Genomic DNA, 71,719 nt, shown 5'->3' on the forward strand with positions numbered 1-71,719 from the left:
TCTTTAAGCTTCCTTAAAAAATTGTTGAACAGCAAATCTTAGGCGAGTTTTCAAAGGTCTACCCAATCTGTGGTGCGTAGTACTCCCTCTACTAAGTACATATTACACTACACATTTTATGCGTGTGATCCGGCGCAAGTTAAGAGAAATTTGGCATGTGATATGTCCTTTATTTTTCTTGTTAGTATCTCAACCTTCAATCTGATTCGCAATTTTTTGATAAATTATTCAAAGATTAATTCGCCAAAATTAAGAGATTTGATTAATCAGATTTCTCACCATTTGATTAGTTACCATTTTTATGATACCAGTTAATTAGTTAATTCGTTTTTCAGTATCACATTTGATTATCCAAAAGAGTACAATATAAAGAAATTAGGCTGTGTTTGGTTTGAATCAAAAAGTAGTGAAAGGAAAGATAGGAAAACCTGTACAAATTTTGTATAGGTTTCTTTGTCTTTCCCTTCCTTTCCTTACATTTTTCTTCAAACCAAACATAGCCATAGGGAGAAAATTGGATGTTTGAAAGAAAAAAAAATACTATTACCCTAAAAGTACAAATACAAGGAAATTAGAGAAAAAAAAAAACTGAATGTTTAAAAGAAAGAAACAAACAAACAAAAAAAACAACTGGTTAGGGAAGGGTTTAGTCCTGTTGTGTAGCTCATACAGCTTGGGTTGTTTGAAGCTTCATGTGCATGATAATATGACACATTAAGATGGAAATTAAAAAGGCAAATAAAGAACTAAATGGAATAATACTGTCACGTGCAACAAGCCCCTAAACAGCCAAGCCTTTTCCCAAATTAGGAGAGACAGACCACGTTTTAGGCTTAGAGAAATTTTTTTAGCAATTGTACGGGACGCCAAGATTATCCTAAGGAGATCAAATACTCTTTGGAAGGGTTTTCATGCAGAAATTCACATATGCACCTCACAGAGCATGCCCCACAGTACATTCCAACCGTGAATTTGGAACATCTCCCAATGATAAGCATGGAGATATTCCCAATGCATACTAAAATGTGCATGTGGGGCCTTTTTGGGATGCGCTCTGTAGGGTGCAGATGTGAACTCTTCATGCAGCGGCTTGTAACTTTGTGAGGTAGGCCTCGCACAAATAGCCTATATAAACTATGCTTTGTGAATTACTTAGAAAGCCCAAATCTGATTGCCATTCAGCTAAAAAAGTGGATTTCAATACTTGTTTTAATAACTTCCTCAAAGTGGTAGTTCAACCAAAGCTTCAGTCCTCTCAACTCGCAAGTAAGCCCTAAATCTACACACAGCTAGCACAAGTTTACACAATAACTAAATACCTTCATTATTTTTCTTAAATCTTGTCCTTGGCAGACCCAAGTCCCAACTGATGCTATGATACATCAAGTTTACCCTCATTTTGCCATTCCATTATTTAACACTCGAGCTTTCTATTTTCCATTTTTTTATAGGCATGTTCAAATTAATGTAGAGAGTGTTTGGCATCATTGGTGATTATCTGCCTCTAGCTCAAAAAAAAAATTAACCACAAATAGGGCCCTTGCTTCGAAACTCACAATAATGTGGCAAATTAATTAAGAAATTAAGGAAAAATAAAAATAAAAATAAAAACTGCTTTTCTTTGAAAACAAAAGTGTGAAAACCATTTTTTTGCTAATGTGACAGTTGCTTTTTGTTTCGAAAAACAAAACCAGTAATATTGTTAAACACCCCACAAGGCTGTGCTTGGTTTGAAGAAAAAAGTAGGGAAAGGTAGAAAAACCTTTACAAAACTTGTATAAATCCCCATACCTTTCCTTACTTTTTCCCTAAAAACAAACATAGCCTAAATCATCAAATGGGCATGCATCCAACAAACCCCCACATGTCAAATCCTTCTTAACCAAATTAAAGATTACTATAAAGATTTGACTTTCTTGATCTCCCAACCAAATGATCAAACCTGCAATTCCAATCGTAACATGTATATTAAACAATTGGGCCACGAATGATTTCATTGGCAGACTTTCGAGGAGATTGGAAAAACGTTTTGATGAAATCCACCAAACAAATTAAAGAATCTACATTATCAATATATATTAGTATTCGCTCAGCTATCAACTGCACATGTAGCGTTGGGGTCGAGCAATTGCACTCGATTTGGGAAGGAGGTATATTAATGAATCAGCTTACTTGGAGCATATGGAGGCACCAACACATGCATGCGTCATATTTTAAGTCCTCATGACTCATTAGCCACTGTCCTCTTATGTTTAATGGAAATACTCTTAATTAATCATAAAATCAAGAAAATTATAATAGCTGGATCAATCAATTAATTGAGCAATGTTATTTAAATCAAGCTTGTATCCATACAATATTTCAGATCTACAGTATAAGATAGATTAGTATTACTTAAAAAAAACAAGAAATTAGTACATAGCCAGTGACTTAAAAAAAATAAAGATGAAAGAAAAATATGAGATGTTAATTTATTAATTACTTTTTTAAGTCAGGATTTTCTGCCTGTTAAGGGCTGTTTAACTAATAATAACACCCCACATCATTCATCAAGTGTATATGCCCCACAAAAAAGGGAGAATGATGGTTCAGTCTAGTGTCAGAAGTTTTAGGCCCAAAATACAATTAGGGTAGATGTCAGCTCAGAATTGATGCTAATTTACGGGGGCATTGATGTATAGAATGAAGATTTTTGACATTTTGAATATTTATAAGTTTACAATGGAATTCAGAAATCTGCATTGAGCCTGTCCATACTTTTCCGAAAAAAAAAAACCATTCCGTCTCTCACTTGAAATGCTTGACATGGGGCATAATTAATATTATTACTTCATTAGTTAAACAATCTCTACATGAGGCAGCTAATCTGGCTCAAATGTTTTCCTCATATTAATGAAAACATCTATGCTACCTTAAGACATGATAACTGAAAGACTTTGACTACTCAAAACATCGTCCCATGAATTTGATAAATAACCACATGATTGATTACCACTTTAATAATCCATACCCATTGGTTACAAGCTTTTCTCTGGTATCATCCTTGAATGCCATGTTAATTCCACGTACATATTGCAAGATTTTGGCCACTTGATGTCTGCCACGTGGCAAATGGAAAACTTGAGCTAGGGATTAATCTCTTTACTAATCAGTGATCAGTGATTATGCAAACAAGATAAGCTTAATTTAAATTAATTATATAACTTATATTATATATTTACCTTACAATTGAAGTAGTTATATACGATAGATCGGCTGGCGAAAGGTGGACAAGGACATTACAGTACCCCCCCCCCCTTCTACATCGAAAGAATGCTCTAATTAATTAAGATTATTTTAAAAGAATTAACCAGACAAGCCCATAGAATTAGAGTAGGATTAATCACTACAAGCATTATTGTATGACTCGGATCCAGCTAAAAAAAAGGGTTTCTTTATTATGGAGTTAACGTGTATGATCAATTAAACCTAAACTTTGAAATACTTCTCTTGACTTTTCTCCCTTATAAATGCATGCAGAGAGAGAAAGAGCTCCCACCCAATTCAGTTTCCACAGTGCGAGGAAGGGGGAAGAGGGGGAGAGGGAGAGAGAAAGAAAGAGAGAGACGATATGGGAATTGTTCAAAAAGAAAATATTGTTAACTCTCCTCTTCCATTGTTCTCCCTCAACCATGTCTCTTTTCTCTGCAAATCTGTGACAGAAACGGCTAAGTTCTATCAGGAAGTTCTTGGGTTCGTCCTAATAAAGAGGCCCTCCTCTTTTGATTTCGAGGGAGCATGGTAAGTTCTAAGATTTCTTGACATGGTGCTCCAGGTTATGTTCATCCATGAATGAACATCCCCAAGAACGGTCAACTTAATTAGCTTTCAGCAGCAAGTCAACGATTGATCGATGAATCAGTTAAAGCTTAAGCATGATAATAGATTGAGAATTCTGAGTTAGCTTGTTTTTGCAGGTTGTTCAACTATGGCATTGGAATACATCTGTTGCAATGTAATTCTGTTAATGATGTTCGTAAGAAGCCACCCTTCATCAATCCAAAAGATAATCACATTTCTTTCCAGGCAAGAAATAATTAGCGTGGTTCATGATCATGAATGTTATATATAATAGTCGCGCTTATTAAGCTTTATATATAATATAATATAATATTGATTAAATTGATCATATATATACAGTGCACAGACGTAGAGGTGGTGAAGAAAAAGCTGGAAGAGATGGGAATGGAGTATGTGACTACTGTAGTGGAGGACGGAGGGATTGAGGTTGATCAGCTCTTCTTCCACGACCCAGATGGATACATGATTGAGATCTGCAACTGCCATAAGCTTCCCGTTCTGCCTATCTCTGCATGCCCCCTCAAGGTGCCGCACTCCAACGAGAGTGAGTCAAACCTAGCTAGTTTAAACAGTTAAAACATAACGAAAGAAAAAATTTGTCCGTCTACGTTAGACACCTTTTGCTGTCCATATAGCTCTGCCTCTGCCGGATTGACACGTTAGGCTTAGGGATACAAACAGATCGGCGGATTCGACACTGTTTATGTCGATCCAATAAGATCTGATAGGATTCGACGGTAGATTGGATCTGAGATCTTATTCGATCCAATTTATTTTCTTTAAAAATTAATAGATTATTAAAAAATAAAATATATTATTTTAAATAAAGTAAAAACAAAAAAACAAGTATTTTTTAATTTTTAATTATTTTCATCATATATATACATGTTTTTATAAAAAATAAATAATATAACAAATTTATAAAACTATATTTATAAATGGATCAATCCAATTCTAACTCTAACTCTAACTTAATCTTTTTCTTTTTTTTTTCATAAATGGGTCAATCCAATTTGTTTGGATGGAATTTTTGGGTTGGGCTCAAATTGGAATAACTTATTTATTTTATTCTATAGGGTTGAATTGGACAAATTCGTCAATCTTAGCCAGACCAAAGTTAAATGGAGTTCATATGTTTCAACCCTGAACTAAAAAAGAAACGTTTTCAAACCAAACTTTTGAGTCAAATTTGAGATGGATAATATTTGCAAGAGAAAATTTTGCCGGATCTCCATTCTCTCTCATCTCTTGGCTCCCAAGAGAAAATTCCAAGCTCCATCACTGAACCTACACCTTATGCTCACAGAACACTGACATAAATTGGCCAGCCCGCTGTATATGATTTTATCTCTTGTCAATCCAAACTCATCACAAGCAACTATTTTCCTATGGGATTGGCACTTTCTTGCCACCTTCAATAAAATACTGACACATCTGAAAATATTGAATAATTTATGTTTATTGGTTTAACGTATCTGTGTGCTTTTATTGGGAGTAACTTTTTGTTTGGTAAATTATTGGGGGTAACTAGGAAATGCTCCGGCAGTCACAGCTAACTCTACATTAAAGTGAATGAAACATATGAACTCCATTAGGGTTGAAATTTTGCCTGATCTACATTAAAGTGAATGAAACATATGATCTCTATTTTCTCTCATCTCTTGGCTCCAAAGAAAGATTATTTTGGTCAGGAGTGTTTATGGTAGTTCGGTTCAGTTGTAAGTTGTTTGGTCAACCAAATTGACCTGGTCAAATTGGGGAATTGTTCACCCGAAATCGACAGATCATTAGTGAAAACTAACCAATTTGGATTGTATTGATTTTGGTCAATTTTCGGATAGCCAAAGTGAAACTGATCCAATTTAGTCAAATTGATTGGTTTAATTAGTTTGATGAACAATGACTGATGAAATTAATTATTGTTATTTTTGTATTGTAAAATATTATTAAAAGTAGTATATATAATATAAATAATTGATAATTATTTATATTGGACTATAAAATATAAATAATTATTAATTATTTAAAATTTTAAAAATATAAAACAATTGTATACTTTTATATATTTATATTGTTTATCTTTCACTTAACAAATCCCATGCATCGCACGATTCCCACTAGTTCTACTATATATCCAATAATAGGAAAAAATCAACATTTATTTTATTGTTGTACAGGGAATCAAGATATGAGCATGAAGACTCTTTGTTCCGCTAAGATGGAAAGTTGGATGATGGAGAATTTAGTCAATGACACGATCGATATCGCAATTTAATTCTTAGAGAAAGTTGAAATTTGTTGTTTAATTTTTCTATCTTTTTGTGTAACTGGATTTGAAGTTTTGTGAGTGAACTCAACTCAACATTTGTTTGTTTGTCCATACATATTAGAAATATTTCCAATTAGTTATTTGTTGATGCCTGTAAAAATCCTTCCTACCCGTGTTGTAGAGTGAGGGTAGGAAGAAGATTGTTTGTTCTGAAGGAGTAAAATAGTTTTGAATAAGTGACCCAAATCATTAATACTTCAAATGATGTTTTGAATGATGCGGTTCTACGATGCCGTGGGTGTGCAATAAGTCAGCCCATCACCAAGCTTGTGTTTCATGAGTTGTCTTGAAGGATTCGTGCATCTGCAAAATTTGCCTTTCAGTGTAGACTGTCTGTGAGAAGAATGTGCACTAGATTCAGTTTGTTTGTAGTGCGAATTTCATTTGCAATGGTGTTAATGTACGAAAGTGTACAAATAGGCTGAATGTAGATTCTAATTTACTTTTGCTTCAGATTCAACTTTGTCTTATTTATTTGTGAGAAGTAAAATAATGTGGTCTTCATCTTATATGAAAGAGAATGGATATAGGGAGAGGATTATTTGTTTGGAAGTAAGGGAAGAAAGCACGATGATGTTATCCTTACTTTAAATGAGGGAGAATTGATGTAGGAAGAAGGTGGTGTAAATGAGAGAGAATTGACAGTGCAAACTTGCGCTGTCAGTATGAAACAAAAAGTACAAATTTTGTATTACCTAGGAGTGCAAGTCATAATTACAAACAAACGATTGCAAAATTGGACCAGGTGCAAAATTTGTTATTTGGTTGAGATTTGCCCTAGAAAGCTTTAATACTTTCCTATAAACAGTTGGGATTTGCCAATTAGAAAATAGGGTTAAGTACTCTACAGCCCAATGCAGAATTCTGAATGACAGCCCCCATAGTCTATTAGTAGCCCCTCCCCCCCTATAAATCGCATTTTGTTCATAAATTTGGCATCAATTCATGGTCAGGATTCATCTCCCCTGTATGGTGGGACTACAAAATTCTGACCTGGACTGATCAGTCATTCTCCCTATAAAATACCATGCTTACTTTTTAAGGGTGCAAGTCTAAGTGGGCTGGGCCAAGTTTATTGGGCAGGCCTAGATAAGAATTTGGCTGGGTCCAATTGAAAAATAAAAAAAAGCCCGCAGTTTTGAGCTCAAGCCCAAACCTATGTAAAGTTGCGGCGGAGGCTTTTTCGTTCTACATGCGTTGTCCTTGATCTACATTAGTAGTAGTAAGTCCAGGTATGTGGTCCTCAAAACTGAGCAGATATTTGATGGTTCTCATCCCACACTGCGGAGGAGACATTTATAGGTCATATGACACGAAACTTCCCATGTATGTCTTTGAAGCAAATGACACTTTTGGTGGGCCTTGAGCTCGCTATGCGTCGGTGCTGGATCTGCTACAAACAAGATGTTTGCAGTGGGCTAAGTAATCCCCAGTCATGAGTACTGTTTTACAGCCCATTGGTACAACTACACCCCAACATAACAAATGGGAGTCATCGCTCATCAGTCTTGGTTTCTTCTGTTCTTAAACATTCGGTTGCTTTTGATCTCAAACAGTGTTCACACTTTTACATTTATCTTTTGTTGTTTCAGTTTAACAGAATACATGGGTTTTTGATCAAGCAAGGTGCAAACTGGCCAGTTGCTTAGCCTCAATTTCTACCTGAGCAAAAACGGGTATTAGTTGAACCTTTTTAATTTCTCGAAAATTGGAGACTCACATTTATTGGATTCAATTGAATAAGCCAATAGATCAAATACACCAAATACAATTCTAGATGTATTGGCTGATGGACGGTGTTTTCTTTTTTTATTATGAAAAGAACAAAAGATCAGCCTGGCTGAAATGCAATGGGTTTAGTATGACACTAATTTGTAACAGTTTGACACAAAACGCACTAGGACCCCGTTTATTTTTTGGTAAGTTATTTATACAGGTAAATGCATTTACCTGAGTAAGTGTTTTGTAGGAAAGTCTTAGCAGTGTAAGTGCATTTACCCATGTTCTTTTATTTCCTATGTGAATAAGACAATGACCATTTTATCCATAAAAATCCATCATTAAAAGGGGCATTTTTGTCTCGTTCAAGTGATGACAATTCCCCCCACCACCACATGGGAAAGTTATTTATTCACCTAGGAGATGAATGTGATACCAAAAAAAATAAATTAATGAGGAGGATCTGATTGGTTCGAGGTTTTTTTTTTTTTTTACATCTATTATCATATTTGAGAGGTGAATAATTAGTGAACGTATATCTTTTTTTTTTTCATTGGTTCGTGTACTGGATCTGTTCACCACAAAACGTTGTATACATACATTTACATCCACACATTGGAATATCTCTTGAACTATTTTATTGGAATATCACATTTTATTGTCATTAACCAGGATATGTTTTCAACGTGTCTTCTGTGGTGTTGTGTTATGTGCACATGGATATGACTAGTGTTTTGTGGTTAGCAGATCCATTATTCATTTCGAGGGTTGAAGGCTGAAGCAAAGTGGCTTCTAGTCTTTGGAGATATTCCCCACATGATCAGCCTATAAGTTATGTTTGGCTTTTGGTTTTTTCAAGAGAGCCCAAGTTGACTGTTAGTCAGTCGTTCGAAGGATTGTATACTTTCAATAGGACTGTCAATTGGATTGAATTTGGTCTAATCTCATTTACAAATGGACCCAATCTAATCCAAGCCATTTAAATGTCCATTTATATATAAAAAATCTAGAAAATATAAAAATTATAAAAATATATTAAAATAAAAAAAAAATCTGAAACATTAAAATCAAAGCTTCTTCACAAAATGTTTTCTTAAATTCATTCTTTCTACGTATCAACAACTTTTAAGTTCACAAAAATAAAACCATGCTAAACAATCCTAGACCTCCTTACATTCTCCACAGATCTATAGAAATTGAAAGCATGTCATGATATCTTCATAAACACACACACACAAATTTCAAATTCGAAGCGTATGGCCCACTTCAAAAAGCTACAAGCCGCTATCCTTCATCCCTCCCAGGCAGGCTTGAAGGGCTGTCCGCTTTTCAACCTTAATCTACATTTGTCTAGGTCTAGTCAGATTGACCGGTTTTCATGAATCTAAATCCGGTTTGGGACTTGAGAGGTCTGTCCGCTTCAGCCCTCCCAGAAGGCACTTAAGAGTCCTTGAGTGTTGATGAGTATAAAGCCGACCTCCGAATTATCGGACACATGGCACATTTGAGTGAACTGATCAACTTATCTTCAGCTCAGAGAACATCATCTTGCTGTCATCTCAAAGGATAAGATTCACCTCAGACTCCTCAACTTCTGCTCGGATATATGGGCTTCACTGGCCTTTGACCTCGCAAAGGACTCTTACATAGTAAGATGAGCTCCTTTTCCAGGAGAGTCTTCTCTCTACATTTGCCCATCGAGTGACTACCTGGCAGTACATGCAACAAGATCATCAACACGTGAGGTAAACCTGCTAGGTAACCAATCTCGGGCCCGCCACATGCACTGAAGACATGAAAGACAGATCGACACTGCATGTCACATCCATACACCAGGTGGCTAAATAGGTAGCACCAATTGGGCTCCAGACTGGATCCCAGGTGTCTCGGTCGGGTACTAGCTAGCCTGAACTAAGCCACTAGTGTCTAGATCGAGCATTATGTGACCAAGCTCGAGTAAGAGGTGTCCTGATAAAGCTCCAGGTGTCTTACCCGAGTTCCACCGAGGCAAAGCAAGCTCTAGGTGTACAGATGGCAATTTCCCCCATAAAGCTAGGGCCCCACCCCACCCTGAATTGGGTGGGTTTTCCCCAACCCTAAACAAGGACAAGGAAAAAATATTTTCCCCAAATCGGGGACGGGGCGGGAACGGGTTTTATATATAATTCCCGAACCCGCCCCAAACCCAAAGGTAAATTAGTAAAGTATCTCTATGTTTAATATTGATATTTAAAATATCTCTAAGTTTTTCCTAAATTCTTAAAATCCTAGGATCCCATAATTTTATTTTTGAATTACCCCTAAAGTATTATAATTTAATTCCTAAAATACCCCCAAATTTCTATATCCTATGTATAAATTGTTCATAAAATATATAATTTTTAAATAATTACCTTGGAGTGGGGAAAATTCGAGGATTCCCCGTCTTCGATGGGGAGTGGATGCCCCGCCCCGCCATTGGGGATGGGGCGGGTACGGGGCAAAGTATTTTGACTTCAGGGCGGGGACGGGGAGGGGGTGCCCCGCCTTGTTGCCATTCCTATCTAGGTGTTCCAAGGCTATGACAGGTGTCCTACATCTGCCCAACACGTATACATCCTGATAGGTATATCGAAACCTATTTAAGGGGTTGGTGAACATTCAATATATTTTATGAATCCTTGAATTCTCAATCACTTCTAAGTACTTGGTATTGACTTGACCATCAGAACTACAAGCCCGGGATATCACCTCAAGCTTTCTAACTTTGTCTCCTTGTACAAGAAATCACGAAGCTCATTCAGAGACCACCACTTTCTGGTGGCATCAAGTGTAAATCCAGTTTGAGACTTGGAAGGGCTGTCCGCTTCAACTCTCCCGGACATGCATTTTTAAGGTTCTTTGAGTGTAAATCCAATTTGGGACACGGGGGCTGTTCCGCTTCAGCTCTCCCAAAAAGACACTTGAAGGTTCGATGAATTTAAATCCGGTTTGGGACTTGGAGGGCTGTCCACTTTAGCGATCCGGTTTGGCCAGTTTTCATGTAAATTCGGTCCATAGAGGTTTAACCGGTGGTCGGCTACGAGTATAATCTCCACCCACATTTGTTTTTGATTTTATAAGGATTAATTATTTATATATCTTATAGTTTTAGAAAACTACTTAAATATATTCTATAGATTTAGATTCAGTCTTTAAATAATGTTTTTCTCTCTCGCACAGTTCACACAGTCCATCCACATAGATGTCCCATGGCTGTTACACATTTTACATTCATAGGAATTCCTAGTTTCCTACTGGTACTATGCGCCCACGACACATCTCCCAATGACAAGTTCGGAACTTCGGATGTATGCGACGCGCCAATGTAAAATCCACTTATAGCATATTGCGGGTGCTTTACACTGACTTCACAGAGCCACCGTCTATCGCAGGTGCCTTCTGTCTAATTATTCCGGACTTCTTTTAATCTGTACCGGATGCTAATATGGTGCAGTACATGATTTGTCTGGCCCTACATATCCAACACCACATGCACATTGTTTTCTTATAATACCAATTTTGCCCCCATTCAAAACACCGCTTTTTTCTTCTCCCGACTTTCAGTCGAAACCCTAGATTTATCATCCTGATATCTATGTATGAACACGATAACTATCACAATAATCGTCACCGAAATTAATACGGAACTTTTGAATTACAGCACCATTACGACAAAGCAGAACTGAGTCCATAAAATTCATAAATTTGATCTTCGTAGAAATCTAGATTGGGAATCATAGACATTCTTTACGGGGAGAAGGAGAGAATATGTTGAATAACAGAATCAGGTAATTCACTAATTCGATCGCAGTTCTCCCTCTAGTTTCCCAATGCTTCCATAAATTGCTGATTTTTCTACAAAATCTCAAGCTGATAAAAAAAAAAAAAATAGTAAAACAGAATTAAGAGCCTGGTTGAGGCGGAGAGCCGGAGATCAGTCCGTCTTTCAAACTAAATGTATATAATTTGTCTAGTTGAGGCGGAGATCGATTACTGCAGAATCAATTCACGTATGAACCCGAGAACCATCTTCTACAAATCTCTGTTTTATTGTGTTTTGTAAAACTGAAAATTTTCCCTGTAAAAAAATAATTAGCAAATTATCAAAAAAATTTCTTTTACAAAAAATAGAAAAATAAAAAAGTAAAGAGAAAGAAATGGAGATGTGCCACTGGTTATAATGGATGAATACGAATACCACTCTTCTCTGCAGAAACCACTGGTTTGGGCTGTGGTTTACGGAATAAACATGATTTGTCAGAACACATATGTTGCTTCATTGTGCCACTGGTTACCGGCATCCCACTGGTTATATAATGGATAAATATGGAGATGTGCCCGGCCCCATACTCAGGCTCTCGAAGATTATTAGAGCCTAAAAGAGTATCGATTTCATGCCAGTTATCTGTTGGGATGCCTAAATCTCCGATCACAAAATGAGAGAATTTAAGGAGAACTGGAGGGGCGCGTTTTTAAAATTTAATGAACAGTCAAGGGCATTTTTGTCTTTTTATTTCTTTCTGTCAACCTTGACGTTAAATGTTTCGATGAGAGGGTATATATAAGTAAGGGCATCCTATAAACCCTTTTTCATAAATGCATTTTAGACGAGGGAAGACGTGAAGGAAGAAGAAATGGAGATGAGGGCTTACGTAGTTGTTCAGCTATTGTTCATTATCTCCCACGTTGTCGTGGAATCTCGAAGGTTCGAGATCACAAATGGCAGTTCGTACCTGACTCAGAAAGAACTCTGGTTCAATCAGACGCTCGATCACTTCTCTCCACTTGTAAGTTTTTCTCTCACGTTTTTCCAATTCGTCTTCCTATCTCCCCTCCTCAAATTGGCTCCTAATTTGTTTTCGACAACTTTCATTTGTAGACGAATTGGTTTCCTGAATATTTACATTATTAATTCATACTGTATCTTGCTTAAGCATCTGTAAACGATCAGAAAAAAATCACGTGAAAAACAAACAAATTGATTATGTTCTTCAAGTTACCTTTCGGCAGGCATTAAACAAACAGCTCCGTAGTTTGCAAAGTTGAATTACTACTATGACCAATTCACATACCTGAACTAACGATGCTATGAATCGAAGTGTTGAAAGTATTTTTAATTACTTAAGAAATAGGCGTGCTCTAACAGGATCTCCACCCTATGACTATGAGAAAGATGCCTGCGTACTCCTTTGGCACTAAAACGGCAGGTTCCTGATAATTGACAAAGAGCCTAATATATCTGATCAAGAGTGACATATTGAGAATTAAGATATTCTTTGTGTTTGAAAGAATAGGGTTTTATCTGATAAAAGATTTCCTCTGTATTCATTGTCTTGCTGCTGCGTATGGAAGCCTGGGTTCCATAAAGTGATCTTCCTATGTTTTTACGTTTTTCCTGCTCATATGTAACTACAGCTTCACGAGATTTGCACTCTGAGAAATCACAGACAAGGACTTTTATACATGTCTTTTGCATGTCATAATATCACATTCAATTCTTTCGGAGTCTTGAAATGAGGAGGGTGCTATTTCTTATTTTTATTTTTATTTAGCTGCAGATTTATTGCAAAGTGATGTTGCGGGTATACAATTGATTTATTAATGTTTGATGTACTAATGCTAACATCATAATGTCTTGGAAACCAGATTGTGAAGTATGGCATCAAGCCAGTGTACTGGTGCATACGAGTTCACAAGATTGTTGTCCAAGATCCAATGGCAATGAGTTTCATCTTGGAGACTTAAGATAGCAGAAAACTTGGTTGTACTATCTACTTTTTGCAAAATTGATTTTTCTCACTTTTTCCAGGCCTTTCACAATTAATCTGTTCAAAGAATGCAATGCATCAGACTTTTGGATTAACCTGGTTGATTTGTGCACAAAAAACTCGTAGTTGTCTCACAAGTCTTACATCATGACAGAAATCTATATTCCATTGTTAAATTTCTAGCTTATGGATAGTTCAAAATGCTAATTGGAAAAAGAAATCTTAAACAGATCTTTTCTGACCTTTTCATCTACTATTTTGGTAAATTTGGTATTCCTTTATGATCTCATTTTGGTCAAATACATGTTTGTAGTGCTTTTTTATTCTCTCAAGGATGGTTGAGTCTCTGTTAAAATGTATGATGTGCTCATAGTCCTGATGGCTGCACTCAAATTTTCAGGACCATCGTCAATTTGGGCAGCGCTACTATGAATTCCTTGACTACTTTCGGGTTCCTGATGGACCCATATTTTTAAAAATATGTGGTGAATCCTCGTGCAATGGAATTCCTAATGACTATACCAATGTAAGTCATAAAATTACTTTGGCATCTCTACTGCAATATTATGTATTTCTCTGAAACATTTTGTTTTCCATAACTAGTGTAGCAATTTTATATTTACAAGCCTTGTAACATCAAACAGGTTTTAGCAAAGAAGTTTGGTGCTGCTTTGGTTTCTCTTGAGCATCGTTATTATGGGAAGAGTTCCCCTTTTAACTTGTTGACAACAGAAAATCTAAGATATCTTTCTTCAAAGCAAGCTCTTTTTGATTTGGCTACTTTTCGTCAGTATTATCAGGTAAGGATGATATAGTTTTCTACATGTCTTTCTTCAAGCAAGCTCTTTTCGAGTTAGCTACTTTTTGACTGCACATTCTACTACCACATATCTATGTATATTTAATTATTTCTATTTAAACAATACAGCAGATCTAACAGTGGTTGGATTTGAAGCCAAAATTAAGCATTTCATTCACATTGAAATATGGTGAGAAATACAAGCAAACTCAGTATGATACCAGTAAGAGTGTGATACTGTTTTTGTCTTTAAAGGAGAGCTTATCCATAATCTTTGGAAACAGATATGTGATGATTGTAGCAGTCTATTCATTTGGATATGTTGCACTTTGATGCATGCTATTCCATTTTTTCCTCATCAAGAGATATGAATTTGATACAAATTGTTTAAAATTCTTTCTTTAAGCGGCTTTGCTTTCTTGTTGTACCACTCCATTTATATATTTATTAAAAAGAAGTGGCTCTTTTCTTTATATTTCATTCCCCTTCTATTTCTTGTTCCCATTCTTAATTTATCATTTCTTAAATGACTCAGTAATAATTATCCTGCAGGAATCTTTGAATTCAAAGCTGAATCGATCAAATGTTGAAAACCCTTGGTTTGTTTTCGGTGTTTCTTACTCTGGAGCACTTAGTGCATGGTTCCGTTTAAAGTTCCCTCATCTAACATGTGGAAGTCTTGCAAGTTCTGCAGTTGTTCTTGCTGTTTACAACTTTACTAATTTTGACAAACAGGTACTTTGGAAAAATATCTTTCCTGCCTATTAATTAGACATGCGTCAATAATTTGATTTATGACATCCAACTTTTCAAATAATATTACATTTTGACTCCTAAATGTTTCCTTTAGTTTAGTTGCATCATGGTTGTTAAAGTATTATAAGGCAAGTGTTCACAAGGTTGTGAGGGGCCATAAAAGTGCTTGCCTCAATGAGGCAACCTATATATATGGAAATGGGTTTACTAGTTGGTTCATTTAGTGATGCTCCTTAAATGACCTCACTAAATAACCCAAGAATCTTTTTTTATCAATAAATAATGCAAGAATCTTCTGGAAGGGAAATTTGTTTGGAACCCAAAAGGACTCCCTATACCTATATTGGTGGAACAAATTTTGGCCCAAATTATGTTGCTACAAGTTCAAAGTAAACCCTTTTCTATGTGCAGGTTTGTATTAAAAACTATAACTTTTATTGGCTAATTAGCTAATATTCATTCTTTTTTTTTTGAGCAAAGGTAAAGTATCATTGTATTGATGTAAGGTCCTTTGTACAAAGAGAAGATGTAAACATCAAAAACAGAAGGACCTCAAAAAAAGTACATCCTCAAAAAATTAGCTAATATTCATTTAGAAAACTAGCAATATAAAGTGGGTTGTAGGGCTGATTTAATCTGGATGTTAAGCATGTGGCCAATCCACAGAGTCCCCTAACCAGTGGATATTTTGGATCTGCCTCATCATCCATCATATACAGAAACTATTTTTTGGTAAAAAGATGAACATTTTCATTAATCAAGCTGAGGGCTATTGGCCATTAGAACAAGCAGACTGACACACCATTTTCCTTTGGAACACATCTTACTGGCTAGGAAATGGGCAACTTCATTGATGTCTCTCTTAACATGGACGAGTTTAATCCCTGAGAAATTGTGCTGCTTGGCCAAAATATTAGAATAGACAGACCAGATCTCACTAGGTAGATAGATAGATTTGTCACTTAAATGCTTTAATAAAGCCTCACAATCTGAAGCAATAATGATCTCACTTTTACACTCCTTTGCTGCTAGATACAAACCAATGAGCAATGCCTTTGCTTCTGAAAACAGTGGTGATCTGGGCAGATCATCTTCTAATGATGCAGCTAAAAACCTATTGTCTTCATCAAAAAGAATAGCTACATAGCTAGCATAATCAATATTGTTACATGCACTGTCCACAAAAACCTTGGCAAAACGCACATGGGAGGCACCTGGACAATGAACATCAGCTTCATTTCTCAACCGAGGTGACTGAATGAGTCTGCATGGATCCACCTGATTTGACAGAACTGAAGTCAGTGTTTTAGAAGCACAAGGGCTTCGAGGCAGGCTCCTTTTTGAAGCAAGGTGCAAATTTTAAAAAATAAAAAATACAAAAACCATTAAAAATAATATTAATTAAAAAATATGCAAAGCTAAATTTTAAAAGAAACCACATTTTTTAAGAAGTCCATTGGCTCAAATTAAAACACATAAACATAACATATAAAACATATTTAAAGAAAAAACATAGAAACAAAAATAGCATCTAGAACAGTTTTAAACACTTAAACATTCAAGCATGTGGAATTTTCAAATCTTTGTTTTTCTCCAACTGCATTACTTCAAGTGGTTATTGTGATGTTAAACATATTGTATTCTTAATTCGATGAGCTGCCTCTATACCAAGCCCTTGATGCAAGCCCAAACAAGTCCATGCCAAGGGCAGAGGGTCTTAAATTCTTAACCTGTATATAAGAATATTGGTTTTTATAGTTTCAATTGTTGTTCTTATCTTTTGAGAAAATATCTTATATTAAGAAGGATGAGAGACCACTAGCAAAAAGGAGGGTTCTTTGAAGCCAAGGAAGAGCAGTTAGATTTATTGGTGGGAGTTCTCAGTTGGTTTGAAATAGTGATGGGTCTATTTTATCAAAAAAAAAAAAAGGAAATAGTGATGGGTGACATGGGTCTAAAAGTAAATTGGAACAAGTGGTGTTTGATCGTGGGTAATGTGGTTAATATAGAGGCCTTGGCGGAGAGGTTAGCTTGTTATGTGAGGTTCATACCAACAAAATATTTGGGTCTCCCTTTAGGAGCTAAATACACTTCGGTGCTGATCTGGGAACCGGTTTTAGAACAGTTGGAAAAGAAATTGGCTTCTTGGAAAGCTAAATATGTCATTGGGGGGTAGAATTACCCTTTTAAAGAGCTCCCTGTCCAATCTTCCTGCTTTCTATCTTTCCTTATTTCCAATACCAAGGAAAGTGGCACAAAGAATTGAGAAACTGCAGAGGGACTTCCTGTGGAAAGGGTGGGAGGAAGATAGGAAGAATATTCACTTGGTGAACTGGGATAAGGTGTGCTCTCTGAAAGAAAAAGGAGGTTTGGGTATCAAGTGGATGAGGATTTTCAAACAAGGCTCTTCTTGGGAAGTGGATCTGGGGATTTGGAATGGAGAGAACAATTGGTGGAGGAGTATAATTGCAGCTAAATATAACACAGACAGAGGAGACTGGATTACCATTTCTTCTTTCCCCTCCTTAGGTTGCTCCTTATGGAGGAAAATAATGAACATTCATCCTAGTTTTAGCAGAGTTTTAAGTCCTAAACTAGGGAAGGGTGACAGGCTGGCATTTTGGAAAGACCCTTGGTGTGAAAATACCCCTCTATCAGATTTATTCCCTCAGTTATTTCAGCTAGCTGACCTCCAAGCAGTGGTTGCAGACTGTTTTGAGGTATTTGGTAATTCTGTAGTATGGTGCCCTTTATTTAGAAGGCATTTTCAGGATTGGGAAATTGCAAGCCTAGCCGAGCTACTTGAGCTGATCTCCCCCCAGCCCCTGGATCTTCTCAAAGAAGTTAGTTGGATCTGGACCTGGAGTACAGATGGCCTTTTCTCAGTCAAGTAATTTGTCAGTCACCTGTCGGAAAGAAACATGGAAGGCATGGCTGCTTCCAGAATTTGGAACCCGGCCCCTCCCTCAAAATTCAATGCCCTGGTGTGGGCAACAGCTTTAGACAGGTGTTTAACCAAAGCCCATCTATCTATGAGAGGGATTTAACTCCAGGATCAGAGATGTGTGATGTGTGGTCAAGATGTGGAAGGCAACAGCCATCTGTTTCTTCACTGCTCTATTTCTACTAGCATTTGGAATCATCATCTATCTGCACTGGGTCTTGCTTGGGTTATGCCAGCCTCAGTGAAGGAGATGTTGTGGAGCTGGGTGTTACAGGGGCTGTTAAAGCTTGCTTCTGCTGTGTGGGTGTCCATTCCGGCTGCAGTAATCAGTACCATTTGGGCAGAAAAGAACAAAAGGCTTTTTCATACATCTACAAGGACCCAGAGGACATTATATCCATTTCATTTGGAAAGCTGATTTCTTGGGTCTCGGCATCAAAGGGGATTCAGGCCTCTCAGTTGGGGGCTAGGCTGAATTCTAGGAACTTATGGCATTTGTAATATTGCTTTGATTTGGCTGCTCCCCTACCAAGGTGTTCTCCTTGGGGGGGGGGGTCCCTTTGTACTATTATTTCTGTCTCAATAAAATTTACCTTACCTTTTCTCAAAAAAAAAAAAAAACAGGAGGGTTCTTGGAGGAAACCATACTTACATGATCATATATTGAGTGTAACACCTAGGGGCTGATCAGGAAACCATAGAAGAAAAAGTTTATATTGCAAGATCATTACAACATTTCATGTGTGTACACATTGGGAGAAAAACAAAAAATTATTCTAAATGATTTTTTTTTGCTAATGTCAGTAGGGAAATTTGAACAATAGTGATGGAGTTTCATTTGCTAAAGGCCACTCTTCATGCTCCTACTGCATTTTAGGTTTTAGTGACTTCTTTTTTTTTGGTATAGATTTTATGGACTTATGAGATCTGTATCTGCTATGGGTTTCATATGTAGATTGGTGTGTCAGCTGGTGCTGAATGTAAAGAAGCATTACAAGAAATCACGAAACTTGTTGAAGAAAAGCTTGTATCAGATGGAAAAACAGTGAAGACCTTGTTTGATGCAGCTGAGGTATGCATTTTTGCTTCCTTGTAAATATTAATTTTCATATAACCAAAAGCATGAATTGTGGAGTGTGTTCTAATATGTTATCCCTTCCTACCAATATAATATGAAGATGCCATATTATTTATGCATCTCCTCAATTTTCTTTTCTTAAACATGATTACAGAGTCTGATTATAAGTTTTAACATATTAAGCATTCACCCACTTATTTGGACACACATACATTATAATTATGTAATGTAATTTTTTAATTAGATGTTCAAAACAAATATATGCAATGCCCATCTATCATTTAATAATGCAGCATAGAATTCCAGTACACTATTGTGTTTTGAATTTATCATGTTTCTTCATTAGTGCATTTATTTTCTGGCTGTTGTTTCCTTCCTTCTTAACCAAGTCCTATATCTCAAAGTTCTGTGGTCAGACAGACCCAACTCCTAGATGTACCTGTTCTCAGCACTGATAAAATAAACCAAAATATATGTGTACATTTATGCATGTACTAGTTAACAAGACACTGTTAGCTACATATGCAGTTGTCAACCCTTTCTCTAATACTCTATCGTGGATCTTTTTATTTACAAACTTTGATCATTTTTGTGGATATTTCATTTATGGATGCAGCTTAACAATGATGCTGATTTTCTATATTTCCTGGCAGATGCTGCAGTTGTAGCGGTAATGTAATCCAACAATTGATACAACTAAATTTTTGTTATTTGATACTTATTATTTCAAATAAGTTTATTAACACGTTTTTAAAATTTGCAGTTTCAATATGGGAATCCCGATTTACTATGTTCTCCTCTTGTCAAAGCAAGGAAAGATGGAAAGGATTTGGTGGTATGCAGACCTCTGTTGACTACCATTCAATAGTCTAATATTAGTGAGCTTCTTCCTTAGGAAAATACATAGTTTAAAGGCTATGATGGAGCATACTGTTAAGTTGTTTTTGTGCCCTCTGCTATGTGACGGGTCCATTTATAACTCATCCAGAACAAACTATCTTGTGTATTTCAACACCATGATTCTTGATGTGGTTAAGTGGTGTGCACTTAGTTTTTGCTGGTGCAAGTCATAATTGTCAAGGTGATTGTTGGGACCCAAATACCTTCCCTTAACCCAACACAGGGAGTGGAGCAGGCCACTACCCATCAGCAGTACTCAAGGAAGCAGAAAGGACAGGCGATAGAGCCTCAGAATTAGTTACACACAAAGAGGGTGATTCTGTCGACAGAAGATATTCCCTCCATGATATTTCCCAGAGTTTGTTATCAGTTAGTTATTCTGCCAATCAGAGGATATTCCCTCTATGATTACACCTGTAGGCCAGATATATAAGGCCCTACTCTTTTAAAGAAGGAATGAATGAATATCCCCTGTTTTTCTCTTTCACTGCATCCCTCTTTTCCTACCTTCCCTTCTCTTCTTCCTCCCCATTTTCTGTTTCAGGAGGTTAAGCCACCCTTGAAGGGGCTTCCGAGGTGAGCGGTATCTCACCAAGTTGGTACCAGAGCAAGGTTGTAGACCAGCTATGCCGCAGACAAGATCCTCTACCATGGAAGACAGAGTCGACCAACTTGAGATTGGATTCCACCAAGTACTGGACGAACTCAGGGATCTCAAGGTGGTCATCTCTAACCTCGCCTCCCAACAGCAGTCCGGCGTGACCAGTCAGCCAATAGGGGTCGACGCCTCTGTTTCCAGAAGCCAGGGAACTGGGGGTTACCCCGCCGGAAAGGTTACTAAAATCAATTTTCCCAACTATTTCAGTGGAGATCCCATTCCTTGGATCTTCAGAACAGAGAGATTCTTCGAGTACCATGAAACCCCTGCACACCAGCGCGTCGCCATCGCCTCCATTCACCTTGAAGGAGACGCTATTCTCTGGCTTCAGTGGTATCGACAAACCCATCCTCAGGTAGCTTGGGCGGAGTTCACGGAAGCTCTGTGCATCCGTTTTGGGCCGACGACGTTCGTGGATTATGACGAACTTCTCACTCGATTAAAACAGACGGGGACAGTAGCAGACTACCGGCTCGAGTTCGAAAGAATGGCGACCAGAGTACACGGATGGCCGGAGAAGGCCTTGGTTGGGTGTTTTGTGGGAGGTCTCAGAGAAGACATCCGCCTAGAAGTGAGAGCTCTTCGACCAGCGACAGTCATGGCGGCGGTGGGCATGGCTCGCTTGCAAGAAGAGAAGATTGATAGCATGTGCAGGACTAGCAAGCCATCCTATCCGAATGTGAGGGCTCTCCAACGGGCCGAACAACAACCCAAAAACAAGTTGGGGATCCTTAGAAGCCCATTTTGCCCAGGCCCATTGTGCCTTTCAAGTGCCTCTCGTGGGCTGAGATGCAAGCCCAGTGCGAGAAGGGCCTCTGTTACAACTGTGATGATAAGTTTGGGTCGGGCCATAAGTGCCGGGTCCAGCGAGTATTTCTCCTTCAAACAGAGGGAGAACCGGAGGGGACAGAACCAGAGTACCTCGAATACTGTGAGCTGATATCAGGCGAACCAGAACCGGTTGGAGCCGAGATCTCTCTACACGCTCTCATGGGCCTCAACCCTCTTCAGTCCATGCGAGTAGAAGGAAGATTGGGTGGCCGATCTGTGATGGTTTTGATTGACAGTGGCTCTACTTTGAATTTCATCACTTGCCATTTGGCAAAGCAACTAGGTATGACTATACACCCCACTCCTCTCTTTTCAATGCATGTGGCTAATGGGAATCAGATGTTATGTGATGGTGTATGTAAGAAGGAAAGGATCCTCGTACAGGGCCATAATTTCCTGGTAGATCTCCACCCATTGGAATTCTCGGGGGCTGATATCATTTTGGGAATCCATTGGTTATGTGGCCTAGGTTCTGCACTGTGTGATTGGGCCAGAATGACAATGGATTTTTGCCAAAATGGACAGACCTGCCATTTGCAAGGGGTGCGGCCCTCTAGTCCCCGAGGTGATACCTTAGCCTCTATAATACGGGCCTCCAAGGATACTGGACAGCCCTTGTTTATGCATTTAGGCATTCGGCCCACAGTTCCAATTTTAAACAATCAGGACTGTGACCAACCTACTGAAGCCCAACACCAGAGCCTAAGATCGATCCTCGATCAGTTTGGTGACATATTCAAGGAACCAAACTAGTTACCTCCACCCCGGGCCCATGACCATCAGATACCCCTCTTACCCGAATCCAAACCAGCCAATGTGAGGCCATATAGATACCCTTATTTCCAAAAGCTGGAAACTGAGAAGGCAGTAAAAGAGCTATTGGACAAGGGGCATATACAGACCAGCACCAGCCCGTTTTCATCCCCCGTACTCCTAGTGAAGAAGAAAGATGGTAGTTGGCGGTTTTGCGTAGATTACCGGGCCCTGGATCAGATTACAGTGAAGGACAAGTTCCCAATACCTCTCATTGACGAACTGCTGGATGAGTTAGGGGAAGCACAAGTGTTCTCCAAATTGGACATGCGGTCCGGGTATCATCAGATCCAGGTTCACCAGGCTGATATCCACAAGACAGCCTTTAGGACCCACGATGGCCACTATGAGTTTCTGGTTATGCCGTTTGGTCTTACCAACGCCCCCTCCACCTTTCAGGCCCTCGTGAATGACATCTTCAGGCCTTTCTTAAGGCAATTTATTCTGGTATTTTTCGATGACATCTTGGTTTACAGCAAGGATTGGGGCACCCATATGAAACATCTCAAACTTACCCTCACAATTCTGAGAGAGCACCAGTTGCATGCCAAATTGGCAAAGTGCTCCTTTGGACAAACACAGATTCGGTACTTAGGCCATGTGGTTGCTGCAGGCCAGGTCATGGCAGACCCATAAAAGATAGGTGCCATCCAAAATTGGCCCAAGCCCACCACTGTAAAGGCTTTAAGGGGTTTTCTTGGGCTTACCAGTTATTATAGGCGCTTCATTAAGGGGTATGGGCTTATGGCCGCCCCTCTAACATGCCTATTAAAGAAGGATTCGTTTGGGTGGGCTGATGATGCCCAACGGGCCTTTGAAGACTTGAAGACAACAGTTTCTAGCCCTCCAGTCCTCACTCTTCTGGATTTCTCTCAACTCTTTGAGATAGAGTGTTATGCATCGGGTGTCGGAGTGGGGGCCGTTCTGATGCAGAAGGGGCAACCCATTGCTTATTTCAGCAAAGCTCTCTCAGTAGCCCACCAAAATCAGTCCACCTATGTTAAGGAAATGATGGTCGTGGTAATGGCAGTACGGAAATGGCGTGCATACCTATTGGGACGCCAATTTATCATCAGGACAGACCAAAGAAGTTTGAAGTACATAGCAGAACAAAGGGTGCACACCCCGGAGCAGCAAAAATGGCTTAGTAAACTAATGGGATTCGACTACCACATCGAGTATAAACCTGGGCCTGCCAACAAAGTAGCTGATGCCTTATCGCGGGTAGAAGAGCTAACCCAACTAACCTGCTCTCAGCCCAGTTTTCCCTTATTTGAAGCTATACGGCAAGAAGCCAGATCTGATCCACAGCTGCAAGACATCAGGGAAAGGTGGAAAAGTGACCCTTCTCAGGTTTCGGGTTACCAAATTGTGGGGCTTGATCTTTTCTTCAAGGGTAGGTTTGTGGTTGCTTCAAATTCCACCCACAAAACTGAACTGCTAAGGTTGTTTCATGATTCCGCATTGGGAGGACATTCAGGGGTGCTACGGACCCTAAAAAGACTCAGCAGCCACTACCATTGGGTAGGAATGCGCAAGGATGTGTTGCACTATGTATCAGAATGCCCAACTTGCCAACAGCAGAAATACTCCTCACAGTCACCCGCGGGCCTTCTACAACCCCTCAAGATTCCAGAGCAAGTGTGGAAAGACCTCTCCATGGATTTCATCACAGGACTCCCTCGTTCTGCAGGAAAAGAGGTCATCATGGTAGTGGTTGACCGCCTCACCAAGTATAGCCATTTCTCTGCTTTGCCTCACCCTTACACTGCAGCGATGGTGGCCGACATTTTCATACGAGACGTGGCGAAACTGCATGGAACACCAAGATCCATTGTCTCGGACCGTGACCCTGCCTTTCTACGTTCATTTTGGAAGGAGTACTTCAGATTGCAAGGAACCTGACTACACCCATCCACCAGCTATCACCCGCAAACTGATGGATAGACTGAAGTCATTAATCGAATGCTTAGAAGCCTACCTTAGATGCTTCATAGGGGAGAAGCCTAGACAATGGGCTCACTGGCTTCCGTGGGCAGAATACTGGTACAACTCAACTTATCAGTCAGCTGCAGGGATGACACCTTTCAAGGCCCTATATGGCAGAGAACCCCCTCCCATATTACCCTATGAATATGGGTCGTCCAAGGTGGCAGAAGTAGAGACTCGCCTACTGGAAAGAGACGAGATTCTTAGACTGCTCAAGGCCAATTTGACAAAGGCCCAGCAACGAATGAAGATCAGCTATGACTCTCACCACCGCCCATTAGAGTTTCAGGTGGGTGATTTTGTCTACCTTAAGCTCCAACCTTACCGCCAGGTCTCAGTGGTAAGACGGGCTTGGCACAAGCTAGCTCCCAGGTATTATGGGCTCTACAAGGTGTTTGAAAGAGTGGGCCTTGTTGCTTACAGATTGGACCTCCCTACTACCTCGAAACTTCATCTAGTGTTTCACATCTCTCTTCTCAAGAAGGCTGTGGGAAATCATACTCCTACCTCATCTAGCTTACCCCAATTCACTGAAGAAGGGGACATTTACACAGAGCCCATCAAAATTGTGGATTTTCGATGGGTCCGACGAGGTGGGCAGGTTGTACCAGAAGCCAAGGTAGAATGGGCCGGGCTGCCCCCAGAAGACGCCACTTAGGAACCTTATCTAAGGCTGAATGAGAGGTTCCCGAACCTAGACCTTGAGGGCAAGGTCAATGCTAAGGAGGGAGGAATTGTTGGGACCCAAATACCTTCCCCTAACCCAACACAGGGAGTGGAGCAAGCCACTACCCATCAGCAGTACTCAAGGAAGCAGAAAGGATAGGCGACAGAGCCTCAGGGACAGGCGACAGAGCCTCAGAATTAGTTACACACAGAGAGGGTGATTCTGTCGACAGAAGATATTCCCTCCATGATATTTCCCAGAGTTTGTTATCAGTTAGTTATTCTGCCAATCAGAGGATATTCCCTCTATGATTACACCTGTAGGCCAGATATATAAGGCCCTACTCTTTTAAAGAAGGAATGAATGAATATCCCCTGTTTTTCTCTTTCACTGCATCCCTCTTTTCCTACCTTCCCTTCTCTTCTTCCTCCCCATTTTCTGTTTCAGGAGGTTAAGCCACCCTCGAAGGGGCTTCCGAGGTGAGCGGTATCTCACCAGGTGATGCCTAGGCAACAAGGCATTTTCTGAGGGGTGCCTTACTGTCATTAGGGACGACCATGGACAGGGCCAGGCTGGGATATTGGATTGCATCATTAAATATAAAGGATAGTATATAAATATTATAATATATAATATATGTAAAATTGAAAATGCTCTAGGGTAATCTCAGCTAGGTCAATGAAGGTCATCAGCTGGAATGTGAGGGGTTTGGGAAGTGCTACAAAGAGAAGGCTGATTAGGGAGTTGTTGAAGAAAGAGAAACCAGACTTAGTTTTGATCCAGGAGTCCAAAATTCAGGAGGTAGATAGGAAGTGGATAAGTATTTGGGGAGAGAAAGACATTCAGTGGAGTTATGCTCCAGCTTGGGGTGCCTCTGGAGGAATAATAACAGCTTGGAAGGAGGAAATGTTCAGGTGTGGTGAAGAGTTAGTTGGGAGATTCTCAGTTTCAGTCAAGTTGAAGAACACCCAGGATGGATTTGAATGGGTCCTCACCAATGTATATGGTCCAAACTCTTATAGGGAAAGAAATGTAATGTGGGAAGAATTAGCAGATATTAGAGGCTTGTGGGAGGGACCATGGTGTCTAGGAGGAGACTTTAATATAATCAGGTTTGTGGAGGAATCAAATGGTGGAAGACAAAGGGTTACCTCAAGAATGAGGAGATTTAACAGCTTATTGAGGATCATGGGTTAAGGGACATCCCGTTAGGTCAATCTTGCTTTACTTGGTCTAATCTTCAAGTTAACCCTATATGCTCTAGACTGGACAAATTCTTGGTGTCTCTTGACTGGGAAGAACATTGTCTGAATTTGATGGGAAAAACATTGCGTCAAGTTACTTCAGATCACTGGCCAATTTGCTTGTTTCAAAGGTCCAATTCCCTTTAGATTTGAGAATATGTGGCTTACCCATCTGGAATTCAAGAAAAGGTTAAGGAGTGGTGGGTTACCCACATACCACAACCCATGTGGGAAGGTCAGAAATTTCTGAAGGAATTGCAGATCTTGAAGGGAGAAATTAAAGAATGGAACAGAATCAAGTTTGGGAGATTGGAAGAGAAAAACACCAGTATTATTTTGCAAATTGAGGAGATTGATAAGGAGATGCAAGGTGGTGTAGAGAAGATGGTCTCTAAGAAAGGAGCTTGAGATTACCTTATTGAGAGAGGAGATCAGCTGGAAGCAAAAATCAAGGGAGAGATGGATTAAGGAAGGGGACAGAAACACAAAATATTTCCATGCTTTAGCTAATGGTAGAAAAAGGAAGAGCTCAATATCATCTTTAGTGGTGGGTTGGGGGGGGGGTGCCTTTGCAGATCATTTCAGATCAATTTATCATAGGCCAATCAATGAGAGATGGTCTTTGGATGGGCTTGAATGGGATTGTCTGGAAGAAAATCAAGTGGAGATGTTGGAAAAAAGGTTTGAGGAGGTTGAAATTAAGGAAGTAGTGTTCTCTATGGATAGATCTAAGGCTCCTAGGCCTGATGGATTCACAATCGCTTTTTATCAAGATTGCTGGGAGGTAATTAAAGATGATCTTATTAAAGTTTTTAGTGAGTTCCACATTAGGGGAGTAATCAGCCCTGGAATGAATTCAGCCTTCTTAGCCTTGATTTCAAAGAAGAAAGATGCAACTCATCTAGGGGATTTCAGACCTTAAGCCTTGTTACTAGTATCTATAAGATAATTGCCAAGGTGCTTTCTTTGAGGCTTAAGAAGGTCCTCCCCCCTCTCATTTCCCAATTCCAAGGGGCTTTTATATAGGATAGACAGATTGTTGATTAGGTTCTAATTGCAAATGAATGTATGGAGGCTCAAAAAAGGTTAAGGAAGAAAGGAATATCATTAAAATTGGACTTGGAGAAAGCTTATGATTTAGTGGATTGGGATTTCTTGATCAATGTTGTGAGGAGTGGAGATGTGGCTTTGGGGATTTATGGTGTAAATGGATCAGAGGTTGCTTACAAACAAGCCACTTTTTTGTTATAGTCAATGGGTCGGCAATTGATTTCATTGAAGGGCTTAGAGGTCTTAGACAAGGTGATCCACTCTCTCCATTTCTGTTCACTTTGATAGCTGAGGTCTTAAGTAAGATAATCTCTAAGGCTAACTCTATGGAGCTGGTTAAGGGCTGGGTAATTGGAAGAAATAGAGTTCTAGTCTTCCACTTACAATTTGCAGATGATATCTTGATTTTTTGTGATGGGGAAGGTAGAGAAGGGATAGTAAACTTGAAGCTAGTAGTGAAGCTCTTTGAAAGGATCTCTAACTTGAAAATCAATTGGTCTAAAAGCGAGAGAAATGGCAGATTCTTTGGGTTGTGAGAAAGGAGATTGGCCTCTGTGTTATTTAGGACTACCCCTTGGTGGCAACCCTAGAGCTAGTAGTTTTTGGACCCCAGTAGTGGAGAGATTTGAGAAGAGGCTAGCAAGCTGGAAAAGGAATCATATTTCGTTGGGAGGGAGAATAACATTGATCAAATCCACTTTAGCAAATCTCCTAGTGTACTTCATGTCAGTTTTTAGAATGCCCCAAGCAATAGTAATAAGGATTGAAAAGATTATGAGAGATTTCCTTTGGGAGCCTGGGGAGGGGTAGAAAGATCACCTGATTAGCTGGGATAAGGTGGTAAAGTTGAAGGAGGAAGGGGGGTTGGGTATTGGAAATGTTAGGTTGAAAATTTTGGCATTATTGAGTAAATGGCTTTGGAGATTCCCAAAAGAAAATTAGAGGTTATGGAGTAAGGTTATCTCAAGTATCCATGGACTGTCAAACAATGGGTGGGATGTGGGCTGCTTGCGTAGAGCTACTTTGGCTGCTCCTTGGAAGGCTATCCATGACATTCTTCCAGTGTTCCTTACTCATATAAGGTATGATTTGGCTTTGGGTCAGAGAATAAGGTTCTGGGAGGATATCTGGATTGGGGAATCCCCCTTATCTGATATTTTTCCATCTCTTTTTGAGTTTTCTAGTTTTAAAGGAAAGCCGGTGTGTCATTTTATCAGCTCACCCTCTTCCCAATCAAGCTTGAATTGGAATCTGGGCTTTACTAGAAATCTTAGAGAATCGGAAATTCCCAGTGTTTCTGCTTTGCTTAGCATGTTGAATTCAGTGATCTTAGGGGATGGTGGTTCAGATTCCAGAGTGTGGGCACTTAATCATTCTGGTGCTTATTCTTGCAAATCCTTTTTAAACTCTCATGTTGCTACCTCCCAGTCTCAGTCTTTCCCTATTAAGGAAGTGTGGTCTCAGCCTATTCCTCCAAAGGTCAATGCTCTTTGTTGGGAAGTGTTCCACGGTTCTATTAATACATGTGATATGCTCCAGAGAAATAGACCAAACTGGTGCTCCTTATGTAAGTTGCATGGTGAGACTGCTTTTTCATCTTCTAATCTCCTGTCCTTTTGCTATCTCTATTTGGGAGTTTTTTCGTCTCTTTTTGGTTGCAGGTGGCTCTCTCCTGATAATTTGGAAGGATTATTTAACTCTAAATCTTTTTAGTTGCTCTAAAAGAAGAGGCAGGACTTTGGGGAGATGCACTAGAGCAGCAGTGATATGGACAATTTGGGAAGAAAGGAACTTAAGAATCTTTGAAGACAAAGAAAGGAACAAGGAAGCTGTGCTAGGCATTATGATCTTAAGGGTGGCACATTGGGTGAAAACCTTAAGGCTTTTTGCAGTCTTTAAAGTTGAATTTTTTAGCTCGTGGGGATCAATTGCTCACTCATCATCTAGAAGGCAAAAAATAACTGAGGTTTGGTCACCTCCATGTGCTGGATGGAAGAAATTAAATTTTGATGGCAGCTGCATGGGCAAAATCCTGGACCTTTGGGTATTGGTGGGGTCATCAGGGAGGAAAGTGGAAATATTGTAGCTATGTTTTCGGGACCTATTCAGCATGGAGATGTGGTGAGATCAGAACTGTTGGCAGCTGTGTATAGGGTGGTTAGGGATCAACAGATTGATTATTGAAGGTGATTCCAAAATTGTTGTGGACTGGATGAAAAAGGGGGAAGGAGTAATATGGCAGTTAAAGAATGAATTCAGGCGTTTCAAGCAGGTTTCTAAAGATATGATAATCCAAGTGAAGTGGATTAGAAGATCTGCAAACAGTGTGTCAGATGGGCTAGCTAAATGTGGAATTCAGAGACGGTCCGTGTTTTGGGCTGTTTTGTAAATATCGAAAGTGGTTTTGGGCTTAATCTTTGCCCACAACTCCTTATTGTACTCCTTTTTATAATTAATAATAAATTTTTCTTGTGTTGCTGATAAAAAAAATTGAAAATGCTCTGCATTCATTTCACTGGTTTGCCTCAAGAAGAGAATGGAGACAGAAGGATCTTCAGGGATTGACGAAGATGGAAGATGAAACAACAGAGATTCCTCCACCTTGAGGGTTATTCCATGAAGACTTCAACAACTTTTATCTACCATCACCTGCTCTGCTATCTCCTTTTCTTGTTTTTTCTAACCCTAAATCCTAACCCTAACCCAAACTCTCCCCTCCTCCCATCCCTCTTCATGGCTATCTCTCCCTAGCTTCCTATCTCCTCCACCACTACATTCCCTCCAAGACCCTGATTGGAACTTCGACTCTCCCTGTGATTTCTTCTCTGGAAACCCCTTCAAACCTTCTTTCTGCTCCAAATCTTGCAACATCTACACCTCCGCCAACAAACCCTTAAATTCTCTTTATGTTCATTCAGTTCCCCATTGTTGCAGAGAGGGCTTATGCGGTGGCAAAACTGAAAAATAGATGGAGGAGGGATCTGGCAGGAGAGACTTGTGTCTCAGTGTGGTGCTTTTGGCGAAGTGTCAAAATGAGGAATTCAAAGGACACTGTAATTGTGTTTCATGGCCAGAACATGGGGCTTCCACAATGGTGATGTGACTGATGGGGGTTTTAATCAAAGAGTGGTGAAATACCGTATACGTGAAATACATGCTTTTGTTAAAATAATGCAAAGTGCCAACCAGCTGGTTGGTAAGGTCTCCTGCTGGTCGTAGCAGAGAGTTGGGATCGAGTCCTGCCTGCACCTGGTTGGGGGATGGGCTACCCCCCGTTGTGTAGCCCTTCAAAAGAAATCAAAAGAAAATGCTTTTGTTAAAATAATATATGCTGTGTGTAATATTTATAATTTTTGTATATAAAATATAACATGTATATATAATATTTTATTATACATTGCAGTCCACGCAGGGCCTAAGCACAAAAACCTGGGCTCACACCCAGAAATTTGCAGGCTGAGCTGGGGCAGGTTTCCGGGCTGGGCTAAGAATGATCACCCCTGTCATGTCTTTTTGGCATAGACAGTTGGCAGTTGGCACCTCACAGAACTTTATCATAATTGTGTACAATGTTGTATTTTGTTTGTGTTCTATGATAAATTAAATCGTATACTACAACAGATCAAAAAAGTAAATCACGTATATGTATATGCTGCGTGTGTATTATGTTGTTTGTTGCTTGATTGGATTCAATTTTCTGTTACTTAGCTTAATGGTTTTGATTTTGGTTACATGAAATTCAATAATTTTAAATTGGCCTTTTTATTTTGCTGACTTGGATTATATTTTGTATGAAATATTTAAATTTATTATTAACAGTGATAGTCCCTTGTGAAATTAAATGATATTACATGCTTTATATGCAATGTTCATTACAATTAGCTTTCTTTTAGTAATTGTCAGAAGAAAACAATAAGAAATTGAAAATATGGGACATATTAACATGGTTCATACCCAATAAGTTGTAGGTCTTTTCTTGTCCAAAAAAGAAAGGAAAATAAAAGAAAAAACTGCCTAACTGGTGCCTAGTAGGCACCTTGGTGCCCACTTAAGCATAGCAAGGTGGTACCCTATCACCTATTACCTAAGTGCATATGCCAATATGCATATACATAATTATTGTTCAGGGTCTTAATCAGTGTGGAACTACCAAAACTATCCTGATCCAATTATAGTTACCCAATTATAATTGGGACACTAATGCATACCCGGATTCTAATACAATTGGGTGGGTTTGGCTCTGGTCTGCCCGGCCCATTGACAGCTTTAATGCTGGCAAGACATGCCTTTCAGCCACAGCACCAAAAAGAATGCTATATTTGTTATCTTGTTCTTATTCTTGAGTAGTCAGATCCAAATTATATTAAAGAGATGAGAAAGCCCTTGCAGAAAGGAGTATAGGATGGACATCAAAGCAAAAGGTCAGTCCATCTGAAACTGTACAAAATTTTCAGTGTACATGCTCCATGTCAATGAAAGCCACAATACATTTCATCTTGGTTAACCATAACCCAGCTAACCTGTCAGAAATCTCATCTTGATCCCTAGAAATTTATCTGAAAACATGATTACAAAATCTCAAAATAAATTCTTATCTTATTCTGTATGAAGGACAATCACCAAAGGCTATTTCAAACCCTTGTTCTATCTAATGACATTTGTAGAATTGCCTTCAATCAAAGAAGGGAAGGGAGATGCTGAGGACAGCATACCAAGGGTCAAATAGAAGAGCCCATCAACTCAGCCTTTGCCAAATCCACCTCCCAGATAGGCCCCAATAAAGGCCAGATTATGCTTCCATCTCTATCTTCTATTACCCCACCAATTCCTGAAAGGCCCAGGCTACCCAATGATCTGCCATCAAACGTTTTAGTCTTTTAGACAGAAACAGTCCCTCATTAAATTACTCTGTGACATAATGATGGGTCCCTGATTTCATGGAAATCTATTTCAACCAATATCCATGATGCCACTAGGAAGATGACTCTCCGTGAGGATCTTTTGTGATGTAAACTCATTCAGAAAGGTCCTTTTTGTTTCTTTCTAAATTATATTCTCCAGAAAAATTCTACCCCTTGTTCCCAGTCCTTGGGATCTCCAAAGTTGCATCAGTTGTGCCTTTCCTATGGGTGGTTCCATTCTAGATGATTGGGCTCTGCTCTTTAAATGTAAAATACATGCATATGGGCTTATATGTGTATAGCCAAGTCTTGTCCTTTGTAGAAAGTTGCTACCACCCAATATCCAATATTTTCCATGTTAACATCTTTTATCTATAAAAGAATGACAGCAACCCGAGCATGTGGGCTCACAACCACATTATAACTTATAAGAGAGATCGAGAACATAGCAATTTAGCAAAGGAGTTGGGGGCAGCTTTTAGACGGGTAAAGTGTACAGCGAATGGGATTGCTGATTATTTGGCTAAACCAAGGGGTGTGCAGGGAACAACTCTTTTTCACAGATTTGTAATTGGGTTCATTCAATTGATAATGGGGGCTGAGCTCATTCGTAATAACAATGTTGTGCAATATGTTTTAATTGAAATTAATGAAATGAACTTTTACTGTTAAAAACACATTTTCTCTATAAAAGGAAAAGAAAAGGAAAAAAATCTATGTTTACATCATATCATCATCATCATCTAAGCCTTATCCCAACTGTATGGGTCAGCTACATGAATTGTGTTTTGCCATTCTGTTCTATTTAGTGTCATATCCATTGTGAAATTATGAATCTATATTTACATCATATAATTATGTGAAATTGCATTTACTTTTCCTACTTTTTTGGTTTAAAACACTGATTTTCTTTGTATTGTTTTTATGTGCAAGGGGTGGTAAAGATTACCCTGTTAAAATATTATGAACTTTCCAACATTTTGTTATACTCTTAAAATTCAGGAGGGAGTAAAAAATTTATAGTGTTGGACTTAAGAATAGATTTATCACAAGAATTAGGTGCTCTTCTTTTTCAATAAATTTCAATAGATATGGTGAAGCTTCCATGGGAATCTGGTGCTATAATCTATTATCCACCAATCTAGCTATTAAATTCCGGTGAACAAGATTTGTTATAGATATTCCTTTTATATTTCCCCTCTATCCAAGCCTATTTTATAATATAAAATGGGCATTATTATCAAACCTAGGATGTGCGCAATATCTGTCCATAAGATTATTGAGCTGTTGCATTTTGTTTTTGTTCATTTATTTACAAAATCAGTAGGCTTTTTACTCTTCTTCTGATCTTTTCCCTAAGAAACTAGTGTTATGCTTCTAGTGGTATTTAAACTTTATTAACTTTTTATACAGGATGAATATGCCAACTATGTGAAAGATTATTTCATTGGAAAATTCGGAGCTGATGTTCAAACATACAATCAGAAATACTTGAAGAATACTGCACTCAGTGAAGGCAGTAGTGATCGATTGTGGTGGTTTCAGGTTTGCACTGAGGTTGCTTATTTCCAGGTAGCACCCTCAAATGATAGCATTCGCTCTTCAAAGGTAGATGAAAGGTAAATATTTGCTTAGCTCATTTTTTGGTAAACTCTTAGCTTATTTTGAGTCCTCTACTGCCATATTAGCTTATTTTTCATGATTTCAAATAAGCAACATGTAAAGAGGGAATACTGCAATTATTTAGTATTTCCTTAGAAGAACAATTCTACTTTATTTTTTTTCCCTATGTCATTAAAATGTTAAGAAACAACAATTCACCATATATAGAATTTGATTTTGCTAATATTTGATACATATCCTAACATGCAAATTTTGTTCATATTTTGTAGATATCACTTAGATCTTTGCAAGAATGTTTTTGGAGAAGGCATCTTTCCAGATGTGGACATGACAAACATATACTATGGAGGCACAGATATTGCTGGTACACATTTTAACCCCTTTAGCTTCTCTGGTTCCACATTTATCCACCTGTCTTTTGTTCTCAAGTTAGCTGGCATAGATTGGTATCATTTTTTTTTGTTATATAATTGTTAAATTATGGTTTCTGATTGTACCATATCCATGCTATGAAAATCTTTATGATGTATGTAGAGAGGGATTTTCCAAACATCACTTGTCTGACCAAATGTGAACATTACCTTGTGAATTTACATCACTTGGGGGTGGTTACATGGATCCAAATTTACAATCAGTGGAGGTAGATGTGTTGTTCTTTGAAGGATGAAACTTCTTTGTGGTGGCATGGAAGCTATGCCAAAAATAGTGGAAATTGCTATTTTTTTAACATTTTGGTGGCTGAGACATGAAGTCATCTTAATATCCTAGTGCCATACTATTATTTAATATACACCATTAACATCCCGCTATTGTGTATGAAATGTTTTAAATTAATCATTTATTGTTGTATTTATAATCAAATAGTGGCGATGCCCTTGTTAGTTCTGTTTCAAGAAGTCTGTTTCCCCATGTTCATTTTCGAAAATAGGCAATTGGTACTGTTAAATGCTATCATCGAACTTCTGCTATATTGAAGATTAATTTATCCCATGCATCATTGGGCCAAAAAAAAGTTTATCCCACATTATATTCAGACTTTTGTATCTAGCCAATTTTTTTAATCGCCATTGCTTTTATATATTTGTTGATATACGTGGATGGGGATGAAAGTTTGCTAGTAAAATTTCTAGTTATGAATGTGGGGTTTGTCGTGATTTGAAGAAAATCGTCCTTAATTATCTTTCATTCATACATCACTTGTTTTAAGATGTTTTCTTTTGCACAAATTCACAGGTTCAAAGATTATTTTCACAAATGGCTCACAGGATCCCTGGCGACATGCATCCAAACAGACACCATCACCAGATAGTGAAAGTGAGTTTCAAATTTGTTGAGGAAATTTGATTTAATATGGTGGCATTGAATATCATATATAGAAATAGAAACCAGGAGGCTTTTTCATGATCTGGAAGAAGCTGATCTAACCATATGAATTTTACTGACAGAAATGAGTTCCAACTTTGCTAATAATAAAGAAAAAGAGTTCTAACTTCTAACTTATCAACCTATCCTGGCCTGACTGATTAAGAGTCAATTTAGATGGGCCAACATTACAAGGTTGACTAAGACCATTTTCATTACTAGTCATAGTAGGTATGGTGCACTTGACGTATTTTTTTTTTAACTGTTGCAATCACCTTAAACTGTAGATCTGGTCCATCTGCCCTTTTGGTTTCCATTTTTTAGCTCTCTCAATATCACATTATTCTATTGTGCATTTATCACCTTTATGAATTATATCCTAGCTAGTGTAGATCTATACTTGTGTCAATTACCAATGGAGGCTTTAAGAATAAGAGAAATTCATCCCTTTTCCTATTCATGAGGTTTGGTGCAGACCAATCACTCCTAGGGTTGGTAGTTTTTGCTGGAAAGCCTTTCTGGAAAGATTCAACACTGGTGATCTGCTCCAAAAGAAGAGATCCAATACTTGTTTGCCCCCTCATTGGTGTGTTCTTTGTAAAGCTGATGGGGAGACAGGTTTTCACCTACTGGTGTCTTGCCAATATGCAATGTCTATTTGGGAATGGGCTTTTTCCCTATTTGGGTGTAGTTGGAACCCTCCATCAAACATGCAAAATCTGTTTTCTCCTTTTTTCATGTGGCACATGAAAAGGGGCAAGATTATGTGGAGAGATCTGAGGGCTGCAGTTTGCTGGTCCTTATCGGAAGAATGAAATGCTAGGATTTTCTCACAAGTTGAGAAAAGCGTTGATGAGTTGAGGGCTTTGATCCTTATAAGGGTGGTACAGTGGATGAAATCATTAGAGCTATTCACAAATTATACAGTGGATGACCTGTTGAGGAACTGGGGTGCGATTGCTAGCAGTACCCAGACCAAAACAGTGATGAATGTGTCGTGGACTCCCCCCCTGTTGGTTTCATAATACTAAACTTTGATGGGAGGTGCAAAGGGAATCCTAGACAATCGGGGGTTGGGGGTGTCTTCAGGGATGAAAATGGGGTTGTTTCTACCATGTTCTCAGGCCCAATGAAGTGAATCCAGAAAGCCAGGGAGATGAATATCAGAAAACTTGTAATTGAAGGGGACTCGGAGGTGGTGGTTGGGTGGTTAAATAAAGACTATAGCGGCTTATGGAATTACAACAATATGAGGAGGAAATTTAGATGGTTGGCTCGAGGAATGGGGGTTAAAATTAGCTGGGTTAAAAGATCAGCTAATTCTTTTGCTGATGGGTTAGCTAAACAAGGGGTGGAGAGGGAGTCAATGTTTTGGGCACAATTGTAATTATTTTTTTGTTTCTTCTTATCTTTCTTTTTTTCCTTCTTTTGGGGCTCAAGGTATAGCTGGAAAATAAGAAAGTTTGTCTTCCTCTTTGTAATTATCATTGAAAAGTTTTAATGAAATTAATGAAGTGTGTTATTGATAAAATAAAAAGAATAAGAGAAATTCATGGTCATTCATGTAATAGCTACACAACAAATCAAATCTATTGAACTTAAATGATTGAGCATAGTGTTATTCTGTTCATTTGCAAAAGAGTTTATGTTTTATATGATAAAGATTAGTCTAATTTAGATTTTGCTTTAGTTTGGTTTCTATCCTTGTTTTATTACTAAAACTCTATTTTAAAAATGTCTAGTGCCTTCATACATAATTTCATGTCATAATTGTGGCCATGGAACTGATCTGAGAGGATGTCCACAATCGCCACTAAGTCCTGAAGGTATGGCTCACATTCATGTCTAATTTTACTATTACATATGAGGCCTTAATTTGACACCCCTAAAGAATAAGAAGCTTGAAAGCTATTCTATCCAAATTGGGAAATCTAATGCCCCACATGGTATACTAGAGGATAATCTAGAAATGTCATCATCAGTACATGAAGCAGATGAGACATGCAAGGGAGTGAAGCCAATATTGGTAGTCCAGAATCTCTCTTAAGGTGGGGGTGTGGGTGTCAACTGACCAGTTTTGGATTGGATCCCATCCAAACCAAAATCAATTTGGATGGGACCAACAATACATATTGAATTGGACCAGTCCAGACTTAATGGTCCAAAGTATTTATTGGATTGGATTGGACCTGGTCCATCCATAATGAATTTATATTGAATTGGGTTGGATTCAGCCAATATCTGGTCCATTGATAGAATTAATCTAAATTAAAACAAATTTGAATAGATTGGATAGTCCAAACATTGAATTGGACCGGTCCAAAATATTCATTGGATTGGATTGGACCTGGTCCATTTGTAATGGACTCACATTGGACTGGATCGGATTGGACCAAATCCAGTCCAATTGACAGCCTTAGTTGGGGGCACACAGTAAAGAGGAACATCTATGTCAAACCACTTATTGCATTTATGACCTTGTTAGACCATTTGGACTACTAGAAGGTGCTATGTTTTTCTACTATGTTGTACTGGAGTTGGCTCTTCTGGGCGAGTCCGGATCTCCTGCCCACAAGAATTCTGCCCGCGTCTACCCACATAACATGGCAGCCACACATGGGGAACATCTCATCCTCCTACGTAGTATTATGTACCGGGAGATGTTCCCAATGCATGGAGGTAGTGTGTTGTGGGTAGACGTGGGCAGGAGATCCGGAGTCCTGGGTGGCACAATACTAGATTTTTCATGGATGGTAAATGGCAGTTTATTCTCTCGTCAATTATCTGAAATAGGTATGATGTTTTACATTTCTGGATCTGGTTCTTTGTAGGTAATGCCCAAAATTGTGCCTCTCCTGATGCAGTGCACAAAGTTAGACAACAGATAATAGATAACATGGACTTGTGGCTCTCTGAGTGCCAAGACACAGGTAGAACTTTTATCTGATTCATCCATGGAGGAATGTGGAAGCTCTGGCTCTTAAACCGACCTTTTCTTACTAGTTATCAGCAGATAAATCCTTATAATTCATCTTCGTATGTACACTAATCGTGATTATATTGTAAATAGAAATTATCTTTATAGATCCTCTTTTTACTTGTGCTGTGTTTGTTTCTGTAAAATGGATGCAAAATTTCTCCTACTGAAATAATTCAGCTATTATTTCTGCCCCCCTTTACAGCATAAATTTTAGCTTTCCACCCCTTATTTGTTTTGATGCAAGTGCAAGGAAAGCAAAGTTTTCTTCGTGATAGGGGCAAAATATAGATCAAATATTTCAGCCTGAAAAATTTTGTAATCATTTTATGTTGAAACAAACGGAGCCTTGATCTCTGCTTGGAATGCCTTTCCCATCTGAAGCCTTGTGTAAAGGTTCTTGATGTAGAAATAACAGAGCCTTCCTCTTGTTCGAAAAAAAGCCTTCCTCTTATGATCAATAAAGCAAGCATTTCAATATTCAATAGCATTCAAGTGATGCATGTTTTTGTAGATTACCTTCTGAAGTCTAAACTATATACTTAGATACCAATTTTCTAATTTTATTTAGATAGGCACGTGCAGAGTAAATATAAATTCCAAGAAGAATAAGGAAGGGGTGACACAAGATGTCAATTTTGGTAGCCCTGTCTCACATCATATATGGAAAGTAATTAGAGCTGTCAATGGGTTGGGTCTACCTGACTTCTGTGGTATGTGCCCCAACTAATAATTGGGTCAGGACCGGTTCTCGCTCTAAAAAGTAATGGCCAAACAAATATGTTTATCATATCTTTGGGTAAGGATACATGTGAAGGAATACATATCAATTGCCTATGTGGAGACGGGATTCATTGCAAGCCAAAACTCTGCACGCATCGAAAGCATGGGAGTCTAGACTCACATAATCACATTGGGAACATCTCCCTAGGAATTTGACATACATATATGGGAGACATTCCCAACGCCAATGTGCGACTGGATGCTATAGTTTTTGCTCGCAGGAGATCCGGGCTCACCTATGTTTGTATTCATGAATCCTCGTTAGATAAATGAGAATACCAGGAAACCTTGTGGCTTGTACCCTTGTCATTGGTATATATATAAGCCTTCCTACCATGAAAATTACTGAGAAAATGGCAGCCGTAATACGGTTTACTTCACTGTATGATAAAATTTAAGTTGGTCTCTCATGTTTCATTACAGGGTTTCTTGGTTAAATTATAAATCTAAACCATGACATCAAGTCTGAACCGTAAAGTTGCACTTAGCATTCATTATTAGAGTGTTGGAGAGGTTAGGGTGAATTTGGTTCGTGGTTGTGTTTGTGTTTCATCTGATTCAAGAGTGTATTACGAAACAAGCAATGTTGCATACTGGTTATTTTTTAACACAACTGTTTTTCTTCAATCAGGTAAAATGGTTTGTCCATCTAAGCATGACATAGCAGTTATATATACGACACATTTATAGATCCAGTTATAATGACTCTACTCTAATGCTATGTTTGGTTTGAAGGAAAAGGTAGGGAAACCTATACAAGGTATGTAAAGGTTTACCTATATTTCTCTTTCTTTCCCTACTTTTTCCTTTAAATAGAACACAGCCCAAGTGATTGCATATTTGCACAAATAATAGTAAACAGTGGAAGTACACGGAACCGTCTTTTAGGGTGGTATTCGGCACCATAAAAGCAGTTTGAATTTATATCAGTGCAAAACAGGGGTAATAGCTATGGGAGCTATGTTGGATGGTTGAGCATGGCGATCAGCATTTCTGATTAGTGTGGTCAAGTAGTGGCTACATGCGTGTTTTGAACAAAGAGGGATTCGTATAAAAAGGAGTTTTCTGATGTAAAATGCAGTATTGAAACCCTGTGCTTTAGATGACCTTATTAGGCTAGGCTGTTTTTTCCTCCTTTTCCCCCTGTTTTACTTCTCGTGTCTTGGGTAAGTTATTAGCTAACCCTGCCCTCCTCCCAAAACGTAACAGTTATAAACTACTGCCAGATATCGTTCTTTGATGCGTGTTCAATTTTCTGTTATCTGTAGTGGGGCTCCCGTTACAAACAAGAAACCTGGCAGAATCAATGACCCCATTTACCCGATTTTACACGTTTGTATTACTAATCTGCAGTGGGTGTGATCATACTGCAAGGACAGGTTTCCTGTATCCTTGCAGCTGATCCGATTGAAAGAAATGAATAAACTAGGTTACCCCCATTTTGATTCAAGCATAGTTTTAGTCAATCTTAGCTACAAGCTATAGGTGAACACAGAACGAACAATGAAACTTTCTACTCGGATGGCCAATCTCAAACAGAAAACCAGGCGGAGCGAATGAGCATGCAATCATATCATCATAGGTGAAGCCGTGAAGCCGTGTAGGTGGGAATAGGAAGAAGTGGTTCATGCTGCCAAAATCCAAATATATCCACAAGAAATATACCATAAACAATTGTGTACCTTCTAATCTCATCTCATTAACCAGCTGAAACTAAACTTATTATTAAGTCGCTAACATTACATGTAATGAACAAAAATAGTCTTCATGGCTATAAGCATAAAAGAGAGAGAGAGAGAGAGAGAGAGAGAGAGAGGTGCTTAAGCTTCATCATCTTCTTCGTCCACAGATTGGTACATGGTACGTTCTAGTAAGTGTAGCCCTTGACGAACATTCCTTGCTTGGCCTCATCTGACTCCCCTTCACCGGTGTACTTGCCGAGCTGAGCGAGAGAGTTGGCCTTGGCCCGGACAAGCAGAACATCCTGGGCTGCCTTCACATTCTCCGGCCTTCCTCCCCACGTCTTCAGGCAAGTGTTCTGCAGGGCTCTTGCATATGAGAATGAGACGTGCCATGGGTTTGGGGCTTGGTTCATTGCGTTCAGGTTCAGGGTTGCCTCCACTTCGGATTGCCCACCAGACAAAAACTGCTCTCCCATATTTAACAAATGAGTACAAGATTGTAATTTTTTCCACAAACTGTGTAATATAACTAATAAAAAGATCATATAGTCTTATTTATAAGTGACACTTGCCATGATTCCGGGGACAGCCGGAGGAATTCTCTGGCGGAGGAGACTGAGAGTGTACTCGGCGACCTGTTGAGGTGTAGCCTTGTCCTTGCACTCAGCACCAGGAGTAACCATGCTGGGCTTGAGGAGTATACCCTCGAACATGACATTGTTCTCGGCAAGGTAGAAGAACACCTCAGCCCAGACCTTTTTGGCAACCTCGAAGGTCCTCTCAATCCCGTGGTCACCGTCGAGCAAGATCTCCGGCTCCACAATCGGGACCAACCCGTTGTCCTGAAAAGAGTAAGAGACGACGACGACGTTTCATAGGCTGAAAGCAAAGACAACCATTAGTGATTAATTCTTATTCTAGATTCTGTACCTGAGAGATAGCAGCATAGCGAGCGAGACCCCAGGCTGCTTCCTTCACTGCCAGTGCCGATGGGCCGTTGGGAATGCTCACAACGGTACGCCTATTGGAGGGAGCAACCACAGATTTCACAACAGATATCGATCAAAAAGGAAGAGTTATAATATTGGAGGTGGTGTTGATTGTTATATAAGATGGAATTAATTAGTACCATTTGGCGAAACGAGCTCCCTGCTGGTAGTAAGCGGCTGAGCGGGAGGCGAGGCCATCAAGACCCTGGCACCATGACTCGTCGTTGGAACCAGCCAGGGGAACCAGACCCTGTTGTACACTCACGATTCAACTCGGGTTTCAGTAAGATGTTGTCACTTGTTGGAATTAGAAGGTTCGTATACTAGAGAAGGGATAAGAAGATCTCTTACCTTGTCGACCTTGATACCCGGGACGATGTTCTGCTCGACGAGTACGTCGACCATCTTCCTGCCATCGATTGTTGACTGGTAGAGTGTCTCCTCGAAGAGGATAGCACCGGAGATGTAGTTTCCAAGGCCAGGAGCGGTGACTAGGAGCGTCCTGTATGCCTGCCGGTTGGCCTCAGTGTTCTCCAGGCCGATGGAGGCAAGACGCTTCCCGCAGGTGGCGTTTGACTCGTCCATGGCCAAGATTCCACGGCCAGGAGATGCAATAGTTTTCTGCATCCCCACATTCAACAAATTTCGTTTGTGATATAAGAGTTGAGTTTGATGGATTTATGTTTATTAATTTAGTAAACCGAGAGTGTTTCCAATCATTAACTAATAAGACAGGAATATATATATATACACATACCGCAGTCTTGACAAGCTCATCGGCGTATGAACCGGCACGGATGGTAAGAGCAGACTGAGAGACCGGGTGGCAGCGGACGACCGAGCTGGTCGAAGGCTGGCGGAGGGTCTGGCCCTTCACCCACTCAGATTTGTCGAGGACCGGAGACGACTTGAGGAGAGATGCCGATGCCATTTGTTTCTTGCTTTTTCTCTCTTGAGGGTTGAGACAACTACAGACCAGTACCTCTCTTCTCTTATCTGTCTCGCGAGTCACGGCCTTTCTTTCCCTATCTCTTGCTGTGTCTGTGGGTTTCTCTCTCTCTCTCTCGGCAGGCAGCACGTATCGAGCTTGCTCTCGTTCACTGTATTTATAGTTCCACACAGTATCCCAGGGATGTCTCATTTGAGGCTGTAATACATCGACCAACCAGAGCTTGCCACTTGGAGCGATAACCTGTTTATGTGGCACGCTATGAACTTGGTTGCCATGCAGTGGCGTTTGTCTACCTTGAATAAAAGAATGACCGATAATTTAATTAATGGTGGGTTTTTGTTAAACTAGTAAAACCAGAAAAATATAAGAAAATTTTGTGAAAAATCTTCCATATTTTTCTTCCTTCTCTGACATGATGTCGCACGAACAAAACAGACAAATTTATAAATGGCACTCACCCTATACAGTCCAAAGTGGAGAATTTTGGGAGACCCGTTTCAAATAAAATGTGAGGTTGTGATCTTTCTTCTTTCCTTTTGTTTTTTCTTTGTTTATTATTGTTATTTGATTTCTACTTTCTTTTTCTTCCTCTTGGCATTTTTCACCAAGTCCAATAAAATCGTTATTACCAAGTGGACGGTAGAAAGAATGCCACGTCCCTTATGCACGTGAGGCAGCAAGTGTTGGTGCATCATCATTTTGGTCCAAACAAAATGATCTTATGTGCTTCAGTCAGTGCAAGTCCTGTTTAAATACCATTCAAACAACTTTACAGCCTTACAGGAGAAATATTCTCAATGCAAGAGTATAATGGTTGGAACTTTCATGGAGAAATATTCCCAATGCAAGAGTATAATGGTTGTTCCAAGGAGAATTGCACTGACTGAATCCAGTTTCTCTCTTGATGGGGCCCGTAAGGCAGAAGTATATGTCGATATTCCAATCCTAAGTATGAGAGAGGTGAGACGTAAACTTAACGAGCACCAAAAGCTAAAAGCACTGATCTAGACCACTTCACTTGATTAGGCCCCCTCTTAACCACCCGACCAAGGAATTCGGCCTTAATGGCTTGAGATTGTTAGAGCTATCAAAATGGTGTGATCTCGTCAATAAGAATGTATACGGGTAGGAAGCCTCGTGTATCAAATCAAATTGCCAAGTGAGATGACAAATGTTGAGAGGTGTTTGAACTTTGATGCTTGGAACATTTTAAGGTTCCAACAACCAACTGTTTTCTTCGTTGGATGGCCATTTTTATGCTTTGTTAACGACCGGTTACTGGTAAAAAAACTTCTCCCTTTTCTGGGTCATTTACTTGAGGGGATGTTATTTGTCTATTTTGGGAAAAAATATCAGACGTAATTGTTTGTGATTTCTTACTTGAATGGGCCCAATTAGGCCAATTTTCAATTTATAAGATGATATCAGAGTCTGTTTGACCAAGTGGTCTAATGTTTGATCTTCATCACCCCATTATAATTAATTAAATTTCAGTACAAGATATGGAATGGGCCTATGTTTTTCACACTTTAAGTCCGATAGACTTTCATACGAGGGGGCATATTAGAGAATTTCCACACTTTAGTCCGATAGGCTTTCATATGAGGGGGCATATTAGAGAATACAAACCTATTCAGAGAGCTCACCTAACCACTTAAGCTTTTTAGGTTGAACGGTTCCTTAAGAGATGTAAATACAATTCAACCAATTGAGCAACTTTGAAGCTTTTAGACACCCAGAAGCGCCAGCATTTTGTATGGATGTTTTGAAGATAATGCAGTAAATAACCTCCCAGAATTGTTCATGAATTCATACGAGCATTCCGATTGGTCCAAGGTTCAAAATATTGATATGCCCAATACGCCGGTAGGGGCGTATCAGGGGAATCAATACATATTTTTATTACATTTTTTTTTTCACAACTGGTTCAGGGGGGCCGGTTTAGGTCTCCTCTACCCCCTGAACCGGCCAGACCTCTGATACACCCACTGTAAGGGCGTACTGGTGGGGCCCCAGAACAATACGTATCGGCCAATACAGGCGGATACGTGTCGATACTTTGAACCTTGGATTGGTCCCCTTTTTTTCCTTTGGCTGTGTTTGGTTGCTGTGCAATTTTATTTGCATTAATACAAATGCATGGGAGTGCAAATGTAAAAAAATGCAAGTTCTTGTTTAATTTATTTGAAACAAAATAAACTAAAATTTGAAACAAAAATAGATCAGAATTTACATTCAGACCATTTGCACTGACATGGTTTTGCATCAGTGCAAATTTATTTGCATTGCAACCAAACAGAGCCTTTTTTTTTATAGATGCAACCAAACACAGCCTTCAACTTTATTCTCTTTCAAATTATGACTTCATAACTATTCCACGACCAATAAAGGCAACTCCAATCCAGATTGAATGAACTTATGGCATACAGTAAGTTGCGATGAATGTAAACTCTGTGGTTTCTTTTATTTAAATTTTTTTTCTAAAATTCCATGTAATTCACAAAAGATTCTCTAGCTTTAGGAAGAAGATGAATAAAAACTCTTTCTTGCTTATTTCAAGTTTCAATCGAATGACAAATACACAAAAAAGTGAAGCCACAAACGGAAAATGACCAGCTCTGCAATGCAAGAGATCCTGTAATGCTGATGAAACACCTAAACCAAAATTTTCGTAACAGAACCAGGGCTACTTCAGATAAGTGGAGAAAACCCAAAAAAAAGATGTAGCTTCTAAGAGAAGCTGTCACTTCTAAACTCTTTGGCCCGTGAAGTATAGGTGGAATCACAGACACCATCAAGAAGGTCTCCAACAGCCAGGAGTTGATGAAAGCCCCAACCCTGATGAATGTCAAGGCACACCAGCATAAGAATATGAAAGACAATGGTATATGGGATTGCTATCATTATCTGCTTAATTTATCCAACGAAACAAAGATTACAGTACATAACCAAAGAGAAGAGCTTGCATCCAGCTCCTAAACCGATCTTATATTAAATATATGGTGGCTAGCAGGGAGATGGAAACCTGAAGCATTGGTCCTTCTGTTGGAAATAGAACAGTGAGCACGCCAAGTATTACAAATGGAATGGCTGTTTTGATGATGAAGGTCATGGAGAGAGTTTGAAGCCTACTTGTGACAGCCTGTGCAATACGTGACTGAGTTACTTCCCTGACCTTTTTCTTGATGTTGATTTTGGGGTTCTTCCTTTCATAAAACCTTTGCATGATTATCTTGTCATGTGCTGATTCATTGCATCAATACTAGGCTTATGTCTTTCATATTTATTTATCAAAATGTTCCTTGCAGCTTAGATTTCATCTTCAGAAGCCTCCCTGCTGATTCCAAGGCGCTTGTATGGGATCCCTAATGTTGATTCTGGGAAAAACACCTGCACCCATGAAAAAAGTCGGTAAAACTTTGAAATATCGAGGAATGGTTATGAAAGATTTAAAGAACCAGAATACAGAGGGTTTGGTGAGTTTAAACTGTCTGTGGGGAGTCAAGCTCCAAAAATGAAAGACGAGATAAAAGATCAATAAGAACATCCCAAAAGTATCTGTAACAAAGACTAATATCTCACTTAATCCAGATAATGTCATTATATTTATCTAAGCAATAACACTCATAAAACTCAGACTACAATAGAGATTCAAAACCGATGAATTGCCTAGTGATGATATGAAGAGCTTCATTCCTAATTTTCATATCATCAATAGAAGATATCAGCCAAAGCAAATAGTAATACTATTGAAGTAGCCCTATTTCAAAAAGCAAACAGCAGGATTGTGAAGCAGCATATCTATTTATCTTAGAGACATGAGGCATCACTTAGTTTCATCCGTTAATTTCTGTATGGTAAATCAGAGATATTAATAACAGCAAATAGAAACACTACTGAAGTAGCTCTATTACGAAGTAAGTCTATGAAACATCAAAAGATGCCTGAAGAGCAGGCTCCCTTGGCACAAATTAGACCATAGAGAGGAGCCAATTACCATGGTAACCCTATTCTGGGATGTTCCAACTCATCAAAAAAGAAAATATCCAAAGTCATGGCTTAAGTCCCAAGGAATAGGCTCCAACTAGAAAGAAAGTTCTTGTAGTCATGGGATTCTGGAATCTTACAAGTAAAATCCATATCCCAGGTGAAGCCCAGATCAAACTCTCTCAGTCTTTTTTTTTTTTTTTTAAATGGCCATAAGAAAGTTTTTATAAAAGAAACATGTACAAAAGTGTGGCAGAAATGTGAATGTTGAGATGGATAAGTGGGAAAACTAGAAAGGATAGGATCAGAAATGAACTTATTCAAAGGAACCTACCTAGGAGTAGCTCCAATATGTGATAAAATGAGGAAAGTAAACTGGATGGTTTGGGCACATGCAGAGAAGGCCACCTAAAGCACTAGTAAAAAGTGATCGGTTACAAGTTGAAGAGTCTAGAAGAGCTAGGGGCAGACCAAAAAGGATATGAGTTGATGTAGATAGAAATGATTTAAGGGCACATAATTTAACAATGGATATGACATTGAACAGAAAGGAATGGCAGAACAGGTTTCATGTAGCAACCCCAAAGAGTTGGGGTCTTAAATGATGATGATGTTGTTTATTCACACCATGTTGCAGTGCAACTAGGAGGAGATATTCAGGATGATCTCATTCTCTCCAAGTTATGAACAATTACAACCAAAGTGACTTACTAGGCATAATCAGTCGACTTGTTTAGGGACAATACCACTAATCACTAGATACCATGGTTATATAATGGGTGTGCATGCTCAGGTTCCAAGTGATCTGGAATTCATCTCCAGAAATCTTTTCAAGGGTTTCCTCAGATAAAACTCAAGACAATTTGCATCAGAAAGAATAAATAATAGCTGAAAAATTATACTTTTCATTTACTCAGGCCTGCAAGAGAAGTCATATCCCAACTATATGAGGTCGACCACTGCAAGAGAAGTGATGTCCCAAATTTATGCTCTCCTACAAGGTCTGACACAATTTTATGTCTTCCTTATGAGAGACAAAGCTGCAAAGATGACTCAACCGTTGTTTTTTTGCTGGATCAGAACAATGGATAGGGGGCATACACTTAAAGAGATATTTGAATTTATTTATTTTATTGGAAACGTAATTTCATTAATACAATATTAAATACAACTGTCAACCCCTAAACAGGTATTGAGTCCCCAGTGATCTTTATTACAAAACTGCCCAGAACATACTCTCCATCGCAGTCCCTTGTTTAGCTAATGTATCAGCTAAGCCATTAGCTGATCTCCTTGTCCATTTGAAGCACGCACCAATCTCCCTTGTTATATTGAGGATTTCCCTTATGGGCTGTCCATAAATCCAGGCTCCCAACTTACCTGATTGTAGCCAATCAATTAACAATTTAAAGTCTCCCTCTATCTCAACTTTGTGTAACCCCAATTGTTTGGCATATCTAACACCTTGAAGCAAGGCCATCACCTCTACTCTCATTGAGTCCCCCACTCCTATTGGCCTCGAAAACATAGCCACAATTACCTCTAGAGCTCCCATCAAAGTTCAGTTTCATTCTTTGTTGTGTTGGTGGGGACCACAACTCCTGCACAATAGTTTTATGGAGGTTGTAGCTGTCACCACTCCCCAATTCCTATAAATGTCTTCAGCTGAGAAATCTTTAAATAAATCCAAAGTTTTCAACCATTGAATAGTCATAATGATTATTCTTTCTACAGTTTCCTTCTTGGATTTCTCCACTCCTTTGAAGATCCTATTGTTTCTTTCTTCCCAGACCGACCATAGGATAGCGGCTCTCTTGTGGCTCTCCACATTATTATTCAACATCTCTTTGGTTGCCTGAAAAAGCTTGGGTCAAAAAGGCTTACCACGTCTAGGGGTGGTGTCCACCTGCAACCCAAAGATAGAAGAGAACCATGTCCAAAGAAAGCACACAAATGGACAAGAAATTAACGGGTGTGTGATCATCTTACCAAAACCCAAGCAGAGGCTACAAACATGAGGTGATAGGCAAAATTTTGGCCTTTTTTCTTTGCAACATATCTAGAGTATTGATTTTTTGGAGAACCATCTCCCAACAAAAAGCCCGAATTTTTAAAGGTATAGACCGACAACAAACCTCCTTTGAAGGAAAATTTCTTGTAGGGTTTGTTGACTGAATGAGAACATCAAAGATGGAGGAACAAGTGAACACACCAGATGGGGAAGGTTTCCAAATTCTACTATCCAAAGTCCAAACAAGATTGATCCGGATAGGTTGACCTTAAAAGGTTAACTAATTCATCCACCATTGTCATTTCCGACTCCCTTAGACCTCTCCTCAAACCTAGGTCCCAAGAATTATCAATAAAAACTAAAGAGATCACTCTTCTTTTGTTTTTTGACAATGAATAAATAGTAGGGAACCTATCACTAAGGGGACTCTCTCCAACCCAAACATCTTCCCAAAACAACACTTTGTTCCTTGCACGGACATCAAATTCAACGTAAGGAAGGCAATATACCATGAATAGATTTCTAGGAAGAACGTCGAAAAGCCCTAGGGTCGACTCCTGCACCCCAACCATTGTCTACCAATCCGTGAATGCTAACAATCACTCAATGCCAAAGCTTATCCTATTCCAACATCAATCTTCATAACCATTTCCCCAGTAAAGCCGTGTTTCTTACTCAAATATTTCCTATTCCTAGACCACCTCCATCTCTACTTCTAGAAACCACCTCCCACTTCACTAAATGGTCCTTTTTGGTGTCTCCTAGTTCCCAAAGGAAGTCCTTCATAATCTTCTCTAGCTGGTTTGCCACTTTCACCAGCATTCTAAAGGTAGATAGGAAATACACGGGTAAGTTAGCCAATGTTGACTTTATTAGGGTTATCCTACCTCCCAAAGAAATGTAGTTTCTCTTCCAATTCGCAAGTCTTTTTGTAAATCTCTCAACCACTGGATACCAGAAGCTATCTGTATTTAGATTTCCTTCCAAAGGTAGTCCCAAATATTGTAAGGCCAATCCCCTACCTCACTCCCCAAAAGTCCAGCTAGCAAATTCACCTCTTCACTCCTTAAATTTACTCCTGCCACACAGCTCTTGCCCCAATTAATTTTAAGGTTGGAAATCCTCTCAAAATCATGTACTATCCTTTTTAGGTTCATAAGTTCCTCTGCGCTTCCTTCACAAAACAAGATAATATCATCTGCAAACTATAAATGTGTAACCACCACTTCCTCTTTGATATTTGAATTTATCAAAGAGGACGATACCTTTAGTCATAAGCAGAGCCATGGGCTCATTCTTTGTAGTACATGTTCTTGTTGTTGTTCTACTGCTATATTTTTCGCAAACTAGTAAATGCAGTAATGGTGAAGTTTACTTATTCAAGAAAATAAGTTCCAAAGAAAATATCTTCCAAAGGAAAGCTTGCAACATTTGAAAAAGAAAATGCAGTTGTTGAATTGGGGAACACAAACCTAGTTAGATGCTGGATAAAATGTGGACAAGAGACTTGTGTGTATGTCCTTCAGATTGCATATAGGATGAATTTTTTGAACCCATTGGACTCTTGATCTGGTAAGAAAGGGGGAGGGGACCATGATAAAACCCAGGCCAGTACATGGAATCTTTAATGCTTAACATTGAAGAGGCCCGGAAATGGAAATATGGTTTTAAAGATCTTCCATTTGGCAAAGGTTCCCAAGGACCAACAATGGGATACAAGCATCTCTTACCAAAAGGGTTTGAAAACCGATGAGTGAAAAAAAAAAGAGGGAAGCCTGTCAAGAAGCCTGAACTCCTAGCAACCTCTCTCCATCCTGTAGTCCTTTCATCCAACTCTAGCAACTATAGTGGTATATGGTGTTGGATTTAGCCTGCTCTAGAATCCATTCTTCCGCATACATACAGCTACCCAGAAACCTAACAAGTCCAAATCAATGTTTAAAAATGAGGAGGTGTGGATGTAGTTCAGAATGTAAGAGACATCAACCTCCTTAAGAGGAGGGAGGGCAGCAGCAGCAGGAGGAGGAGGAGGAGGAAGAAGGAGAAGAAGGAAAAGGAGTTATTGTTTTTTCTTCTTTTTTTATGCAAGATGACTCGTATTAAAAATTGCTTGCTCACCTCTGCTTCAACAGGACCTCTTGGCACAACAAAACAAATTGGGCTGCAACAAAAGGGTGTTGGGGAGGGGGTCCCAGACTTCCTTTTTGCTTCCCTTCCCTTTCCTTTCCTTTCCTTTTACTTTCCTTTTTTGCAATGAAAGCATTCCTTATCAACATCGCAACCTCCACAAGACCTGTCCAAAACATTGAACACTTGACACAATCATGACTGTTGACTTTTCCTTTCCTTTCCTTTCTTTTCTTTTCTTTCCTTCTTCTTTTTGTACAAGGCATGCATGAGGTGTGCATCTCTGGTATGCCTCATGCAAAAGGCGCTTGAGGTGTATCCCTTGAAAGCATAAATGCTTCCAGCATACCCGCCTCAAGGTGTTTTGGGGGTGCGCCTCCCACTGCTTTTAAAACATTTGCCCAAATATGTGTTGGAATGAACATAACCCTGTTTAGAAAGGTCATATCATCCAACTACACTCATTTAAAGATTCTATAACTTTGTTCTTCCTGGACCGCTTCTTCTTCTTGGGACTCTAAAATGGGCATACTACTCCAAAGCTAGGATGGTATCTCATCCATCAGGAGATGAAAATTTTTAATCAAGCCTTCAACCAATTCTCAATAGCGCCTTTCTCAATATTTTCCTTTCTGTTTTTTCCTTGTACATATTTTTAAGCTCTAATGGATAGACAACTGCTACTTATTAAAAAACAAAAAGATAACTACTCAACAAGGTTATTTCATTTCTTTTTATTATTCTGATATGTTCATTTTTGTTGGTGTAAGAAATATTTCATCACGGATTTAAACAAACTAACATTAAATCTGGCTAGGTACTGAATTTTGGGAAAAATGGAAATAATTACCAGAATAAGCAGACATATCACCAAGGGGAACGTCCATTGTGCTCTTGATCCTATGAGTTTGTTGGAACTTATATTTCCATGTGTATCTGGAGCAATAATTTCTACAGGAGCATCACAATAGAAAAAAAATTAACATGAATTACGAATGCCAAGAAGCTAACAAGCTACTGACTTTCAAGAGCTCCTTCATATCAACTATATCTGTCCAAATGTAGCAAAAATACCATCATTTCCCTAAACCTCCCTATATGGGGAGAAATTGAAACTCACCTGCATAAGGACCTGGGTCCTTGTTTAGGTGTGTGGAAAGAAAACTTGGAGAAGCTACAAGTCAATCCAGCAATGGACATTTTCAAGAATAGATACCAATGTCAAAAATCTACTTGGATATTCATAGCAGAGAAAATCAAACAGCTGCATAAAAAAAAAAAATACCTCATTACTTTGAGTAAAGAACAGATTTAGTCGCCCATTGAAGCCCAAGCAAAGAACTATAGCTAAAACCCATGCATTTATCATGCAATTATACAAAAAAGAGTGCAGTAAGGCAGCAACACCCTATCATTACATTTATATAAATAAAAATCGGAGAAAAAGCATTTCATTACATGCAGAATAAGTGCCTTAGAATATGGCCATTTGATGGGCCCTGGTGTTCACAAAGAGATAACTATTCAATACTCAACCCACCCAAAATCTACCATCATCAAGTCTAAGTACAGAAATGAAGAAACCAAACTAGAAAAACAAAACCCAAAACGCGCAATCCAGCAACCTTATCATTTTTTACCATTGCTGATTTCTGATGCAGTCAATAATGAACATAGAAAACAAGAGTAATGAAGAAAAATCAATACAGCTCATAGCCTCATACCCGAGAAAGAATCCAAGGTTGCACTGCAGTAGCTAGCTAATCTTTCAGATGGCCAGAAAATGAAGCTAAAAACATGATGTTATATTATGAACCCTTCAACCTTCAATCTACCTTGCACAATACAAAGAGTACATAGCTCCTTGCATTTCAGCCTTTGTTCTGCTACCACATTGGATAGGAACTAGAAAGCAGCCAAACAAAGTATTTTTAAAGGTAATCACAATGCCAATTGCCAAGTAAGGTGTCAAAACCCTTCTTTCTGAAACTCTCTCTGTGATTGCATCGGAAGTTGGCACGATCACAATGCTGTTGCCACAAATACGAAAGAACAAAACTAGACATCAGATGTAAGACTTTAGTTACCTTACTCATGTCCATCGGAAGATGACATTCTGTTTTTTTTTTCAATCAGAAGATGACATTCTCCTTCAGAAGTTACCATTGAACCACTGGAATATAATGTAACTACGAAACAATTAGAGGTGTAAATCTGGCCGGGCTGTGGACTTTGGACCGGACCAGCATGGCCCGGCACATGGGCCGTGCCAGACCTGGAACGATGGTTCGTGCCATGCTGGACTTAGGGTTTTAGGTCCATGGGCCGGGCCGGTACGGCACGACCAAGCGGGCTGTGCCGCCCGCAGCCCATGTGCCGGCAAGGCCCAGCCCACGGCCTGGCCTGGCATGGCCAAGCACGGCTCATATATACTATTTATATATATTTATATATATATATATATAATAATATATTATATAAATTATAATTATATAATAATATATAATATATTAATAAAATAAACATTTGTTTTCAATTTTTTTTAAATAAATAGGCAAAAATAACTTTAGTCCGGTCCATGGTCCGGATTGGGCCTAGACTTGGCCCAAAGGCCAACCCAACCCACGGCACGGAACGGGCCCGCACGGGCTTGGGCCATGGGCCAAGCCGGGCCGGGCTGACCCCCAAACTTTTCATTGGGGAGGGCGGCACGGCCTGTGATGGCCTGCGGGCCAGCACGGCACAGCTTACACCTCTAGAAACAATACAATGCACATACGTAGGCGATTCAATGGATTGATTCTGAATCATGGATCCGTTTACAGTCCAAGTAATGGTTCACATCTGTCATAAAGAATCAAAATCTACACCAAGCATCAGAACCCAGGCCCATTCATGTCATAGATGATATGGACAGGATGCAACTCGGGCCACGTTCAGTCGGGGACCAAGCCCAATCCAACCAAGCATACCTCAATCCTGAACTGGAAATCAGAACATGTAACCTTAATCCACCAAATAACCTGATTTTCATAACCAAGTTAGGCTGGGCCACCTCAGATCGATAAATAAAAAAGGCTGTTATCCAGTGTTGGTCCCAGTTATGAGCTAGGAAGGGTTGATTGAATACATATCATTAATGTTACTAATGTTCCAAATTTGGTCCAACCCGTCCCCGAGCTTTCTACTTACTGTAATTCTCGGTCCATGGCATGAGATGGAGTGAATCAGATCCATAATTTAACCCACAAATTCTTTCTGCCACATTTGGATCCAAAAAGGAGGTCCACCTTAAAATTGGGCTATCATGTAACTAGGCTCTAAATTGGGATCTAGATTAACTTCATTTAAAGTTTGTATTAGCAGTTATTTAACCAATAATAACGCTCCACGTCAGCCGTCAAGTGTACATACCCCACAACCACTCTAATCCAATCTCTCCTTGATGTGTATGGCTGATGTGGGCCATTATTATTGATTAAGCAGCCACCCAACACAGCCATCAAGTGCAGCTAATCCGGATTCCCAATTTAGATTTTCTTTCACATAGCATATTTCTTTCTAAACCAGTTTCGGGGTCATTTAACAACAGCTAAAGTGGCTGAACTGACTAATTACTTTGTATTTTAGTGGATAAAATAATAATGCAATAAAATATTTAGATTTATAATCAACCCCAACACGCTATTCAGCCATTAATGAGCTCACAAATTACTTGATGGCTTATTCAATGAAGGACAATGCAAACCATTTAATTCAGCTATGTACCATTAACAAACAGTCCCGTAGATGCTAGAACTGTAACTTACTAACTTTTGATGTAATGGCCTTATATAGGTAAACCCCAGTAGCTGAAAAGTTCTTCACAACCATCAATTAATCACCTCATGCTGCTCACACAAGGATATTCATACCCCCCTCATATAAACAACTTTTTTTTTTTTTCTTTTTTCTTGGTTGACTCTTCATATAATAGCTTCAGTAGTGTCAGAAAAATCTCCAAAAGAAAAGCTGAGTATACTGGACCTTATGTGCATCCAAGAGGTAATGCATCATTCAGCTACCATCATCCAAATATAAATTGTTGTAACCTCTGGATCTTCTAGGATATGTTTTAGCCCCAGAAGAAAACTTTTGCAAAATTAATGCTTGCCTCGAAGATGGTTGCTTATATCTAGGTTGATATCCTTCTTTTCCCTTGGTAAATGGTGGATCTTGCATGATCATTCATTTATTAAAAGGTAATAGCTTTCTCTGGAGTACCACAATCTACATTGATGAAACAACCAATTGCATTATGACAACATGCTGTGATTGTAAAGAGTAACAATCATGCACTCACACATATTCTTACACAGGCGCGCTCACAACACACACATACACACTAGAGTCCCACCAAGAGCACCTATATCGTATTTTTTTTTTTTTGACAGGTATATTTGTATTAATATGGAGGGAGAGAAACATTTCATAGAACATTTACAAATTACAAGTATGTAAAGTCTGTAGAAAAATATTGTAGCTACAGTATTATCCCCTCTCCAACCAAGGAGGTAAGTAATGTTAAGCTCAATGTGTCTTTCAGTCAGGGGAGTGTCTTCCCTGGATACAGCTGTACTAGCTCCTGAAGATGTAACAAGAATGATTGTCCCAAAAATAGCCTCTGTCAATATGACATTGTAACATTCCACTTATCTTTGTAAACTTTCTTATTTCAATGGATGCAAATTACAGTTACCACTAAGAGAACTGTGTTCTGCATCCATTTAAAATAAGAAAGTTCACAAATATAAGCATAATTACTACAAGCTGGAGTCTTGTGTCCAAAAATTTCTAGCAAACTAAATTTTGAATTTGTCACCTACATGCATTATATGTGGTGCAATAGTAAAATCTCAGGCTGGCATGCATGAGAACAAGGGTATGAGTCTGAGATTGGCCACTGTGTCAAAAAAAAAAATTGCCAAAGGTTGGATCTACATCCAGTATGCCCCTTCCAAAGCCCTAGATATCAGGGGCATCAATGAGTGATGGCCCTTACCTACATGCATCATATGCATCTCCCCTCAGTTTCTCAAAATGAGAAAATATGCAAAATGTTAAATGAATTTCCTAGAACTGAATTGATTTTAGGACTTCTGTTTTTTTTTTTTTTTTTTTTTTTGGTTGAAGGGGTCTCATATGAGGTGATTAACCCATGATTGATAATGCAGTTTTGATAAGGAAAAAGTTTCATATGTGCACAAAAGAGGATGCAAAGACCACCATTCAGAATACAATCTCTATTTTAGAACTTTTTCAATCTTCTCCATTTCTTTCTGAAATAACTAACTAACTAAGATTTTCCAATTACAAGCTTTAAGGTCTTGCTCGACCACACTAATGTCCAGGATGGTTTCCAACTAAAGTGTTTTGAAGTCTTTCTCAATAACAGTAATGTCAAAGATAATTTTCATGTTCTAACAGAACAATATCATTAAAAGAAAAATAAAGTGATTCTCCAGATTTCAAACTGTACTTCTATGTCCATTAATTTGAACATGTATGGTATGATCATCATCAACAAGAAAGACACCAAAGATGAAGATGAGCAAAAAAGCATAATATCACTCATGAGAATAGCAGGATGAGACAGTTCATACTGACCAAACCAATAGCATCCTAGATCCATGAAGTAAAAGGGTTGCCTCTTGGATTGACCATTGATAAAACTAATAGCCATTGCATAACCCAGCCATCCAATTTCTTGTTTGAATCTCGTCATTCTGAAATTAAATATAAGCAATATTCTACTTGGTACTTCAGTAGTTAGACAATAAAGTCAATTATATTGTGACCAGGTCACCAGGTGTCCTAGTTCATACTAGATGAGATCATACTGACCAAATCAATAGGTGTCCTGGATCCATGAAATAAAAGTGTTGCCTCTTGGATTGACCATTAATCAAACTAATAGCCATTGGATAACCCAGCCATCCAATTACTTGTTTGATTCTCATCATTCTGAAATTAAATATAAGCAATATTCTACTTGGTACTTCATTAGTTAGACAATAAAGTAAATTTATATTGTGACCAGGTCCAGGTCAATGAAAGGTTGAAAAAACTGGCACCAACATGTGCTACTCATTAAACCACCTTGGCCAGGCTAAAATTGGAAAAGGCACGTTGCACATAAGTTCTCCAATAATTGACTGACATTAGCAGTGTTCCAAAACAAAATTAGTGGTTTGTGACATATATATCCTTCTTAATGGACTATGCCAATGAACTATGCCATTGCTGAAGTTCTTTTTCCTAAAAATGAATTGTAGACAGAACAAAATAGGTCAGATGCACATATGTCCAAAGATGCATGTGTTAGAGTACACCGGCTAAATATATATAAGACCTCAGAAAAGGGAATCAATGTAACAGCTCATGAGCCTATCAAATAATAGCCATGCTATTCAAATTCTGGCAAGAATTAGCAAGTTCTTCCGCCACCAAAAGTTTGCACTTTGGTTGTCAAAACATTTTCTGTAAACTTCAATCCCAGGACCAATGGCTTACTACCATAAGCCATTATTATGTATCTCTTCGGGAACCAGACATCTCATCAATTAATTTGCAGATGCACCTGAAAATCAATGGTTGACTGAAGTTTAGCTTCAGTTGGTTCACCCTTGAAATGTCCCCAAATAAAACATCAAACTCACCTCATTAATAGAGATTTCCATCTTCAATTACTTATCAAAAAAAATCCACCTTCACCTAGACTATCTCCACACTTGCACTTTCCACCATATCCCTCTCCAAAACATGAGTCAATAAAAGACTGAACTGATACCCTTCCACAATAATTGGTCCTTGATTTACATGGTTAGTGCATCGAATCACCAAAACATAGTGAAAAGTTCAAGAAAGTCCTTCTCATGGTTCTTCCTGTATATGAAACCAACATGTTCAGATATATCCTTATTCCTTATCCTTGGTAACAAATGTTTTGCAACTCCTTGGTAATTAATCATTGGTTCCAAGTTGCCTTCTTGATGTGAGTGGCCAAAGTCATTTAACATCAAACAAGGGGTCAATGATTTACATGATGTCTATTTCAAACTATCATCCTATTCACCAATAGTTGCCACAAGAACATTCACCATCCCGAAAATGGTGAAACCTCTTCCCATCTCTCACAACAATCTCTCTCTCCACTACCTTAGACATGAACTTGAATGCAGTGTGGCAATCCCCACAGATCCTAAGGTTCTTGAGAACCCTAACTGTGGCTCCACGGGGAAGCTTCAAGAGCCCAAACGCAACTGCTAGCTTCTCACTATGGGTAGACAAGGCATATTCCTTGTGCTCAGACTCGACATCATGCAATACATACTTAGTATCTGGGATATATCCTAACTTCCTCATCTCCAGTCCTAGTTTCTCAAGATATCTGTACACCTCCTGCACCTCAGGGTGCATTGTGTCATCTACCAAGAATACATGGACCTTGCTTCCAACTTCAATCCAGCTACAACCAGGCTCTTTCTTCACCCCTCGATCCCTCATTAGTTTCCGGACCTCAGCCGCATTGCCCCACTGGCCCATGTTGGCATACATGTTTGACAACAAGATATAAGTCCCATCATGCTTTGGCATCAGCTCAAAAAGTCGTTCTGCAGCTTGGATCCCTAGGTCCATATTACCATGAATCCGACAACCAGCAAGAAGTGCCTCCCAAACAGGGGCACCTGGTTGAAATGGCATTGTTTCAATTACATTTTTTGCTTCTGAAAATTTCCCTGCTCGACATAGTAGATCAATCAAGCGTGCATAATGATCTTCACCTGGACTAATACCATATATGCGATCCATTGACTCAAAATAAGCACATCCTTGCTTCACCAGACCTGCATGGCTACAAGCAGATAGAACTGTGAGGAAGGTGATCCGATCAGGTAATATGCCCTCCTTCAACATGCGGTCAAAGAGCTCAAGCGCTTGAGCACCATGTCCATGCTGTCCAAGTGCGGCAATCATGGCATTCCAAGAAACGGAGTCCATATAAGGCATTGTAAGGAAAACATGATGGGCTGCCTCAACAGCCCCACACCTTGCATACATTGTCATCAGTGCGTTTCCAGCTGACAGGCTTGAATCATATCCAAAACGAACAAGCAGTGCATGGAGCTGCCGCCCATGCTCCAGTGCTCCAAGGCCCGCACAGGCAATTATAGCACCAGTGAATGCATAATCACATGGTTCAATTCCTTCTATTCTCATTCGGTTGAATAACCTCAGCCCTTCCTCACCAAGCCCATTTTGTGCAAACCCTGAAATCATTACTGTCCATGTCAAAAGGTTCCTCCCTGGCATTTCCTCAAACAAGATTTTAGCTTCATCAATGCGCCCTGAATTCACATATCCTGATAAGATTGCATTCCATGATACAAGATCCCTTTCCAACATTCTGTCAAAAACTCTACGCGCCTGATCAACTTTACCATTTTTCCAGTACAAAGTGACCAATGCGTTATTAACAGGTAATGAAAAATCGGGAGCAGGTTTTGCTTCTGTGCGTAGAATGTATGCATGCACCTGCTTTCCATGCCTAAACAATCCAGCATTCGCACAAGCACTGAGAATACTTGTGTAAGTGAACTCGTCAAACTGAATTCCCTCAGAACGCATCCTCTTAAACATCTCCAGTGCCTCCAAAGTGAAACCGTGGTGGACATAACCTGAAATCATTGCATTCCAAGCAACTTCCAACTTCTCTGTCATCCCATCAAAAAGCTTGCGTGCAGCATCAAGATCACCTCTCTTCACATACCCAGTGATCATCGTTGTCCACGACAATTCATCTTTTTCTGGCATTGCGTCAAATAACCTCCTAGCAGAGTTCATCAATGACGAAGAGAATCCTGCACACTTCACATAAAGAGATATAAGCGCATTCAACACAGAAACAACAGATTCCAATCCTGACTTTACCACGGTGCAGTGAAACTGTTGGCACTGCAATTCATCATCGACAATAAGGACCAGCGCACTGAGAACGCTAGTCAACGTGAAATTATCGGGTCGCAAGCAGTCACACCTCATGTCAGAGAAGAGCTTAACGGCGGAGTGACCGTCACCATTATGCGAATACCCCGTAATCATCGCATTGTAGGAAACGGTATCACGAACACTTACCGGCGTTCCATCGAATAGTTCTCGCGCAAGCTTCAATGACCCTTCAACGGAGTAAGCAGAAATCAGGGTCGTCCGGGCAACAATGTCTGGTTTGGGAATTGCATCAAAGAGGTGGCGAGCGTAAGCGATGTTGCGGGACTTGCAGTAGATGTCGATCAAACGGTTGAGGATGTGTCCGCGTGGCCTGAAACCTGAAGTGATCATGTGGGCGTGGACACTCCGTGCAAGGGAGTAAGATTTTGGACCTTGGGGGCAGCAGAGCTGCAGTAGGGCAGCGTAACGGTTGGCGGTTGCTCGGACATCTGTAAAGAGAGATGAAGAAGCAAGGGCAGCATTCTTCATGGCGGAGACGATCAGTAATCATGATTCTCCTCCAGCTCCAGGGTTCAAATTTGTTCGATGGTGATTATGTACGAGACTTCAACAGTTCAACTGAGAAGATGACTGCTATCAACGAGAGAGCACTTAACAACCCCATGAATCGAGGCTGGCGACGGTGGTTGTTTCTGACTTTCTGGAGGGAAATGTGAAGAAAGGATTTGTGATACCGTCGGGTTTGGGGATCGGAGCAAGGATCGGGAGCGGACTGGCGGAGCTCCAAGATAACCTCACATGACGGGAGGGCCCTAATCAGTAATCACTGCAGTGATAAAACGTAAGGTAATAAGAAGGGTTTTTATGCAAATACAGGAGTAATAGGCTAAAACCCTTTACTTTTGTTTCGTTTTTTATTATCAAATTAATCTTGTCATTTTGTGGCATAAGTATTCCTTCAACGGACTCGAAAGTCCGATACCCGATTTGACTTTAATCAGTTATCCCGAATTTGATTGTTAAAACTTGCATCTCATTAATAATAATGGGATGAGAATAGGTCTGAATTTGATTTTAACTCCATCCGGTTCTATTAAAATCGGAGTCTGAGAAAATACTATTTTATAAATATTTAATTTAACTGTGTTAGGTTGGATTGACGTCAAGTGGTCAACCCTAATCCAACTTGAAGTTTTCAGGCCGGGTTCGGGTTGGCCTGATTTCTCAACTTTCTTTTGTTGGATGCTCTTATTTCTTGGACAATAGTAGGCCAATTCAATTTTATCATCATTACGTGTAAAATGACATAATTATAATGTATTTGAAAAAAAATTGCCTTTAAAAACAAAATTGTTAGTATAAATACATATATAGGTATATAGGTAGATATATAACATAATTATATATGTACGTATGTATCTATGTATGTGTATATAGATAGGTATGTATATATATAGAGAGATGCATGGTTGCTCAAATATATACATACATTCCACATGCGTATATGCATATATACAGAAGTAGTTAAATACACGCATGAATCATGAATGCTTATATAATATGAAACTAAGTTGGTTTAGGTTAACCAAACCTCAATCATAACCCAACCCAAAATTAAGCCGGGTTCACACTTTTCAACCCTTTTTCCCTAATTTGAACTTCAACCCAATCCAACCTAAGTTGCAGCCCTAGTGGTATAGGATTTGAAATGTTCTCTCTCTCTCACCCCATTTAAAATTTTCATTTAAAGTTCTTTAGAACTAAGAGGGAATTTAGGTTTAGACATTTTTTTTATATGTTATACTATATTTGATATTTATTTTTGTAAATTTAGGCTTGTTTTATATATTGATACTAGTAGGGCCCGTGCAATGCATGGGAACATTCTATATCTAATATGATGACACAAGGAATTAAGAAGAAACATAAACATTATATTATTGCCTCAGAAAAAAAGTATTTTACCTAATAAAAATAGGTAAATAGAAAATTGATTAACCAATGGTAGTTAATTAATTAATTTGTTATTAATAAAATGAAATCTATATATCAAAGGCTGTTAATTAATTAATTTACTATTAATCTTTGATAATATATCTATAACAAAATAAGGCAACTCTTTATTAATGTCAAGGCTTTTTTTATCTTAATTAACTTAACCACGTATTGGTATAATTAATCTGTGTTTTTATGTCAATATAAACTACATTATATAGCTGATTAAGTTATGTTAATTAAATTGACCTATCTAACCTAGCAAGGACCCTATTTGTGATGCAGGGGCTTTATTAAACAAAATCCAAGTGGAAAGACCTTTATGAAATTTTCAATTGGGCAAACCAAACTGATTCCAACCCAAGCATTATTTTTGGGTTATATATGAACTAATTTACCCAAGCATTATAATCCTTGTATAAACTAATTTACCTAATTTAACATAATTCAATTAGGTAAATTAGTTTAACATAATTCAATGGAATATTGGCTTGGGATGGAGTATAGATATTCTTTTATATCCATGGGTTGAAGGCAGACCCTTAGTCTGTGTTTGGAAACGATGCAAATAAGTGTGAATGCAAATTGTAGAGTGTAAAACGGATCATATAAATTGTAAAATTGGGTTAATTTTGTACTGACAATTTTACCTTCTTACCAAACAGGTTTTTAGCTGTAATGGATGCAAATACAAATTCTAATAAAGCATGTCTTTCTTTTTTATCAAAAGCCCACTTGAATGCAAATTTTCTTCTTTTTTTATTGATGTACTTTTATGTCTTATTATCAATCTAAATATGCATTGGTCTATCATTTATCAATGCATAAATGTAATGTTGTCAAACAAGCAAAAATGAACCATAGTGCAAATTTACCCTGAACTGGGATTTACACTCCATTTAAATCATTTCCAAACGCAGCCTTACAGCTTTAATCTGCCAGAGTAAAATTGAGGGGAAAGGTTGCTTTGCTGATTCATCAAGAGTCTAATACAAGGAAGCAGGATTTATTAAATACTCATTTTACAATAGAAATTGCGGGTGCAATTCTTAATATTTATGTCCCCTCTCATCAAGATTCACAATGTGATGAACTAGTTTGGAATGTCACTCTCAATGTAGAATTTTTTGTCATAGTGAAGAATCACTAATTCACTACAACATCTTCTATTCTCTAGTCCAGTTATTAGGCATATTCCGCATGCTGCTATTGCACATTTGCACTGAATATTGATGCCTCTCCTTCTTGGGACCTTAGGGATCGGTGTACTAATTGGGTCCATTTTAGATAATCCTCTTGCTCAGCATTTTGTCTCTACTTTTGCAAAATGCACAATCAGTGTATTTGGAAGGCTAGGTGATTAGAAGGAATTAAGTTTGATCCTCATCAAGTGGTTGCTTCAATTCAATCTTCTATTCAAAATTTATTTTCTTTGATTGTTTTGAATCCGGATGATTCTGTTGTTATAATCCCTCAACTCCATTCCCACCTTACAACTAGATCAAAGTGAATTTTGATGGTGCTTGCACTACTTCTCAAGCAGGAGCAGGTATAGTTCTTAAGCCCTGTTTGCTTTTTGGTAAATGCATTTATCTGGATAAGTCTTTCCTGGGAAACACTTACCTGGATAAGTGCATTTACTCATGTTCTTTTATTTCTCACGTAAATAAGGCAATGACCATTTTAGTCATAAAAATCCATTATTACAAGAGGCATTTTTGCTCCATTCAAGTATTAGCAACTTTTCCCCAAGGTGGAAAAGTTATTTACCCACCTAAGAGATGGGTATCAGTTATACCTAGGAAAATAAACTTTCCCTAATCCCCACAAAAATCTGAAAAAAGAACATGGGATTCTTGGTAAATAAGAATCAAAATCCCATTGACAAACTTTCTCCCTCTCAAAACCCAAAAAAAGAACGCCACCTTAGAGTTAGAGATCATTATGGATCTTCATCATGGCACGATCTATTCAGTTTTTTACTCTTTCAGCTGTTGAAAGTGAAGCACGTGCTCTTCTTTAATTAATTTATTAAATTAATCTTACTCTTGAAAATGAACTTTGCCATCTTTGAGATGCTCCATTGGTAATTGATTATTTGTAGGAAAATAGACTTCACCTCTTGGTGGATTCATACTATTCTTGTCGGAGTGGCCTGTTTTCAGACAAGAATAGGAATGGGAATTGGAATCAAAAGGAATGGAATTTCATTTTCAAGGGAGAGGCAGAGATTGACCATTCCCTCAAATGAACCGAGGAATATCATTCCAACAAGAATGGAAATGAGATTTTGATTCCACCCAACCAAACAGTTGGAATTGGAATAGTCCATTCCCATTCCAATTCCAAACCCCTACTCTTGCGAACCAAAGGGGGCCTTTACTGTTCTGTCTCCCAATGATGATGAATCTATAGAGGTTTTGATACGAGCTGGAGACAACATTTTACAACGAAGGCTGGTCACCCAACCGTGTTCTAACACGTATGCAACCCACTTAATCTTGCTCTGCACCTAAATATTCGAGGATGAAGTTCCATTAATATATAGTCTTGATAAAAATACTTCCATAGTAAAGTACCAGCAGTTTGTCCATGGTTTTCAAAATTAGACCAAACCGGATGGTTAGACCAGAAAACCAGGAACCGGCCAAGTGATCAGTTTGCCAAAACCATATTTTGGCCAAAAAAAACGTTGATTTAGTTAACAAACCACTGACCCAGGGTGATTGAACCATTTGAACCGTTCAACAGTTTTGACCATTTTTTTTTAATTTTTTGTCAGAACAGGCCGACCATTCGGTTCGAATGGTTGGCCCGTTTGACCTAAGAACGAACTCCTGACCAGTTCATTCTCCGAGTGAGTCTATCCTTTTTTTGCCCTCTACAATGTCTATTGCTCTTAGGTTGTATTTGGTTTGAAGAAAAAAGTAGGGAAAGGAAGTAAAAGATAAGGAAACCTTTACAAAACTTGTATAAGTTTCCCTACCTTTTGCTTCAAACCAAACATAACCTTAGAGAATCTCAAACTCAACTATACTTAAAAAAGATTTTGGTACAGGCCATGTTGAGCTGGATTTGTGATTTGTCTTAACGAATAATAAACATTTTTAAATATATTCTTCAGGTAGGATGCTGGATATTTGATTGGAGATGACAAAATGTATCAAATCCATCATTTTTAACATTTTTATATGTTATTTAAAATTTTCTATTAGGGTTGAGTAGCCAAAGCCTTGAAAACACATCCGTTTTTAGTTTCATGACACAAGATAGAACAAAATTGTCCAAACAGAATTTAATTTATCTATGAAAACTGACAAGCATGTGCTCCATATATCCCCAAAAAATTGTCCTAGTGTGTAGATGGGGTTTTATCTCCAATCTAAGTCCAACCGATGTATCAATCAACTACTAGCTGATGGTCATTTTGGCATCCCTCCAAATATGAGATCAAATTCATGCAATTGCAGGTCAAATTTGTGTCATTCCATATAAATGGCATCCAGAATGATGAGCGTCTTCTTAGGCCAGATGACATAAATACAACCACAAACTGAAGCCTCTAACTAGTAACCATTATCCAATTTGTTGCACTTTTTTGTACAGAACACAAAAGGAAATAAAATAAAAAGAAGAATGAAGAAAATACAGATTTGAAAGAAGGAAGTGACCAAGGTCATTTGTTAGATGTGCTTTTGATTAATGACAATTTTCCTTTATAAATTAAGACCCACGTTCCGGTGATGTATAATGTGCATGTAAGTAGACCTCTTCATGGGCCAGGCTCGAGCTTGGCTTTTGCTAAATTTTGAATGGGCTCGGCTCAAAGCATGGCCCGTGAAGAGGTCTACATGTAAGTCACAAGTCTTGATGGTTGATGGTAGGATGGCATTGAGTATCTGGAATCCAGATCCCCTACCAATTGTTCATTATAAGTGATATATGACACATTTGTTCATGATTAAAATAAACATTAAACACTAAGGCTGTGTTTGGTTGCAGTGCAATTTTATTTGAATTAGTATAATGTATGGAAGTACAAATGAAAAAAATGCAAATTCTTATTAATCATATTCTGGGTTTTGCTTTGTTCTGCTTAATGTCTTAATTTACTTCATTTGTACTGCAATCAAATAAAATAAAATAAAAATTGAAGCAAAAGTTCAAATAAAACATCTCAAATCATTTGCACTATCATAGTTTTGCATCAATACAAATTTATTTGCATTGCAACCAAATACAGCCTAAGGATTAACTTAAACCATGGTTTTAAAAAATGACCTGGAAACGGAATCGTTCTGGCCACTGATTTCTAAATCAACAGTTCAATCATCCGGTTCGAACGAATAACCCATTCTGACAACAAAAATTAAAAATTAAAAATAAAAAACAGCCAGAAACCATTGAACGGGTCAATGATTCAACTGCTCGGATCAATAGATTATTAACCGATTCAACGGTTTTTGACCAGGAACCGAATTTGGAATAAAATAGAACCAATTGCCTGGACAGTTTCTAGCCCAACAGTCTGACCGTCGTCCGGATTAACGGCTGTTCGAAAATGACGACTTAAACAATAACTTGCGTTCCAATTAACTAGCTAGGTGATGACTAATGGGTCCCACCTTTGAAAACCATCAAAAGATTTCACCTTCCGGGCAATAGCATGAGCCAGACAAGTCAGTAGCGCCAAATAGGCCTCTTAACACTGAAAATGTTGCTTCCTGAAGAAAACATTTCCAAATTGTACTGCATTTGAGTTGCATCTGAATGCATACGGAGGTAGAGAAGGAAGCCTTGAATCCAATCGTGCCTAAATCAAAAACCCAACATTGCTCTTATTCAGCACTCAAAGAAGAAGAAGATTGTTCCCCATCTCATCGAGTCATCGTTGTTGGAGGAGAACCAAAAAAAAGAAGAAAAAGAACAAGGAAGAGGGAGAAGGAGATATGGGAAGGTGGGGAGGACCAGTGGTGGCTGTTGATCGTGAAGCACAGTGGGTGTGCCCCCTATAAAAACGAATTAAACAAAATCCTTTTGTAAAGAAAAAAATCTCTCTTATCTTAATTGTGCCTTTTCTAAAGATTAATCACAAATGATTGACCGCCCAACCCTTGTTTTTCATCTTCCCACCCGTATCAAGAAAAATTCAGTCATATGAGTTCAAAAGATGAGTTGTAGCTCAAACTCTGTCCCTTGAGTTAATATTAGTGGAAAAGGTTTCTATTTGACTTTTACATGATGCATGATACAAGATTAACCGATTCAAAAGATATCTTTTAAAGTACTTTGTCTTTTTGAGCATTCAGATTTTAAAAAACTAGATACAAGATTAACAGATTCAGGCATACAACAAAGCATGATGCATGATATAAATTCAAATTTTAAGGCTTTAAGCTTAGATAAGACAGAAATATGTCAGGTTAAGCTTTAAATCAAAATTGAAAAACAAAATGTCCGTATTTATCCTCCACTATTCCTCGAATTTTCAAAATAAAACCCAACTGATAAAAAATAAATAGGAAGAATAAAAGCAGAACTCAAGTAACAATAGAAATGACGCCTAACTCAAGTAGCTTCAGTTTCATAAAGAGGCGTTTCTCTTATAGGTTTCACGAGAATGTCACAAGGAGAGCTGCTTATCTAACTGCACTTACCCAATAAATCAAGAAAAATCTCCAACGGGCACTAGCCTCTCAATCAAGACTTGATTTGTTAGGAGAGTTGTTTGCTGACATAGCTTTAGAAGTTGGCATCCGTATGTGCCCAAGATATTACTTGTAAACAAGGATAGTGATGGAGTTTTTTCAGCGGAGGATGATATTAATCATCTTTACTTTTACAATGTGCTTGCTGATCATTATGTTATGGTAAAACCCATCCTTGATTTTGATTGTTCAGTTGTGGAGCCAATCTTTTGCATCTAATATCTTTGCCCTCCTTTTGCACAAGTGGTTATTTGAGGTTCAACTTGAAAATTCAGATGTTCTCCTCCGTTATTCCTCTACCCTTGGTCAAGGTGCTACAAATATCTTTCGGTTGCTATATCCATGGCCCTCTTCGGTTGGCGTTTTGTATTGTCTTGCATCAGCTCAGTGATATACTCTGTCGTGAAAATATATATATCTTTTTTCAAGTTGGAAGAATCTGAGAAAACCTAAACATCCCTAAATGTAAAGAATAGATTGGGTTCCAGTAACCTCCCAATTTAAGATAGGACTTCATACAGAGCTCAGCTCTGTCTTCTTATTGTATCTTTCGTGTTTGATGCATCATGTACCTTACTTTCCTGTGAAATTGGAGTTTCCGAATTTAGGATAGGACTCCATACATGTTCAGCTCTATCTTCTTATCAGAAAAATCAATGTGCCCAGTTCTTTGCGTATGCAAATCACTTTCAGTGTTGGATCGGTAGGGCCGTAAGGGTTTTCGCAAGTAGTGCAAACGAGATTTAGGACTGCTTCCGTTGATCGGAGATATTTGAGTGAGAAGCGAGCTCTGCATGTTTTTGAGCTTCTTCCACAAACTTTAGAAGGGCGCTGCAGTCTCCACATTTGAGGGATAGGCTCACCATTGGAGAGATTCGGATGATGATTTTCCATAGAACCGAACAAAACCCCAAATCCCTTTCGATTCGATGCTTGTTTCTGTCCCCTCAGCTGGGCGTATCATTGACTTGATCATTGGTAATTGCCTCAAGCTGGGGAGGTTCAATAGTTGGTTTTTGAGGAAGATGTGGAAATAATATTAGAAAAGCTTCCATATGAGATTGAGAGGCAGAGCTCATCATCAGAGGTTCAACTGTGAAAATAAAACGTTTGTTCAGGTAATGTTACCTTCGATCTCAGCCCAGAATTGTTTCATTCTCGCGTCTAAAGTAAGGGGTTGGTCATACAGTTTAGGAATTTTAAAAGGGTATTTTAGGATTTTTAAAAAATATATCAGTCATGTGATGTCACATGTGAATGGAGTGCTACTGAAAATTAACCGCAAGGGAGGTTTTAGACAATTGTCAAAAAACGTACTTTAAGAAATGTATGTTTCCGGAATTGTGGATATTTATTTACTAAACGTTTTGTACTTGATTTGTTTGAAAAACTGAGAAAATCAATAATGAACTCATTTATTGGCACTTAAGCGACATTAAGCATCACGTCAACAAAATAGTGAATAAACACCTACCCGTTGGGGGATGCACTAAAATGAAGCTTCCCCCAACGATAAGCACGCATATAAACCAAAGCCTACTTTTGTAAGTCCCTATGCGTACGGATTCACATAATGGGGGAAATGCTAAAGTAGTGCCTATGTGGCAGTGTTTATTTAATAAACACCCATGGTTCTTGATGATGCGCGATCTAGTTGCTCCTAACTGGAAGGTAGCTTTGACATCGGTCTAACACGTGGCCGGTCAAACTGCAAGAAAAACAGTATCAGAGGTCCCTAGGTGCTTTACCCGGTGTAGGCACTCCGATGCTTAAGTTAGCGAAGAGTGTTGTAGCGAGCTAGTTTGCTTATAAGTATGAGAGTATGAGAGCCAAATCACGCGTACCTCGTGAGGCGGGAGGTGATGCCCTTATATAGGCGAAATGTCGTAGGCCTCACGAAACATATCGGAGATCTCCAGCCCGCATAACCAAGAGTCCATTTTGCACCCGGAGATAGACTTCGTGTGAGCTAATAAGGCTTATCAAGTCCATCCGATCCAGGCGGGATAAGGATAAGGCTCGTTGACATGCGGTGTAATCCCGGAGAGGTTGGAGACGATTGGCTAGCTTCTAGAACAGGGCTATGTGGCACCTCGGCAAGTTGGGACACCACAAGCTGCTCGGACCTTGGTCTTAGCCGAGGTATCCGAGATGCTCGAGCTAACCTGGCCTATTGAGGTGTTCGGAAATGTTGAGTTGTCATCTAATCATCAGGTTACTCCACGTGTTCGCATACTAACGGGTTAGGCCAAATTACCCTTCATCAATTGCTTCCCACTCTCGTGCCTAAGGTGCTCAACTCAGGATGGGAGTTCACAACAAGTTTAGGCGAATTTGGCCCAATCTCTAGTTTGGCTGAAATCTGACCTATGGGTCAAATTTGAACAACCCAAATGACTCAACCTTAGAGCAAGATTGTGTCTCAGGTATGCACGAACGTCATGTGGACTGTAAATTCCACGGATGTCAGAAACCCACTCAACCGATTTCAAACTCAAAATTTGAGTGATCACCCACATAGGAGCCATTGGATCTAATCGATTTGGACAGTTCGTGATTGGAGCAATCACCATTTGGAGGTCGCGGAACGTGTTGTCATCGATGTTTTCAGTGTCATCAAGTCGGTCTTTCTCTATTGGGTTCAATAATGGAGAACTTGGGAAACCCAGCGACAGAAGAAGAGTTGTAGAAGATGGTGAAGGTGGTTGATTTGGACGACAATGGGTTTATTGATTTAAACAAGTTTATTGACTTGAACATGAGCGAGGATGATTCAGAAAAGGTTGTAAAGGATCTGAGACACGCGTTTATGATATTTGATGCAGATGGGAACGGGTGCATATCACCAGAAGAGTTGTAGGCGGTGTTCAAAAGTCTAGGGGACGATAAGTGTTCGATTGTAGACTGTAAGAAGACCATTCGTGGGGTTCATTCCGATGGAGATGGGTTGGTAAGTTTTGAAGACTTCAAGAGTATGATAATGGGCTCGTTCTCTCCTAGCTCGTCCTCTCCAATAATATTGTCAACGTTCCAGGCACGGGGTACCTACCTTCCTTCTGGATAATAATGGATAAGTACTTGAGGTCAGCGGTGGGCTGGTGAAATAGGTTGGTGTGCCTTTGGCAGTTATCACACTTTCGGACGAGCTCAAGTGCATCCGCCTTTATCATAGGCCAATAATATCCTTGCCTTAATGCTTTTTGGGCGAGCGCCCAGCCCCCCCGGTGTCCTCCACAAAAACCATCGTGGATCCCGTGTAACACATGCCCTTCTCGTAACGTCGCCTGCACTGGCCAACTTTGAAAGCACATTGGCCTCTACATAGAGTCCTAGAAAGAGTCTAAGATTTTCATTTTGAATAGGTTTAATCTCTATTTTAGTCTATAAATATGATGTAATTATAACACTAATTAATGCAATCTTTCTAACTTTCCTTGTCTTCTATCATAGTATTAGAGCCAAAAGTCTGAATCTAGAGGCCTCACACCATGCTTCCAATGTCTCTGGAGGGAGGCCAGAATCATAGCCACCCATTGGGTCCCCGCTGTCTATTGTTTAATTTAGATTTCCATTCCTATCTCTTTTTTATAGCCAATTCTACTTTAGCTTTTACTTGGGTTCGATAATGGAGAACTTGGGAAACCCGGCGATGGAAGAAGAGTTATAGAAGATGGTGAAGGTGGTTGATTTGGACGACAATGGGTTTATTGATTTAAACAAGTTTATTGACTTAAACACGAACAACGTTTATTCGGAAAAAGTTGTAGAGCATCTGAGACACGCGTCTATGATATTTAACGTAGATGCGAATGGGTCCATATCACTAGAAGAGTTGGATGAGGTACTCAGAAGTCTGGGGGACGATAAGTGTTTGATCACAGACTATAAGAAGATCATTCGTGCGGTTGATTCCGATGGAGATGGGTTGGTAAGTTTTGAAGAGTTCAAGAGTATGATGATGGACACACGCTCTTCTGGTTCGTCCTATCTAATAACATCATCACTTCAAACATTATTGAGGACATCATCAATCCCGAACTCATAAATAATACTTTCTTAGGTTGCCAACGTTCTAGGCGCGAGGTACCTACCTCCCTTCCAATGTCTCGAGCTTGTGCGTCCCTTCACTGAGCACTTGTCATACTCTATAATGACCTTCCCAATTCGGTCCAAACTTACCTAGATCGGTCTCAAGCACCATAACTTTCTAAAGTCCAAGATTGTCAAC

General features: G+C 38.9%; 5 protein-coding genes across 11 annotated transcripts in view; 3 read left to right on the plus strand and 2 right to left on the minus strand.

The window, feature by feature from the left end:
• The first annotated feature begins 3,529 nt into the window (after positions 1–3,529).
• Positions 3,530–6,621, plus strand: LOC104607514 (glyoxylase I 4-like). 2 transcript variants are annotated; one of them, XM_010273171.2, is made up of 4 exons: positions 3,530–3,780; positions 3,957–4,065; positions 4,180–4,384; positions 6,018–6,621. In XM_010273171.2, exons 1-4 carry the CDS (start codon positions 3,611–3,613, stop codon positions 6,113–6,115), a joined length of 582 nt encoding a protein of 193 aa, XP_010271473.1. In that variant the 5' UTR covers positions 3,530–3,610; the 3' UTR covers positions 6,116–6,621. The 2 variants fall into 2 exon arrangements, with proteins under 2 accessions (XP_010271473.1, XP_010271474.1); XM_010273172.3 differs by having other exon boundaries at positions 4,180–4,365.
• A 5,640-nt stretch (positions 6,622–12,261) lies between these two features.
• Positions 12,262–38,749, plus strand: LOC104607516 (putative serine protease EDA2). The gene is made up of 12 exons (XM_010273173.2): positions 12,262–12,696; positions 14,078–14,203; positions 14,322–14,477; positions 15,029–15,211; positions 19,132–19,248; positions 19,871–19,924; positions 20,018–20,089; positions 33,721–33,926; positions 34,200–34,294; positions 35,164–35,244; positions 37,035–37,118; positions 38,124–38,749. The coding sequence occupies exons 1-12, from the start codon at positions 12,544–12,546 to the stop codon at positions 38,237–38,239; spliced, it is 1,443 nt and encodes a 480-aa protein (XP_010271475.1). The 5' UTR covers positions 12,262–12,543; the 3' UTR covers positions 38,240–38,749.
• Positions 38,750–40,680: 1,931 nt separating this feature from the next.
• Positions 40,681–42,810, minus strand: LOC104607517 (fructose-bisphosphate aldolase 1, chloroplastic-like). The gene is made up of 6 exons (XM_010273174.2): positions 42,481–42,810; positions 42,075–42,344; positions 41,864–41,973; positions 41,665–41,755; positions 41,307–41,576; positions 40,681–41,198 (listed from the first exon to the last, which is right to left on the minus strand). The coding sequence occupies exons 1-6, from the start codon at positions 42,652–42,654 to the stop codon at positions 40,920–40,922; spliced, it is 1,194 nt and encodes a 397-aa protein (XP_010271476.1). The 5' UTR covers positions 42,655–42,810; the 3' UTR covers positions 40,681–40,919.
• Positions 42,811–45,204: 2,394 nt separating this feature from the next.
• LOC104607518 (Pentatricopeptide repeat (PPR) superfamily protein) lies at positions 45,205–60,645 on the minus strand. Of its 6 annotated transcripts, none has more exons than XM_088886959.1 (5): positions 57,499–60,645; positions 52,525–57,419; positions 51,921–52,064; positions 51,651–51,751; positions 45,205–46,065 (listed from the first exon to the last, which is right to left on the minus strand). In XM_088886959.1, exon 1 carries the CDS (start codon positions 60,314–60,316, stop codon positions 57,911–57,913), a length of 2,406 nt encoding a protein of 801 aa, XP_088743085.1. In that variant the 5' UTR covers positions 60,317–60,645; the 3' UTR covers positions 45,205–46,065; positions 51,651–51,751; positions 51,921–52,064; positions 52,525–57,419; positions 57,499–57,910. The 6 variants fall into 6 exon arrangements, with proteins under 6 accessions (XP_088743085.1, XP_088743083.1, XP_088743084.1 ...); XM_088886957.1 differs by having other exon boundaries at positions 45,205–45,513; positions 45,701–46,065; positions 52,525–60,645; XM_088886958.1 differs by having other exon boundaries at positions 45,205–45,513; positions 45,625–46,065; positions 52,525–60,645.
• A 10,516-nt stretch (positions 60,646–71,161) lies between these two features.
• Positions 71,162–71,719, plus strand: part of LOC148791332 (calmodulin-like) — a 3,868-nt gene continuing 3,310 nt past the window's right edge. Inside the window, exon 1 of the mRNA XM_088888148.1 lies at positions 71,162–71,419. Within this exon, the coding sequence (XP_088744274.1) occupies positions 71,162–71,419 (258 nt within the window). The remainder of the gene's footprint in view (positions 71,420–71,719) is intronic.

Source organism: Nelumbo nucifera, chromosome 5 (assembly GCF_055504915.1).
Source record: "Nelumbo nucifera cultivar China Antique chromosome 5, China Antique-T2T, whole genome shotgun sequence".
NCBI lineage: Eukaryota > Viridiplantae > Streptophyta > Magnoliopsida > Proteales > Nelumbonaceae > Nelumbo > Nelumbo nucifera.

Bases quoted from the DNA above. Each gene is read 5' to 3' on its own strand.
- LOC104607514 (XM_010273171.2), top strand. From the start codon at position 3,611: ATGGGAATTGTTCAAAAAGAAAATATTGTTAACTCTCCTCTTCCATTG. The intron at 3,781-3,956 runs GTAAGTTCTAAG...TTGTTTTTGCAG, and splicing joins TTTGATTTCGAGGGAGCATG to GTTGTTCAACTATGGCATTG. The intron at 4,066-4,179 runs GCAAGAAATAAT...ATATATATACAG, and splicing joins ATAATCACATTTCTTTCCAG to TGCACAGACGTAGAGGTGGT.
- LOC104607516 (XM_010273173.2), top strand. From the start codon at position 12,544: ATGGAGATGAGGGCTTACGTAGTTGTTCAGCTATTGTTCATTATCTCC. The intron at 19,249-19,870 runs GTATGCATTTTT...TTATGGATGCAG, and splicing joins CCTTGTTTGATGCAGCTGAG to CTTAACAATGATGCTGATTT. The intron at 33,927-34,199 runs GTAAATATTTGC...CATATTTTGTAG, and splicing joins TCTTCAAAGGTAGATGAAAG to ATATCACTTAGATCTTTGCA.
- LOC104607517 (XM_010273174.2), bottom strand. From the start codon at position 42,654: ATGGCATCGGCATCTCTCCTCAAGTCGTCTCCGGTCCTCGACAAATCT. The intron at 42,345-42,480 runs GTATGTGTATAT...GTGGGGATGCAG, and splicing joins ATGAGCTTGTCAAGACTGCG to AAAACTATTGCATCTCCTGG. The intron at 41,577-41,664 runs GTACAGAATCTA...TACTCTTTTCAG, and splicing joins GCTATGCTGCTATCTCTCAG to GACAACGGGTTGGTCCCGAT.
- LOC104607518 (XM_088886959.1), bottom strand. From the start codon at position 60,316: ATGAAGAATGCTGCCCTTGCTTCTTCATCTCTCTTTACAGATGTCCGA.